The 72,089-nt window shown below is 43.9% G+C and overlaps 2 protein-coding genes and 1 long non-coding RNA gene across 8 annotated transcripts; 2 read left to right on the top strand and 1 right to left on the bottom strand.

Annotated features, from left to right (window-relative positions):
* The first annotated feature begins 20,385 nt into the window (after nucleotides 1–20,385).
* On the top strand, nucleotides 20,386–33,135 carry KCNE2 (potassium voltage-gated channel subfamily E regulatory subunit 2). 3 transcript variants are annotated; one of them, XM_084617697.1, is made up of 3 exons: nucleotides 20,398–20,463; nucleotides 30,578–30,655; nucleotides 32,288–33,135. In XM_084617697.1, exon 3 carries the CDS (start codon nucleotides 32,300–32,302, stop codon nucleotides 32,675–32,677), a length of 378 nt encoding a protein of 125 aa, XP_084473823.1. In that variant the 5' UTR covers nucleotides 20,398–20,463; nucleotides 30,578–30,655; nucleotides 32,288–32,299; the 3' UTR covers nucleotides 32,678–33,135. The 3 variants fall into 3 exon arrangements, with proteins under 3 accessions (XP_084473824.1, XP_084473823.1, XP_084473822.1); XM_084617698.1 differs by lacking the exon at nucleotides 30,578–30,655 and having other exon boundaries at nucleotides 20,386–20,463; XM_084617696.1 differs by lacking the exon at nucleotides 20,398–20,463 and having other exon boundaries at nucleotides 30,491–30,655.
* A 5,166-nt stretch (nucleotides 33,136–38,301) lies between these two features.
* On the top strand, nucleotides 38,302–43,650 carry LOC311514958. 4 transcript variants are annotated; one of them, XR_014709998.1, is made up of 5 exons: nucleotides 38,302–38,386; nucleotides 39,494–39,556; nucleotides 40,012–40,110; nucleotides 41,126–41,223; nucleotides 43,565–43,650. It is a non-coding gene; the product is annotated as an uncharacterized lncRNA (long non-coding RNA). The 4 variants fall into 4 exon arrangements; XR_014709999.1 differs by having other exon boundaries at nucleotides 40,012–40,134; XR_014709997.1 differs by lacking the exon at nucleotides 41,126–41,223.
* A 16,556-nt stretch (nucleotides 43,651–60,206) lies between these two features.
* On the bottom strand, nucleotides 60,207–60,953 carry LOC311514954 (protein FAM243B; the record flags this gene model as incomplete). Its single annotated transcript, XM_084617690.1, has 1 exon — nucleotides 60,207–60,953. One exon carries the CDS (start codon nucleotides 60,951–60,953, stop codon nucleotides 60,207–60,209), a length of 747 nt encoding a protein of 248 aa, XP_084473816.1.
* Nucleotides 60,954–72,089: the final 11,136 nt, after the last annotated feature.

Raw genomic sequence — 72,089 nt, 5'->3', positions numbered from 1 at the left:
GAACAAAGGTTGTGGGTGGAAACCCAAATACTCACCACCATGAGGAATGCCAATCAAAGAGTTTTCTGTTGGGAGTTATAAGAAGTTATGAGGTAGGGAGAGCTGATGAATAGTCAGACATTTCAGGCCTTGAGTCTTTTCTATTTTTATTTTAACACAATAAATTGGAAACAGGGAAACTATTAATTTTTTAATCATGTGATCTAATATTTACCCTTGTAATCAAATTACATCTCCACACCTTTCAGTTTTACTACAGAAATGTGAACCTGATACTATGCCTACAATTAAAAAAATAATCAAATTACAGTGAGTTTATAGTATTGTATAAGGAATTGCTTAATCAGAATGCAGAACTACACAAATAATTTTTAAGTATAGTTACTCTAAGCCAAATATTGACCTGAGTTAAAAAGATTTTTATGACTTGTGTAAAAGAAGCCCATCGAAAGATCACCACACATAATTCTGCTCATTAGTAGATACTGAGAAAAATGGGATGATTAAAAACACAGCAAATGAACTGACACAGATGTTTCAGTGCTTTGGAAAATATATTTTAAATTATGCCATCTGTAGAGTCATGGTAAATCTAATAAAAATAATGAGAAGCAAGCAGATAAACTATGATTCCTGTAGCTGTCACATTAGGAGATGTATCTGAAATGTAAATAAGTACAGCAAAGTGACATGTGCTACAGACATCTATTCCACATTAAATTCTCCTGGACATTAGTATTAACATATGGTGCATACAAGGAGGTGTCTATGCTAGCCTTTATTTCCTAAATTTTCCTACCAGTGGTGGCAATACTGGAAGGAAGAATTTTCAAAGACTCAAAAGAGAAGTTAATTGTCTAGCTGCCTAACTGCCAAGGAAGCCAATAGGGCTTAAGCACCTAGCTAACAGTTGCACCTTTGAAAATCTCCCCTAGGAGTATTCGTGTACATAGACACCAGTGTTTTGACTACCATTTTGTCTCACCTTGATCGTATTAGTTCTAAATGACATGGTGGTTAAAACACCAGTGACTGCCGATACCTATAATCATAGAGTTGTAGTGAAGAAAAGCATGTGATAGGATTCCTTTGATCAAACCATTCATACTGTAGTCTGTGTTTCCCTTTTGTCAAAACATTTGTGAGGGGAAAAAAGTATTTAATTAGTCATGAACACATATATGACCCTATGAGCCTCTTTATGCTAATTTGTAAAGGGCACATTCAATATACTGTTCTCAGAATATTTAGCCAAAGATTTTATATGTAAGGTATATGTATTTTATATGGGGACATAGAACCATAGGGTTAGCAGGGACGGCAAGGGTCATCTAGTCTAACCTGCTGTCACGATGCAGGATTAGTTGTGTCAAACCATCCAAGACAGATGACTATCCAGCCTCCTTTTGAAAACCTCCAGTTAAGTAGCTTCCATTAGGTAGTTTGTTCCATTGTCCTACTGTTCTTACAGTCAGGAATTTTTTCCAGAGATTTAATCTAAATTTCCTATGCTGCAGTTTGAACCCATTGCCTCTTGTCCTGCCTGCAAGAGAGAACAATTTTTCTCCATCTTTTTTATGGCAGCCTGGCAAATATTTGAAGACAACTATTATGTTCCCCCCCTTAATCTCCTCTTTTCCAAGTTAAACATACCCAGTTACTTCATCCTTTGCTTGTATGGCTTGCATTCCATCCTTTTGATCATCTTTGTGCTCGCCTCTGGATCCTTTCTAGTTTCTCTATGTCCTTTCTATACAGTGGTGAGCAAAATTGGACATAGTACTCCGGGTGGGTAGAGTTGTACTATCACCTCACATGACTTGCATGCTATGCCTCTGTTAATGCAACCCAAAATTGCATTTGCCTTTTTTGCGACAGCATCACATTGTTGACACATTGTGACACTCTGTACCTCAAAGTAGCAACCTGGAACCCCCATATTCACCACTGTCATATAATTATGATATGTTTTGTACAAAGTATGCCTTGTGAGACATCATTTTAAAAGTCTTGATCTGCTGAATATTAATATCCTGTTGAATTGTATGTGCTATCATTGTATGTGAAATTATGAAGTATTGCTATGTGTGTTACTGAAATATATTGTGAGGTTAGGAACATGCACAACCAGCCTTTCAGTTACAACAAAGAAGTAGCCATCACCAGCCTGTTCGGCATTCATGGTCTCATCAACACTGAATCCTCTAGCCCAGAGGCTTCTTGGAGAAGGCATGTACGCCATGGGGGCAGGCTACCCCACATCACAGCAAGAATCTTTCTGGCAGCTAGAAGAAAGTATAAAAGAGGGAAAGTGACATTATTACTTGGCCTCTTCCCCCATCCCCATCTCAACATCTGGAAGAACGTATGGAAGACAAAGACTTTAAACTGGGGAGGTTTGGTCCCTGGCTGAAAGGTGGTCCAGTCTGTATACTGAGGAATTGTAACCTGCTTGTACCATCTGTCAGGGTGAGACATTGCTTGATTCAAATCTTGCTTAATTTGTTTAAATTAGAATTAGACTGCAAATGTATTTTTGTTTCTGAGGTAACCAACTTTGATCTCTATGCCTGCTACTTATAATCACTTAAAATCTATCTTTCTGTATTTAATAAATCTGTTTTATATTTTACCTAAACCAGTGTGTTTTGGTTGAAGTGCTTGGAAAATGTAAGCTCCCACTACAAAGGCTAGTGTATGTCCATTCTACACTGAGGGAGTGGTGAACTTATTAATGAGTTTGCACTGTCCAAGGGAAACTTGAGCAGTGCAAGATGGCACAGTTCTGGGGTGCAAGGCTGGGTAGCTGAGGGGAATTGGCTGGAGTCTCTCTATTGATGGTTCATGAGTGGCTGGGAGATCATTCACACAACTCAGTTGAGTGTGTCCCGGCCTGTGGATGGTTGTACACGTGCAGTGTCTGTCAGAGGCTTGTAGCTTGATATCGGCATCACAGCCAATGGGTTTGGAGGGCTCGGCAGTCCCACAGTCCAGGTTGTACCCCGGGGGACCCCGTCTTACTCATGCTGAGGTTGTGATCCACCACAGCTCCTAGCTCCTTCTCAGCAATGTGTGCAATCCATACATAAATCACACAATAACATTCATGATATGGTGGCCATGAATATCATTGTGTGATTTATGTATGGGTTGTGTAAAGAGCTACATGTGCTGGAAATATGTTCTTAAAATATGTTTTGGAGGCAGTGGATAAACAAGCCTGCCCTAGACAAAGGAATGTGGATTTATCTGTCTGCCTGGCTTGATTACAGGCAAAGGACAATGAAAGTACATTTATATCTATGGTAAACAAAGCGATTAAGACAACTGAAAAAGCAACTTGCTCTGAGGATGAATTAGGGGTTGGCGTTTGAAACACAAAGAACCAGCAGCAGGGGACAGGAAATTTGTCTGGGTCTATTTTTCAAAGAATACATTTGAAAAGTTTTCTGGACTATGAAAGGAAAGAAAGAGAACCCCTTGGTTATCCATCACGTCAGGGAGAAAGGGGACAGCACTCTCTGCGTCTCTGAACACTGGATCCTCCTGCTGGAATGGATGGAGAAGCTGGTAGCTTGATGTAACTGGGAAAGCTGTTTAACAAGCTACAATCTTTGCCTAAAGTTAACTCCTGAACACTAGAAAATGTGTTGTGTTTTGGTTTTTTTTTTTGTTTGTAACCCTTTTCTGTGTGTCATCTCTGTTTTGCATCACTTAAATCTCTGTTCTTTATTAATAAACTTATTTTTAGTTAAACCATCTCAGTGTTGTGTATTAAGGTAAAGAATGTGTCCTCGGTGAGCCTCAGTGAATCCTGTCTTTTTTGAGACAGCAGACTTAATTTCTGTGAGTGTCCAGTGAGAGAGCCTGGATCCTGAAGAGAGACATCTCTGGTGAACTCAGGCACTGGGGTTCACTGAGTATTACCTGCAAGGCAAGGTTTAGACTGGCAGAGTCTTGAGGAGTTTGCTGGCAAGGCGGACAGACTGGGGTGGCAGGGAGCTGACAGGCAGTTTAAGCTCCAGCAAAGCCGAAAGCCCTCTTGCTGAGGCAGAGAGGTAATACAGTGGCTTGCAGTTCTGGACTTCCCAAAAGAGCGGCACAACAGAATACATGTAATGCAATGGGCTCCTCTTGTTAAACATCCATGTCTCTGGCTGGGTGGTCTTGTAGCTCTAACGCTTACTTCCTGAGCCAGCTGAGTTCAGTGGGGGCACCTTGCTTAGCCCAGGAGGGAAGGGAAATGGGAATCTCTCAACTGACACATCTCTGTAGCAAATGCAAGAAGCGGCAGTAACTGCAAATGTAGTGAAAGATAATATATCTATCTCTTTTTAAGGCATCTGTGGTTGCTGGGGGAGGAGGAAGAGGAAAAACTTAAGTGACATTGACTTCTATCTTCCAAGTCTACTCAGAGTGGGGAAATGTTATTTCAATGACTTTCTTTAAAAGCATTGCAATCCACAAGTGGGCCATGACCCGTAAAGCTTTAGGATAAGATGATAGGTTTAAACTACAGCCTGCATATTGTAGCTTTTTTGTGTGTGTGAGAGACAGATACTTGGGCTACATCTATACTATGAGCTAGGGGTGTGATTCCCACCTCACATAGGCATACTCACCCTAGTGCTTTAAAAATATAAGCGAAGCCTTGGTAGGACAGGCAACAATGAGTAGTGGCATGGGCTAGTTGGCCTGAGAATGCGGGAGTGCTCAGTGGAACAGCCAGTTCTACTATCATTTTAGAGGCTGGAGCATGTGTTTTTTATCTCCACCTTCACATACTGGCTCACCTCTGCTAGATAATGCAGAGGGAGTCAGGGACATAGCTCTGCCCGCGTCCCTCCCCTTGTTAGCAGGGGCTAGCACTTCTAGCTGTGGCAGTCTATTGCAGTCTCTGTGCCTTGATTTGAAAGGACAGTGACTGGCTGGCCTAACGTGTGAGTGAGGTCCCTGCACTCTGTCTCTCCTGGAGCACTCTCACTGGTCCAACCACAGCTTGTCCCTTACTGGACTAAACCTACTGTGCAGTAGACTTCTTTTTAGAATTACTGTGACAACAGAGGTGACCTCTCAGGAAACCATGTCCATCCTCTCCTCTGCTGGAGAGTGAGTCACCTCATGGCAGGGTCTTTAAGGGATGTGGGTGGAGGATAGCCAAACATCTCATTGATGTTGCATAGCAGCAGGAGCTGTGTTAAAAGCTAGCATGCTCAAACCATGTAGACAAACAGCAGTTCTCTTCTGTATTCACACATACAGTGCATTGCTTCGACTTCTGCTTACCTCTTCTTACTCTGCACAGTACAGTCTTCTGTGCGTCCTCCCAATGACTTCACTGGGACAGGCGCTTCCTAGATTCAGACATTTGTGACCAAACTGGGACCTATGTTCTTATTTTCCGATGTATTAAAAGCACATCCATTGTACCGTTAGGGCTCATGCTTCCTTTCCTAAGATTTGTATAATAAAATTAGACTAAAAATATGCTCCTTGCCTTCAAATATGCCCAGAGCAATACATTCCATCCCTCTCTTTCTGTTCTTGGTTCCTTCTGAATCTAATGCTCTATGAGCCTTACTGTCTATCAGAGGAGTGGTGGTACTTCCTCGGGGTTAGCAGAAGCTGGGTGTTTAGTATGTGAAAACGGGGGCAGACAACTTCAGGGTAAGTCTGCAATGCAGTTGGAGATGTGACTGCAGCACCTGTAAATACACCTGCGCCAACTTTTATTTAGCTAGCATGATTATCACTAGCAGCGAAGCTGTGGCAGCCTGGCCGTCAGTGCGGGCTAGCCACTCGAGGAAGTATCCAGGCTCCTGGGCAAGTTTGTACAGCCTGTGCTGAAGTCTCTGCTGCCACAGCTTCGTTGCTACTGGTCCGCATGCTCGCTAGCTCCAGGATGTCTACACATGCTGCAGTGGCACCTCTGACGGCTGCACAGACATACCCTCAGCTGATCAGTAGCAACATTGGGCCAAAGTTTGATCCCTTATACCCAGGCAGCCCCACTGAAGCCAGCTTAACAGGAAATTTCCTTTGAAATTATCATCTGGGTTCAGTCAAATCATTAAATGCCCTGGTAGCTATTTGCTGTTTTATCTTTTGCTGCCTTCTCTTAGGAAATTGGTAAGTTTGGTCCACGTCCACAGGGCAACTCGGGATGCGGCACAGAAGTCAGGTGGGCCCTGTCTGTCTGTCTGTCTCTCCAACTTTAAATCTGGTATTTATGTCCTGCTCATCACTGTCCCTGGGTGCCTTACAGAATTACATGGATTCCACACGCTTGGATGGAGGTGGCTAAGAATAGCATTTGCCCTATTTTGTCAACCCAGGCTTTGTTTAGTGATCTGGTGGTATCGGTGTGTTGAAAAGTTGAATCATCTCTTCTTCGCCTCTGTCTGTGTGAGGTGATCTGTAGGGTTGGCTTCTGGGATTCTGCTCCTTAGCCAGACTGGTAGGATCTTCCTGACGACAAAGTTGTAGTGGCTCAGCAATCATAGAGAGGAAGATGGAAATGAGAGACACAAAGCTCAGTAGAGACTCAGAGATGGACTATGAAACTAGTATGACAGAGGAAACAGCCACTTTCTGCTCCACTGTCCAAGATAACGGGGTGGGCGGGGACACTGCCTCATGGTACCAGTGGGTATATCACTTTACATCCAAAAAGCAAGGACAAAACGACTGCCTAAGTCTTGGAGAAAGCAAAGAGACAGCAGAGAGAATCTCAGCTCTGCACTGTGCTATTATTCTGTCAGCACAAGGCCCAGCACTATGAAGTCAGCAGTGAGGCCAGCTCTGCACTTGCGGGGGAGATGAAGTTTTGAACTCTCTTGCCACCAGAAGAGGATTGAGAGTTCAGCAGTGGAGGTGCAAGAGTCAGGTGCAGCGCCTCCTGGTCACAGGACACATAGGGGAAAGGTGGTGGGGGGATGGGAGGGGGACTAGAAAGAGCTTCCATGGGAACTGTGAAAAGAAAAGAAGAGGAAATCAGGAGATTCCCTGAGAACCAATAAGATGTGTGTGTGTGTGTGTGTGTGTATGTAGGTTGGGTGCGAACAGCAGAACAAACTTAGAGGAATCTCCAAAGCAGTGAGGCCATAGCTGAGTGCTCGGAATATGGTGCCAAGTTCTCCATAAATCCAGCGATTTTTCTGGTGCTGGGAATGTGGATTCTGGGATTTTATTGATTTATTTATTTACGTGCCAGGATGTGTGTGTCAGAAACATGACTCCAGGAGTGGAGAGGATCCAGCACCTGGGCTACTAAGAGACAATGCTGCCATTCTGCTTCAGAGGAGGGGCATTTAGCTTGCAATGGTACCTTCCAGCTTTCCTCAGAGCCTGTCTTGTGGAACTGGGGAACAGATTGGGAAACATGGGTTGAAGACAATATGAAGTGAATCTCTGCTCCATCTGCTCTGGTTCAAAGGCAGAAAAGGGCTTTAAGTGTCTTAGAGTTTGGCTGTCAGGGATTACCAAGATAATGGAGAAGCCATGACTCTATCCCCAGCATTCAGCAATAGTCTTGCTGGTTTGGTGATTCCCCTGAGTTTCAGTGTCTCTATACATTGGAGGGAACTGGTGCAGAGGATATGGTGGACCGAAGGATCCCATAGCATTTAGTTTAGAGGGTTGATGTGTTGGGAACTTGTACAATTCTGTCTGTACAGTTCTACTCTCCTCCTGAATCAGGATTTTAACTAGAGCGCCTTCCAACCTGAAGAGAGCTAACTGCTGTCCCCAACAAAGCCATCAGAGGGAGACAGTGTGGTGAGTAGAGGGGATGGACCACAGGAAATTCCAAGTCCACAGGAAATATTTAGCAAAACAAGTTCATACAGATTCCAGCAGCATGAAATTAACATGAGCAAAATATTTTTATCGGAATCATTGACTATAAACTAGGGCTGTCAAGCAATTAAAAAAATTAATCATGATTAATCGCACTGTTAAACAATAATAGGATACCATTTATTTAAATATTTTGGATGTTTTCTACATTTTCAAATATACTGATTTCAGTTGCAACACAGAATACAAAGTGTACAGTGCTCACTTTATATTTATTTTTGATTACAAGTATTAAATTGTAAACAAGAAGTGGGCAGCATTATCTCCTGCCAATGTAAAAACAAACTTGTTTGTCTGAACAATTGGCTGAACAAGAAGTAGGCCTGAGTGGACTTGTAGGCTCTAAAATTTTACATTGTTTTATTTTTGAATGCAGGTTTTTTTGTACATAATTATACATTTGTAAGTTGCAGTTTCATGACAAAGAGAGTGCACTACAGTACTTGTATGAGGTGAATTGAAAAATACTGTTTCTTTTGTTTATCATTTTTATAGTGCAAATATTTGTAATCAAAAATAATATACACTTTGATTTCAATTACAACACAGAACACAATATATATGAAAATGTAGAAGAACATCCAAAATATTTAGTAAATTTCAACTGGTATTCTATTGTTTAACCGTGTGATTAAAAAACTGTGATTGATCGCAATTAATTTTTTGGAGTTAATCGTGTTAGTTAACTGCGATAATCGACAATCCTACTATAAATGTCATCAAATTCATCCCAAACCATATTCTCTCCAGTCTACTGCAAAAGAGATTGCTGATAAGAACAGTAAGAGCAAGGGCTGAGTGCAGTGGGGCAAACCTCTCACCTCCAAGCATGAGAGTAATAGGTGTGGACTTCACACTGGCACCAGTTGCTATGTTGAATGTAGTCAATAGAGTTCACCCTCTGGCAACTGTCCAGTCTCTACTGGCAGGTTGACTGTAAGGAGAAGAGGGAGGATAGACAGCAGTGCCTGGTCACACAGAGCAAGCGACAGGGGAGTGGCTGTGCCGTGTACTACAAGGGTATGTCTACACAGCATTTTGGAGTGAGCCCCCCAGCTGGGGTTGACAGATTTGGACTAGTGGGGCTCATGCTAGAGCGCTAAAAATAGCTGCGTAGACAATGCTTTCAAGTTGTGGCTTCGGCTGGTGCACGGGCCCTGAAGCCTCGGGTGGGGGTGGGCTTCAGAGCCAGAACTCCAGCCCGAGACACAACTTCAAAGAGCTGTCTACACAGCTTTTTTTAGAGTGCTAGCCCAAGTCTGTCAGTCAAGGCTGGGAGGCTTGCTCCAAACTGCTGTGTAGACATACCCGTAAGGACCTAGCCCTTTAATGCCCAGATCACAGTAGGGAGACAAAGCTAGCTCATTGTCTCTCAGGGTGTCTTGGCTTAATGCACTAAATGCAACAGGAGTGACGGGGAAAAAATAGGAGAACAATTCCAGATAAATTTCTTCATCAAGATGGAAATCAGTGGGTAATTTCATAAATGTTTCCACATATGCTCCTCCTGCTGGCGTCTTTGCCCAAGAGCTCAATGGGGAAGGATCATACCTCTCCTGGAGCTGGCACAAGCAGTCTGATTTAATCCCCTCATTTGGGAAGGCCTAGCTGTGAAGTGCAGGGGCTCATGCTGTGTATTGCAGCAGCATCGTCCTAGAAGCCACATTCAGGCACGGTGAATATATGTAATGAAAAGTGGGTTCATATCTCTACGGTCAAAGTAAGAGTGGCAGACTGTGAGGCTCTGATTTTTTGTCCCATAGTTTAGGGCGGGTGTATGTGACTCACTGTATGTATGTTCGACAAGGAATTGTATTATTTGCTAAGTAATAGAGCTGATGGGGAATTTTCCATTTGAACGTTTTTTTGAAGGAAAATATAGTTTCCACAGAATGATGGTTTTCTGCTGGAAAACTTAGATTTGGCTGAAATTTTCCAGTTGGATTAGGTCATCCTGAATCAAACCATTTCAGTTTGTTGAACTGATTTGAAACATTTTGCTTTGCGACAGTTTGGCAATAATCTGTGTCTAGCTGAGCTGCCACCATGCCTCATGGGAGTTGTAGTTGCTCATTATGCACCCCGGTCTCCCCTGTGGCTGAACTACTGTGGTATGTCATGGCAGTTGCATGACCATGGTGCATCATGGGAGGTGTAGAACTGGGCAGGGAACCCAGTCTATAGAGGACGATGAGCGCATGAGGCATCCAACCTACAGTTCCCATGAGGCACTATGGTAGATCAGATAGACACAATTCAATGTTGAACCAAGCTGAACCAAATTCTTGCCAACTCCAAGTATTCAATAATCATGAGTTGGACCCTTAAAACAATGGTATTGCCTTAAAAATCATTAAATTAAAAAAAACAGTTTTTCATCTACCTTCTGATTTTGATCCTTTAGGGTTAAGCTTACCACTCTGTGTGTCATCATGACAAGTACAAAATTCAGTCTGAAATACATACACAGAAGCATGGCTTAGTCAAAGGGGGACTCCAATTCTCTTCTCATAATACCTGGGGTGAGAGACTTCACCACCTATCCCTCTCCAGTCCCTTTCCCTATTGCTATCATGCCTCCATCCTCAATCCCGACTCCATTCTGCCTTTCTCCCTATCCCATCCAGTTTTCACCTGTTCACATTTGCCCTTCTTGCTCCTGTCTAAGACCAGTACCTCTACATTATCCTGCTCTCATATTTTCCTTCATTTCCCCTCACAGTCTCTTATCATCACATTTCCTCTTTGCCATGCCCTATTCCCCTGCACTTCCTCATTCCCCCTCCTGTTCCCTAGATTTTCCTGTCCCTTTACAGTTTTCAGTCCAGGTTCCTAGCCATAGAACAAAGGGTCTGGTCATCTTCACTGATGGCATCCTGGCTTCATTTCCATAAGCAACAATGGAAAATGGCCACTTCTCCAAGAGGCAGCTTCACTTCCACATGCAGGGATGTAGGGATATGGTGGCCATCTTGTCTGATAACAGTCTACGGCTTCCATCTCACTGAATATAATGGTAGAAGGTGGGCATTTTGACTAAAGACTAAAGTTGCCCAAGGTCTCCTGATTTCTGTCAGGACCTTTTGCCCCACAGTTTTGCCACCTTCTGGCAAAACAGTTTTGCCACCTTCTGGCAAAAACATTACTCATTTTGCCCATCAATGTAAATTTTTAGAGAGGCATGCACCAAGTGTGGTCACCATTTTCACTTCCATACTACAGCATGTCATTACTCCAAGTGTAAGCCCAAAGAGATAAGCACTAACTCTGGGCATCTCTTCAGCTGTTGATCATAAAGCAATTCATGCGGTACTCAGCTGGGCATAACCAGCCCCCGACCATAAGCACTCAGTCCATTGGAAGAAGGGGAGAACTACTGAGCTCAGTTGTGTCCTAAATGCCATAAAAGGGATCTTGGATTTCTGATCAGCTTTTTTGCTGACCCCAGTGGAGGGATATCTTAGGGGAAAGGGCAACATTAACACAGTGCACTGAGTCTGATTTTAAAACAAAGACCAACAAATGGATTGCTGACAGAGAGAGAGAGAGAGATTGATAGAAAGATTGAACACAACAGAATTTGGACCAATGCTTCTCACTATCTGATAACTTCCACTGGAATTGCCACCCATGTATGTAGCATTGAGGGCCTTGCCTCAAGGATGTCCCACCCAATTCAAACTACATTAGCCATTCTTGTTCTTTCCAGATTTGCCTTACACTATGGGGAAACTTTTCTTAGAGCTTGTCTACATGGTGGAGTAATGCATTCTATGGGGATGTGTTTTCTAAAGTGCACTAATGTATTGCACACTAACTGGTTCATGTAGACCCTGCTGGCGTGCACTAAGGAGTCTCTAGCAGCACACTTTCACATGGTACAGTTTCAAACAGCATTATGTTAAAGTTCACCAGCAGGGTCTACATGGACCAGTTGAAGTGCAACACCTTAGTGTTTTAGAAATCACACTCCCATAGAGCACCCAACCCCACTGTGTAGACAAGCACTTAGTATTTGCAGCACTCCTTAGACTTCCCTGCATTACCTTGATGATACACAAGTACTGGAGAAATGATGTTTACTTTTCTAAGGCAAATGAAATATTTTTAAGCACGACCACTGTATTGGCACAGTTTATGCACTATGTCTGCATGTCAAACTCCAATTTGTACCAGATGCAAAGAGAGAGAGATTTACCATAAATGCCCCAAACTGTGCAAATTCCTATGTCTTTGTGTTTCCTTAACCTCAACCTCCATTCCACACAACCTCACCTCAACTATGTTTCTTGGAACAACATTGCATTTTGGTCAGTTTGTTCTTGGCTTTGTTTGACTTTGGGGCAGTGTGTGTTATAATGCTGGAGAAAGAATCCAGTATGGTAATACAAGTATGCACATATACAGCAGGAACAGTTTCCATTGCAGCCTCTTGCTTTTACACACTCCTAACTTTCCCAAACATTCACCTTTGGAGATGAAGTTTTCCATGCCTGGTTTCTGCCTGAAGGTTAATTTGCAAGTGTGTGTGTGTATAAGCTTTAGCAAAAGCCTGTTAGTCACTTTCTCATTGTGGGAGAGTGGAAAAACCCCCACAACCAACAACCCCTGCCCCCCTTAAAAAAATAAATTCCAATCACACTTTTCTGAACAGGACTACAGTAGACCTGCTGATGTATAGCACTGACAGGCACAATAGGAGTAGCCCCAGAGGATAGGCGTTAGGGCTTCTATCCGGTAACCAGTTCTGTGAGGCTCCCTGTGCCTACACAGATCCAGGTGGGGCTCTGTTTGTGTGGAACAGCATGCAGGTTTGGGGCTTAGATGTCCAATGTCCTGACCGCTGGCCATTAGACAGCCAACTTCTGTCATTTGGGCCTACACTGAATGGTTCAGCCTCACTGATTCGCTTCAAACATGCTGGCTTGTCACAGCCTGCTGAAGGCTGCTATGCTGGCTGGGCATTGCAGGAGTGCAGTATGCACGGAATATGCTCCCAATACAGCCCTGTGCTGGTGCTGGGGAAGGAGAGGTGAAATAGAGCTCAGTGCCGGCTAAAGGTTCTCCCACACCAGAGGAATCCTCATAGCCTGGTTAGGGCAACTTTAAGTCCCTTTTACTGCTGTAGTAGCATAAAGTGGACCTAGCAAGGGCCAGGATATTGCCTTGAACTTGTCATTATAACTGATGCCGAACCCCTATAGGAATATGTCACAAAGTGGGCATTCCTGGTTGATTCACATATCTGAGCTCTTCCTACTTTCCGAAGGAGGCAATGGAAAGTGCCACTATCAGGAAGAACACAGGGTAGAAGATCAGCCTTTGAGGGCCAGGTAAGAATTCTACTCATCATCTAATCCTGAAAAACTCCAAAATAAGAAAGCGGAATAAGAAGTGCTGCGCTATTCTACTGTGTCCATGGCTCCTCCTCTCTATGCCTTTACATCCACTCACTGCTATACTGCAGTGAGACTTCTCCAAAGTTCCTAGCGTTTATGAGACTTCAAGAAGAGTGCTACGCAATAATTCTCTCCCAGCTACTAGGCAGACAGGCAGCAACCTGTGGAGTTGTACAGAAATTTGTAATCCATATAAAACCAATCACTTTATAGCTTTTACTTTATTTATTTAGCTGTACTTCGTCAAAACCCTGGATCCAAACACCCCCAAATGTGGAATCAGAATCCAGATTAAAATTTTGCAGCTGGCTGCTATTAGTATAATGGAGAATTCAGTACCCAAGATCTGAGCATCTCCCCACTGGGAAGTATCTGACATTTGGAAACAGATCTGAATGGTGTAGTTTGGGACCCTCGTTGGTTACAGGTTAAGATGCTGAATGCCATCTCTTGGTAACTCAGATCGGGAGTACCTTCCTACCTGGAAGCTGTAAGGGTTTTGGTGGGAAATGGTGCATTTTATAAGGACATTTTAAAGAAGCGGGGGGCAGCAATTGAGTAACAACAGGCAGATGTAAACAGCTTATATGGGTGAGTTGTAGTACAGCATGCTTTAAAAATGTGTTGCATTCCCTTCTAGTAGCTGGTCTCCACAGAGGATAAGAGCCTACTACTGCTACCAGCTAATGGTGTTACTTTCTCAGTTTAGTGATAGAGTTCTGCTCTATGATGTTGGCTTCAAGCCCTGCTAATGTCAGCTAGTGCAGGTTATTACCCTTCAGTAGCGAACTGGATTGCTCATGGGGCTGCTCATGAGAGAGAGCACACACCTTTTATCTCGATTTTACCTGGTCAAAACTAGCCTCCAGTCACATATAACCCAAGGCTGTTACCATCTGATGGCTTTGCTGTGGCTTACGGGACAGGATGTTAAAATGTGCTTGCTGGTCTAAGCTTCATTCCACATGGTGAAGGATGGGGAGCTGATCTGTAATAATTTACGGGTACTGCATGTGAACTGGTGACTGGGATAGTCGCTGTATGGCTATACTGGGTTACTGGAATGTTTACTATATGTAGATGTTGGTTTAGTTTAATAGCAGGGCTGCTAGGAAAATAGCAGAAAGGCAGCACAATGACTCCAGGTTAGCAACCTTTCAGTTCATGTGTGTGTGTGTAGGGGAGGAGGATCATTAAGGGACAGTGCCAGAGCTGTTAGCTGGGAAGATGCTACTTCCAAGCTCCAGCCAAGTTACAAGAGTTGGTATGCCAGTGCATGGAGCCAACAGAGTCAAAGACCATTATACAGTTAAAAAGGTACACTCTGTCCCCAGGTCTCATAGTCGTAGGGCACTGCTCATGGGGAACAGACTGACACAGATACCCGGTAGGGTAGAGTTTGACGAAGTCAAGTCTCCCTAAGCTTCCAGAGGGATGTTGAGCTGTGGTGAGACAGACATGCATGTAGCTGTTTTATTGCTTTAAAATCTGTTTTCTCTTATTTCAGGTTTGAGAGTAGCAGCTGTGTTAGTCTGTATCCGCAAAAAGAACAAGAGTACTTGTGGCACCTTAGAGACTAACAAATTTATTAGAGCATAAGCTTTCGTGGGCTACAGCCCACTTCATCGGATGCATACAATGGAATATACAGTAAGAAGATATATATATATATACACATACATACAGAGAAGTTGGAAGTTACCATACAAACTGTGAGAGGCTAATTAGTTAAGATGAGCTATTATCAACAGGAGAAAAAAACTTTTGTAGTGATAATCAAGATGGCCCATTTAGACAGTTGAGAAAAAGGTGTGAGGATATTTAACTTAGGGAAATAGATTCAATATGTGTAATGACCCAGCCACTCCCAGTCTCTATTCAATCCCAAGTTAATGGTATCTAGTTTGCATATTAATTCAAGCTCAGCAGTTTCTCGTTGGAGTCTGTTTTAGCTCATCTTAACTAATTAGCCTCTCACAGTTTGTATGGCAACTTCCAATTTATCTGTATGTATATATATATCTTCTTACTATATGTTCCATTCTATGCATCCCATGAAGTGGCCTGTAGCCCATGAAAGCTTATGCTCTAATAAATTTGTTGGTCTCTAAGGTGCCACAAGTACTCCTGTTCTGTTTTCTCTGATGTTTTGCTTTGTCCCTGCTGTTAAGATTAGACAGGGCTTTGGTCTCCGACTCCCAAGATGTGCAGATGCCAAACCCTGTCAGTCCTGCTGAGTAATCACGGTTGGTGCACAGGGGGCTGTAGGCCAGGGCCTGGTCTAAGAGTGAGAGAATTGTGGGATTCGACCCTAGGAAAGGTAAGAGCACCAGGTCTGATACCTGTAGAGGTGCACTCAGAGAAACCTGGAAAGGGGCCAGAGGTGCAGCTCCCCCGTGGAACCAGGGCATTTGAGCCAGTCTGGATGGCATCTGAGATTAAGAAAATGGCACAAAGAAAGGAAGAACAAATAAGACTGTGGGACACAGAGCGATTGAATTGATTCACACCACTGTCCCAGGCAGGTAGAGTTTACATTTAAAGGTGCAAGGACACAGCAAACACAATCATAACATCACCTGACTTTGAAACGAGCAGTCTGAGCCAGTGGATAGAACACTGGACTGATGCTAAAGACAGGACTAGTACTCTAGTCTGAGCTCTGCTGCTGGCCTGTTGGGCAACCGTTGGCAAATTGCTCTGTGCCTCAGTTTTCCCCATTTGTAAAATGGAGATAATGGTACATACCGTCCTCGTGAAGTGCTTTGAGAGCCAGGCATGAAAAACAGTCTTATTTCATAGTGATATATACCATACTTTCAACCCCCAGGCCTGAATTTTCACCTGTGCTTCGTTTTACCCTAAGTGCAAGTGCTCCGACTCTAATCATCAGTATTCTCACTACAATGCCTGACCCTTTGTTTGGTTTGGTTGCAGACTGAGGTCATGACTATTTTACTGGTAGGTCTAAACATAACTACGGGTCAAATCAATGCTGTGCAAAGGTTTATACGTGTGTGTATTGAGATGTGTTACCAATGAGAATCATGGTCCTTGGTAGATTTAAGTAATGCAGTACAGCACTGTGGGGACACCATGTGGTCATTCTGAAAATGGCAACTGACATATATTACTGTTGCCTGTTTTATTCCTCATTTGCTTTATATAGATTCAGGGTAAACACTGCAGCTGAATCATGTTTATGTAGCTATGACCTGATAAAATGATGCACCAACATGAGGGGCAGTCTAGTTATCTATTCAATCCACTTTCTAAAGCATTACGGTCAGTCACATTTTTGATACAGATCAGCTCACAGAGAAGAAAAATATTTACCTATTTCTCTGCACTTTGATTCCTGATAAATATGAGCTAGATACTCCAGGCCAAATTCAGTGGTGAATCTAAGCGAATGTAATTTTTAACTTCTTCTGGCTCCCTGATCATGTATATACCAACTTAGAGTCAGGCAGATACTCTTTGACTTTCTCTAGGATCTCCTGGACTCTCTCCCACTTACCAATATGTAATTTACACATCACTTCTCAGTTTGGAACACTGAGTCTAACTAAACACTTAGACACATGGGGCCAGACTCACCACTGCCCTGCATCTTGTGTAGTCAGTTACTCCAGTGCACAATGGGTGTAACACTATACCAAGGAGGGGGTAAACCTTGATTAACTCAGTCGGTGTAAACCCTGGCTTGCCTTTGTCTGCTGTTGAAGTCAGCACTGGTGCAACTACACTGATTGCTGACTCAAGGCTATTCCCGAGTGTGTACAAGGTCTCTGAATCATTTAAACTTGTCCCTTTGTGTCCACTGTTCTGCGATTCTCTATGTATCTCCGTCAGCCTTTGGTGGCGTTTAGTGGTATATGTTTGAAAATGCCCTGCTCTCTAGAACAGGGATACAAGCAGTATATTTTATATTTCCTTGACATCCTAAATCTGGACTGAATTCATCATGACCCTGAACATGATGCTAATCTTCAGACACAATTGTGCATGGTTATTTAAAACCACATTGTGGTCTTACAGTCACTTGAGTAGAGCTGAAGACTCCTTGAAATCCACTAGGGCCTTGGCTCTGGCAATCTAATTAACCTGGAAGGAGCTCAGATGCTGCACTGATGGGCACCAGTCAAAACTGTACAATGGAGATGGAAGTGAGCTGCAAAGTTTTGTATTGGTTGAAAGTTTCCTCAGGTTAATGGGACATTTAGTTCAGCCTACTGTAGGATAGTTCCAGCCACCAAATTTGGCTTACAGTCAGGTCTTCACTTCCACAAAGTTTGGGGGTGTTCAGGTGTGGGGCTTCTGCACTTTGTTTGCGGTTCAGCTACATATTATGTGATATTAGTGATCAATTAAAAAACCCTCAGCAGGTAACTGTCCTTTATTCAGGGCAAGGCCTAGGTTTTATGGAGCCCCCTGCAAAGTCAGGTGGGGAATCTCAGAAAAACTTTCTTAACCCACATAGCACATTAGGGAGAGGAGGGTTTGTCAGCTCAAGAGTGAGGGATTTATATGGGTCTTCACATGGAAGGGTGAGGTTCCAAATCAGTATTTCAAGGTGTCAGTGAGAGGGTATGTGGGGTCAGTAGAGGAGGTATAAGCACTTGTCTGGGGCTTGGGAGACGCAGGTTCAATGCCCTGCTTTGTAGATTCCCTGTGTGACTTGGGTCAAGTCAGGTAGGCCTGGTTTACAGGACAAGTTATTCTGGGGTAGCTATTCCCGATTAACACCTTGTGTGGATGCTCTTCATCCACTTTGGAAGTTAATTCAGAATAAGAGCATCCATACATAGAGTTAATCAGGAATAGTTAATCAGCTTTAACTTCACTCCATACCTTATTCCAGATTAACTTTCACATGTAGACAAGGCTTTAATCTCTTTTTGTCTCAGTTCCCCATCTATCAAATGGGGATTACAGCACTTTCCTACCTCACGGGGTGGTGTGGGGATGAATACATTGAAAATATGTCAATAGGGGCCATATAAGTACTGTAGATTGCAGGAGATAGTGTAGACAGAGCACAGCCGCAAAATATATGGGGCCTGCTGTGATCACATGATTTGAGCCAGCCCTGCTCTCTTAATCAGGGGAGGTTCTCTATCACTATGAAGGAATGCGTCAGTGTCCTTCAGAAGCAATGTGATTACCCTTCCCACGAGTGCTATCATCTCTGGGATGCTGCACGGTACAGGGCATGTTGTTCTAACGTTGCTAGATAAAATTCCTTACCAAGTTCCAAGTTACTCAAAAACCTCACACCAAATGAAATGTGTGTGGAAGACTCCAGCTTCTTTAGAGCTATATGAACAAAACTGTATCTTTATTTACTTTCAGCAAACATCTACTTAAAAGATAGAGCTTTTAACATCCATTACATTTGCCAAATGGTTCAGTAAAAAGGGTGTAAAACAAGAATAGTTAGGTAATTAAAGTACCAAACTCCCTTAAAAACCCCAGCCATAAATCTGTCATTGCAGCAAGAATAAGGAAAACGAACTACCCCCTATAAAGTCAACCCATTGCTTCTTTCTCCATAGCCCTTTTTTCAGCTCTTTCCTCCTTAGGTCTCAAGATTAATCAGCATTTTAACTGGGAACAAAATGGATGACTCCTTTCCCTCTTTCAAACAGCCATTTGGGGACACCACAAAGCTCTCTAAGCCTGACTTGGGCTGCTGGACAGATGTCTGGGGATGGGAGAGAGGGAAGAAAATTAACTGCTTTCAATAAAACCTATTCTCCTGATGTCCTTGTAAAGCTATAGTCTCAGTCAGGTCCTTCAAGTATGAAATGGTAATTAGAATAGTGTTGCCAGATGGGTTTTGTGGGCCCTGTATCATCTATGGTGTTCAAAACACTCATATAAAGTCCTTCCAGAAATCAGTTTTCAGGCTGTGAGAAACAAATGTTTCTCTAAAAGAGATTAAATCAGTTTCCTCTTCACTGGCAGCACTCCAAGGACCTAGCGATTTTTATATCTCATCAGGCTCTTAAGTGTCTTCATCATTTATCATTATGTTTAGCTAGTGTTCCTAGGAAAGTAGTCTGCTTTGTGACACGTTTGCCCATCTGCAAAGCCAAATTCTCCTGTATTCATCTATGCCAAACGCAGATGATATTAATCACATGAATTTTACATTGACATAAATGGGAAGTGTGAGTGCTTGGCAGCTCTACAGCTTTGGCCCGGCTGCTCAGAAGATTGCAAAATGATCTGTTTTTCCTCTGCTTGACCAAGATGGAAACTTTTCTGCATTGGAGATGAGACCCCTGAAGGCTAGAGAGGGGCTAAGGAGACCACGTTTTCGATTTGGTTTGCAAAGGCTTCTCATTCAAGTTTTTGTTTGGCAAATCCAAAACCAAAGCTAGGGCTGCTTCCAATCCAAGCCTTTTTAAAATTCAAGCTGCAAATGTTTTCAAATTTGGATTTAGCAGTTTGGGTTTTTGGACCACCAGTAGTAAGCTGCATGGAAACACTACCCATTATAACTCCTTGCATGGATCAGAGATGGATTCAAGCTACAATCATTAGATCTAGATCACAATTATACAGATCCCAATATTCAGAAGTATTGGAGCTGGGGATTTGGTTCAGCTTGTTATATAGATACATATATGGGCCAGATCTGGATTCAGATTCCAACGATTACCTGAGTTCAGGGGAGTTTGGCTCAGAGGTTTAGATCAGGCTCATGACTAGCAAGGATATTAAATTACATCACTAGAACAAACTCTTAAGGAAGGGTCATTGCCCTATAGGGCTGAGGACTTATCCACCATAGCAACTGCTGAGGGCTGATTAACCCTTTCCAGGATGTCCGAGGTAAGATCTATTATTTTAAAAATGTCTTCAGATTCAAAAACATGGAAATATCTTATTGTTCAACATTTACAATGGATTATATTCAGCACTGTGTGCAGGGGCAGCTCATAGTGTATGTACTATTCAGTCCCACTGAAACCCTATTTTGAGGGCTTAAGTAGAGCATTAGTGTGATACACCAGCTGTGCACAGGGGTGAATGTCACAGAGTAAACAGAGACCTGGACAGATAAACGAAACATACAAAGTCTTTGTGGACCAGTGTTAAAAAGCAATTCCATGTCCCACTGAGGAAACAGACTTGGTACTGAGGAGTCAATGAGAGCTTGGGGAGAACAGGTTTGAGTCCTGGTCCTTTTCAAAATGTAAGAAACCTTTAACTTTTTAATGAAAGCAAACATCTACTGGGAGACTTTCTCAGGCAGGGGATAGTATAAAAATATGCCATAAATAAGGGAATTGATGGAACAAGTGGGTGAGTATCAAATTTAGAATTTGGAGTTAGCTCTCAACATTGCCTTTTAAACACCAGTTTGCTGATGCTTCTGGTGGTTGCTTAAGACATGTTTCACGGCCTATGTGCTTAGCATGAAAGGATAACATCTAAAAGCCGATGGATAAAGGTTCTCCAGCAGGAGGCGCATCCACTTGAGAAGTTGTTCTGTTTGCAGATGCAGCGACTGGTATCACTCCTGGAAATGATATTTTACAGTAGCTTGGGGAATGGGAGCAAACATTCACCAGTTGCATTAGGTTTACAGTTTATCTTGGCCAAGCTGTATTTGAACTGGTTTATAGGCTTGCCTCTCTCACCACCCCGAAAACAAAAACAAAATCCCAACATCTAACAGGCTTATTTAAGTGGGTTTATGAGCCCACTTACAGAAAGGCACTTTAAAAACATACAAAATGGGGACATGGGGGGGAGGGATAGCTCAGTGCTTTGAGCATTGGCCTGCTAAACCCAGGGTTGTGAGTTCAATCCTCAAGGGGGCCATTTAGGGACCTGGGGCAAAAATTGGGGATTGGTCCTGCTTTGAGCAGGGGGTTGGACTAGATGACCTCCTGAGATCCCTTCCAACCCTGATATTCTATGTTCTATGAACAATTTTGTGGAGTAAATCTGATGGGATGCAGAACTTAAATAGCATGAAAAGCAAAGTTCATTGAAGTGTTTTATTTGGAATTTTTTTCAGTCTCATTTCAAGAGGGACATTTAATTTTTTAAGAAAAATCTATCACTCTTATATTGCACTGCTTCCTGCTTTAAAGAACCCCAGGTGAAGCCACGCTAAATTACTTTGTTCTCAAGGCATCTACGGAAGAAGAGGAGGAGGAAGAGAGACAGAATAGTCAGATTCCACCCTAACCTTTCTAATGTGTGTGGGACACAACGGCCAAATTTTAGCTAAAGATTGGTAATGTTTGCTACAACTACTCTGCGATATGAACCTGGTGCAGGGCCGGATTAACCTTTTGCGGGCCCCCATTGAGGCAATGGAGCATGGCGCAGGGAGGTCAGTCCTCAGATCGAGGGGTCAGCCAGGGGCATGGCATGGCAGGGGCAGCCCTGCTCCACCCAGCCCAGCGCGAGGGCACTATTTACAAACCAGCAGTTGCCAGACGCACAATGACCCTGTGATGCCAGCATGCCCCTTCCCCTCGGGGGGCGATCCCATGCCACGCCACAGAGCCCCTTGCCCAACACCACCCCGACTCCCTATGACCAGAGCCCCCCCTGGACCCACTATGCACAGCGTCCCCCCCACCAGAAGTGCACAGCGCCCCGCACTACACCACCCCTGCCCAGCACTCCCCTGCCCACAGCCCCATCACAACTGCCCAGCACCCCCCACAGAACCCCACTCCCTATTGCCCCAACACACACAGATCTTCCCCACCCCCTCACAGCCCAGAACCTCCCCCTCAGACTCCCCAGAGACCCACTCCCCCATGCCCTGCCTCCCGGCTGTACTCGCCGGCCTTGCCGGGAGGTGATTGTATCTGCTGGACTGAGCCGGCAGCACAGCTAGAGCTGGTCCTGAGGCCGGGAATTGCTCTGTCCCTTCTGAAGTGGTGCGATCAGCCAGGCCAAGTCCTGTCCCAGCCAGGCTCCCTCAAGATGCACTTGCCGGGAGGAGCCCAGTCAAGCCCCCCACACTGTCCAACCCCGCAGGCTGAGACTAGAGGGAGAAGATTGCCTCCTTCCTTTGGTCCAAGTTTACAGAAGAGCTAGGATTTGGGTCTGGTATACAGACTAGTCCATGTACCACGTCCTTTGCTGAATGCATCCGATGAAGTGAGCTGTAGCTCACGAAAGCTTATGCTCAAATAAATTGGTTAGTCTCTAAGGTGCCACAAGTACTCCTTTTCTTTTTGTGAATACAGACTAACATGGCTGCTACTCTGAAACCTGTCCTTTGGGATGTGGTTTGAAGGTTAGGGACAATATCTAGGCCTGCAGCCAGCTCGTGCTGTGAGCAGATTGTGCTAGCTGGCAGAAGCAGAGGCTGGCAAACTGCTCCTTCTCAGAGGAGCTGCGAAAGCACCCAGCAGGGTATAGCAGGTAGTGGCCTGCCCACAGTTATGTTAATAAGCCATTCTTGGGCCACGCACATAGCCTGCTCTGCCACTCTCCCTCCCCTCTGTATGGCTACATTGGGGAGGACAGGATTTTGCACTAAAACTTTGACACGTAGTGCAACTATTCATGGGTGAAGCTCATTAGGTTCAGCTTGGATAAATATCTCAACAGTCTGACCAGTATGCAGAGCTTTTTGATCTGGAAATCTCATCCAGTCAGGCTCTTGCATGAGATTTCCAGGTTCAAATGAGATTGGAAGTGCCATCAGAGTAGCCTTTCTGATGATGGGTAGGCAGGAAGTAAGTTGTGATTACTGTTACCCGTTGGACACATATTGTGCATACAGCTAGCCTGGGCTAAAACGTTGTGAGAGTTACCCCTCCAACACAAAACACAATATGGCTCTTTCTGATTCGGGGGTGAAGGGTCAGCTCGGTTCTTAGCAGCTAGAGGCCAGATTCTGCCTGGCCCTTGTGTGGATGCCCAGTGGGATGAGGATGGAGGTTGTAAGGAGCCTTGTGACCTCCCCAGCACAGATTACAAATGGGCCAGGGAGAATTGCTATCCCTGTACTTTGGGAAGTGAAGTCAACCCCCCTCTGCAAGCCTGAGAACCACTTAAAGCCAACTTAGTTCTCAAAATAGGGCTCAAGCAGTGCCCAGACCTCATGCTGGGCTAGCCCTTTGCACAGGCTGAGCATTGCCTGGCATGTCAAAGTGTTTCCAAGTTCATTTTTTAAATTCAAATGTAAACACTCATTTTTGTGTAGGGAAAGCTAGAGTGGTACGTTTTTAGGAATGACCTGAACAAGTTGTGGGCACAGTCCAGGAGTATGGGGCTGGATGGAAGAAGGCACAACTTTACTCCCAAGACTGTCATTCCCGCTCCCTCCCCCTAATAATCTTGGATTGGTTTCATTCATACTGGAAGGTAAAAGTCATTGGTTCTGTGGAGAGAACTGTGTTTTCCAACAACACTCCATGAAGGCACTGGGAAAACAAGCACACCATGTGCACAGTGTGTGCTAACTGGGGCAACAGTTTTGTTCTTCATCGGACCCTAATGAATCTACGCTACTGAATCTATCTGTTTCACTGCCCCAGCTGTGTTACTGAAACTGTTACTTAGTAAGGGCATGCTGACTGTGGGAAATCATGGTTATACTGTGTGCAGGGCCAAATTCAAACGGGTAGAGTGTGCACAAGCATGTGTATGCACATTTCCAATTGTCCCCTGCTCCCCTAGAGATAACTGAAGTGTAGCTTCCAATTCAAAAAGCAGGGTCCACCCTAAGCTGTCACAAGCAAAGTGCCTGCTTCCATTATTTACAAACATCTTTTAATTTCATTCCAACATGCTTACACAAGGCACCGGCTTCAGGCCCCAGTGAATACACCACAGTTTCAATGCAACAGACACACTTTAACGACCTTTGAAGCCCAGGTGAAAATGCATTTTCACCTGGATCAGAGAACGTTTGTTGGCCCTCACATTGTTCTGTTCTGCGGGGAATGTATCTACTTTCTCTTCCGTGTCCCTGTTTCCTGCTGAGAGAGCTTTCTCTACAGTCATGATGCTGTGACTAAATCAGGCCCTGATCAAGCAATCCGCTCTTCATTGCAGGACCCTCGAGTCCACTTGGCATGCCACTGAAGGCAATAGAATTCCTCAGTAGGCCGGGGCTTATCTGTGTGAATATAGTTGTGGGATTGGGGCCTTCATAGACATATTCATTTAGATCCAAATTCTCCAAGGTATTTAGGTGCCTAACATTGTTTTCAGTGGAAGTTAGGTACCTAAATGTCTTGAAGGCTCTGGGTGCTCAACCTCACTTTTGTTGTGATGTCTGACTTGTGAATCAGCAGGGTCCTGCTCCTACAAGTTCTGCAATTCTTGTGTGGTTTCTTGTCAGCCTTAGCCCTAGCTGACTTTAGTGCAGATTGGAGTCATTCAGCACCTTGCAGGATAGAGTCCTAGATGCTGACAAGGCAAATTATTTGCTTCTTTGTCTGCGTGTTTAAACACACAGTTGAGGGAGAGCTTGGAACAGCAAGGTCATTTGATTTTAAAAAAGAATGTACAGAAAAGTTTAACATTTGTGCAAGGGCCCCCCCAGGCCTGAACATTTCCCAGCGTGGTGATTAAACCTATAAAGCCTTTCATTAAATGAATGCACTTGGACAAAAGCTACTAATGCAAAACCCCCAAATGATTTAAAGATTTTTTTTTTTTTAATTTCGAAGCATAGTTTAGGGTAAAGCTCAGAAGTCAGAGCTACTCTTCTGCTAAAAGTAAAAAAAAGAGCAAGACCCATGGAGAGAAAGATGTTGTGCTCTGTACACATGAAAACCACTGTTCTCAGCAGCTTTTGCTAGGAATGGCTGTGGGTTTTTGCTCTGGCACAGCTGTTGCTGTTGTGTCTTGGACTGCCCTTCAGTGGTTCCAATCACTCCTGGAAGATAGAAGCTAGTCAGGGTTTCTACATCTCCAGCGAGGCATGTGACATATGGTGTGCCTAGAAGGATCTGTTCTATCTCCCCTGTTGTTCAACTCGGCAAGATCATTTTGAACTACAGGGCAGGTTATCAGTGTGGTGAGGACGCGCCTCTGGGTTTGTTTTGATCTGGGAACTCAGCAAGCTCGGCGGGTGCCATGGAGAATGTTTGGACAATGTTTCCAGCAGGGCTATCCCATTCTCAGTCCTGAGGAGACAGAAGAATTGCAGGTGATCAGTAGGAGGCTGTGACAGGTTCTCAGGGCATCCAGAACTGTAGGTCACCCTGCTACCCTTCTGCCTTAGCTGTAGAAGGCTTTGTTGGTGCTAAATTGTGTGACCTGCCACCCTTAGTCAGCTAAGCAAACACCTGAGAACTCCATAAGTCCTAACTTTGCCTTGGTGTACTTTGGTTCCCGAACTTGCCAGAAGCCTCTCCCTGCAGCATCCAGCCCCTGTCATGCGACGCTCACAGAAATGACCAAGCTTGCTGTCTCCAAAGAGACGGAACACACCCCAGCCTGTTGGCTCAGCTGGGGACACTTTCCTCCCTCTCATATAACAGCCCGGTGATGAATTTCTCATAAAAACAAGAATGAGTTTATTACTAAAGAACAGAGATGGAAGTGACACGAAGCAGCAATGATAGCAACAGAAAATGGTTACAAACAAAACAAAAGTATAATCACAGTTCCTCGTGACTAAAACTTAGCTCTAGAGGCTTATCCTTGACTAAGATAAGCAACCTTTCAGTGTCACTCACCCAACATGGCTGGGGATCCACCCTCCACCACAGAACACAAAGGGTGCTGACTTCTTTGTCCCCTCAGCGATGGATAAGGCTATGTTTATGTCACGGAGGTCATGGAAGTCACGGAAGATAGTGTCCTTTGTGTTGGTTACACAATACTTGATTCATAACAGACACCAAGGCAGACCAGTAACTTTCCTTTGTCTGGGGAAGACTTGTTTATCCACCCTGCTTGGTTACATGGTTATAAACACTTTTTTAGTCTACACATACAACTTTTTAATTAACTGCCATACAGACATCATGCAACGCCAGTGATGACCTGTGTGACATAAGTTTTCATCTGATAGCTTATGAGACTTCTTTATAGATAAATATCATGAGAGTAATGTGTTAGGTGTAGTGAGTTTGTCAGGCCTGATGGGAGTTGCTGTTACATGGCAATGAACCCTTTGCCAGTGGGCACTGAGGGGCTCATGGGGTCACAGAGGTGACTCTATTTGTCTTTGTGTCACTGCTTATCAAACGGTGGGTAGTCGGTGTGGTTAACTCCAGTCTCTCAAGGTTTCTTGAAGGCATGTGCTGGACCAAATAAAATGGGTTGCGTTTGCTTTTTCCTGTGAATACGTTGTGCAGGCTACACCCTTATTTATCCCAGATAGCTGGCACAGCAACAAAACATACTGCCATGGCAACAGTGCTCAGTTACTGTAATTACTTCCATGCCATCCTGTGCAGCTTGTGTTGAAAAGAACAGCGCATCCATTCACTGGACAGAGCATGACTGCACCACAGCCACCTTGCATTCTCTATGTCAGCTGCATACAAAGCACCAGACTGAGATCAATGTTGCCCCTGCTGGTTTTTAAACACTTTAGGATATAGGATCTGTTTGTATTCTAGACTGTCCCCTTCAGACTTGTCCTGGTGGGTATTTGCACTCTCACCCCAGCTACATTTAGGGATTCTCCATGCACTATGGCTTAGACTGGCAGATGATTGAGCTGCAAGTGTGTGTGTGCGTGTGTAGAACTCACTGCCCTTCTCAGTCCATCCTGCCACACTTTTAAGTAATCACTGAAAATGTCTCTGTGTCCAAGGTGTTTTAGTATGATCACTGGTGGCCCTGTTAGGTAGAACTTTCCCATTTCCTCTCTTCCTGGAAGTCCTCCCTCCATTTGTTTATGTGACTTTTATTGTTTTAGAACAAGTAGTAAATATTGTACAGAATCCTGAGCACCTCACGGGTGGGGCACTTTATACATACAACTATTAAGATATTTAGAGACAGGCCTTCCCCAGCACTCCAAATCCAAACACTCCTGACCTTTGGGGACATTCAAAGCCCAGACACAGACCTAGATCAAAAGGACCTCTCTCTAAAGTGGGCTATATTAGAAAGCCAGATCCAAACTGTATGGCTCAGACCATCTCTAATAATGTTGTTATTCAGCTCCATGTTATCTATCTAGCTAATCACAGAAAAAAGAATGACTGGCTAGCTCAGGATTTAGCAGTGTTTCACGGTGACTTTCCTCTCAACTACAAGTGGTTGGGCTTGGATGCAGGAGCCGCGGACAGAGCTGGATGGAGGCAGAGACACCACACGTCCTTCTGTAGGCCACCCACCACTTGGAGTCATGTGATTTCATCTGTATCTCAGCTTTGATTTTTTTTTTTAGTAAGTTTCTAGTCCTCATGGTTGTGAAGAAGACATTGAAAAGCCTAAGCATAACCTATATAGGGACATCTGCTTGAGTCTGCCAACAGCCTGAACCAGTAGCTTTGAGAAGGGTGAACATCCCTGTGCTTCTCACTAGAGTGGGAACTCCAACACCCAGCACGCTGGCATGGCTCCACAACAGCCACCCCAGCAGATACACCTTGGCTGCAGAGTAAATAAAGGGACCCACTTGCTGCCATCCCTGCCCATCCGCTGGGGAAAAGGGACCCCTGTTGTTGTCCCTGCTGCACCCAAGGGAAGAAGAGCCCCTTGCTGACGTCCTTGGTGGAAGAAGAGGGATCATGCTGCTATTCTTGCCTCTCTTAAAAAGAGAAGGGGGGTAGGAGGTTCCCTTGCCACTGCTACTCCAGTTGGGGACTCCACAGGGGCCCCTCTGTCATGGTGTCCCTATGGCCCTGGATTGCCCTAATTCAGCCCTGGTCTCAGGGTGAAAGGCTACAGCCTGTGTTATGCAGGAGGTCAGGTTAGATGTCCATGGTTGTCCCTGTGGTGCACAACAGAGAGAATCCTGTTGCCAACTACCTACTACTTGTGAGCTCTAAGGCCATGCACACAGGAAGCAGCAAAATGGAAGCAGTAGCTGTAAAGGCTGCTGGGAGCCCACCAGCACTAGGACATGTTCATGCAAGGAGAGTCATCCATCAGAAGCAATGGCAATAGCCATGGCAATGTCGGCAGCCTGGCACTAACTTCAGTGGAGCTTCGCCAGGGGCCAATGCTTTTTTTAATACCAAGAGCATTCATTTGCATGCTCTGAGCAGGCTGATCGTATGGTACTAGACTACTTGTGCTTTTGTCTAGCTCCTCACAGGTTGGTGTGTTGGAAAACCTATTTTCTCTGGGAATCGCTTAGGGGCAAAACGCCTTGTAAAATGGCAATGCTCTTTTGGGGAAGAACTGTCCCTTACTAGGTATTTGCACGTGCCTAGTCCAATGTTCTGAGCTGGGGCCGATGCATCCTTCTCCTGGCCACAGACCATTACAAACCTTCACAACAAAGAGGTCTCGGCCCCATTGGAGTAAATCGCTGCTATGTCTAAGGTGTGACGTAAGGGCTTTTCAGCTCGGTTTCTGCACGGTGCTTGTTCAGAAGCAAAGTTAATGTGCAATTCACTTTTTAAAAAATGAGTTTCATCCTCTTGCCTCTACCAATGGTCTCCCTCCAGGTCAGGGTCGAGACCATGTTAAAGAGACCAGCATGGAGAGGCTTGCCCAGCTTCTGCCTGTGCTGTACCTGTTCTACGTGAAAAACGAGGACTTCGCCGTTAAGAGCTGTCATCAAGCTGACATCTTTCATGAGCTTTCCTTTGGAATATAAATCATTGCAAAGAGGAAGTGTAAGGAGGGGTAGAGGACTTCTGGAGGATCTATCTGGTAGACATCAGAGTAGGAAGCTGATGAGAGGTGAAGGTGTCTGCACCTGAAAAAAACAAAAATCCCCCAAAATTAAATTAAAATGAGGGTGGCTGTAGGCCGTGGTCATATAGGTGCTGCCATGGGCTCAACATGCCAAAAGGGTGCTGTGGCTCTGGGAGGAGATCCACTGCAAGAAAACTGGATGTGGCCAGAAGACCTTCATGCTTGAGGAGCCCATCTCCTGCAGTGTGAGCTCCAAAAGGAGGCTGGATGGCCAATAAAAGGAAGGTGCACCATCTGAAGCACCTAGGGAAAAGGCAAAGGAAATGGCAAGGCTGGGGCAGAGGAACTGGGAAGCTAAGGAAGGAGGAATCACAGAATTGTAGGACTGGAAAGGGATCTTGAGACGTCTTCTAGTCCAGTCCACTGCATTCAAGGCAGGACTAAATATTATCTAAACCATCCCTGCTGGGTATTTGTCTAACCTGCTCTTAAAAATCTTCAATGATGGAGATTCTACAACCTCCCTAGGCAATTTATTTCAGTGCTTAATTACCCTGACAGTTTGGAAGTTTTCTTAATGTCCGACCCAAACTGACCTTGCTGCAATTTAAGCCCATTGCTGCCATTTAAGCCCATTGCTTCTTGTCCTATTATCAGAGGTTAACGAGAACAAACTTTCTCCCTCCTCCTTGTAACAATCTTTTATGTGCTTGAAAACTGTTATCAGGTCCCTCCTCAGTCTTCTCTTCTCCAGACTAAACAAACCCAGTTTTTTCAATCTTTCCTCATAGGTCGTGTTTTCTAGACCTTTAATAATTTTTGTTGCTCTTCTCTGGACTTTCTCCAATTTGTCCACATCTTTCCTGAAATGTGGCACCCAGAACTGGACACAATACTCCAGTTGAGGTCTTATCAGCACGGAGTAGAGTGGAAGAATTATTTCTCATGTCTTGCTTACAACTCTCCTGCTAATACACCCCAAAATGATGTTTGAAAAGAGTAAGAGCTGGAAGGATTGGGGGGGGGGAGAGGGGGTGTGGGGAGAGGGAAGGTGCTTATAGTCGTGACTTGAGGAGGGAAGGAAGGAAAGTAGAAAATTCTACTCTTCGGGTGACAGTACACCAGCTGTGCAGAAAAGGTCTTTTACTGTGTCTCTATGCAGTATTCAGCACATCACGCTGAAGTTATTCAAGGGGCCTTTTTTTCATTTTTTAAAAAACACATCTTGACCCTTTGCCTATAATGTGGAATCATGGATCAATACAGAACAAGTGATGTCAATTTATAATCTTAAAAACCTTCATGGTGTTCTTTTAAACTTTATAGTATTACAGTAGTTACAAACTCAAAGGGTGTGGTACACTGTTAGCCGCTAAGATTACGTTAGTTTTCAGCCAATATTTAACTTTCCAGTAAGATTAGATTTAACGTTTCATTTACTATAAACATAGAATCTAGAGTACAATGTGGTTATTTCACTGTCCAGTATATAGCTTAGTCCAAGCTGCCAGTTTCTTGAAACTGAAGATTTTTCTCTTCCCTTCAAGATTATTGTAACATTAGCAAGTGAAGTTTTAAAATCTCAATTGTTGCTGTGAATTTCATTACACGAAGGCACAGAAGAGGTAAGTTTCTTTTATAATTCTTCATTTCCAATAGAAAAATCTTTTCCACAGGAAGTCATAAATAATAAACAAAATGGAATGTTCATGACAATTTTTAATTGTACTTATTTTCACAGAAAATTAATTAGGTCACCTTAATCTTACACAGTTGTGTGAATATGTGTGTTCACACACACACACGCACACACACACCCATTCAAGGAAAAGATATGTGATAGTAATAGGCCATTTAATTGAGCAGATGAAGACTTAACAAGATCCAGTGGCTGGACGATGAAGTTAGAAGAATTCAAATTGGAAATAGGATGAAAATTCTGATCAGAGAGGATAATTCCTCATTGCAGCAGCTTACCAAGGGATGTGGTAAATTCAGCATCACTTTAAGTCTTTACATTGAGATTGAATTGGATACTCTAGCTCAACCACAACTCATTGGGCTTGATAGTTTTTATGCATGCAGTAGCAAAGAATAATATCCACTGAAGGAATTACTGGTTGAAATTCAAAGGCCTGTGTTATGCAGGAGGTCAGACTAGATTATCATAGTGGGCCTGCCCTTCATGTCTTAAATATCTGTGAAGTTGTGATCCAATCACAGCTTTTTATTTTATTTTAAACAAGAAAAAAAACCACCCTAAGAAATAAACATTTTGTTTGAGCTTTTAGACAAAGAAAATCTAAAGTTACAATTCCCACTGCAATCATGATACACCACAATGCGCAGAGAGAAATGCAGTAACGTGGCATATTGTGTAGTAGCATCAAATATTACATATACAACTATGGGCATATCCTACCCCTGGCTAGAGGGGGACCTCTGGCCATGGACTTGGTGTGGTTCCAGTATGTAACAAGGGCAAAATTTGGAGGGGGCGGTGTAGGGGGCTGTATTTCCAATGAGATGTTCCAGCAGCAAGAATGGGACAGGTAGGGGCACATATTCTGGGTTGGGACTACAGAATCTGCTACTTCACGCTCTTCCCATTCTCCCCCCACCCCACCTGGGGGTGCAAAGGCCACAGCGGGTACTGCAGTCACTGTGCATCAGTAGTCTCTGGGTAATAGCTCTGCAGCAACACCTGCCTGAAGAGCAGGATTCCTTCCTCCTGTCCCTCACTCTGCCTGGCACTCAGCTAGCACTTTGGCCGGGCGGGGAGAGGGGGGGGGCTACATATTTGGATATTATGCTCTTACAAATGCATTTGTGTGTGTTGCGTTTGGGTATGCCAGATTTTCATTTGTTTAGATGAAACAAGAAATGGGTGGCTGAACTCTGTGTCGATATACCTTCTGTAGCCCCATTGATTTGAATGGCACTGTCCTGGCTGCTAGTCAATGCAGAATTTGACCATTCCTACTGAGCCAAATCCTAACGGTCTTACTCAGCTTTTACTGAGTCCTAACTTAGACAACGCTCTTCAATTTGTCAGAGTACAGACTGAAACAGAACTTAACTAAAAATTGAGTAGAGACCCACTTGATCCCCTAAACACATGGTAAAATGCAGACACTTGGGACCAGATCCTCAGCTGGTCTAAACTGGCACTAAATTTTATGCTAACTGAGGGAATTGACCCTGCAGTTGTTATAGTACAGAATTAAAAATATCTATATATTTGTTTTCAATGGCAGTGCACTGGAAATATGGTGGATTTACGAAACTTCACCCAGATATTGGAAGATGTTTTCAAAAACACATTTCTTAACTACATGAATAACTGGCGCCGGAACATGACAGAGGAACAAGATGCGCTGCAAGCGACAGTTGATGCAGAAAACTTTGATTACGTTATCTTGTACCTCATTGTAATGATTGGAATGTTCTCCTTCATTATTGTGGCTATCCTTGTGAGCACGGTGAAGTCAAAGAGGAGAGAGCACTCTAATGACCCGTATCACCAGTACATTGTTGATGATTGGGGTGAAAAATATAAGAGCCAGATTCTGAATCAAGACGACTTGAAGTGTACAATCCATGAAAACATCAGTGTAAGGGAGAAAACAACCCCTAGATTGCCTTGATTTCTTGGAGATCAAGGCAAACAAACCATAAAGCCATGTACGTAATGTACTGTTTTCACTAGGATTCTGAATTGCCATCACATTGTCTGATAAATAGCCAGAGATGTCTAGGTATAGATCGTTCCAGAGAAATTAAATCTACTCCTTCACTGTGAGATTTTTGGGTGAGGCTACTTAGTCGGCCATCCGAGAAAGAGAAGTATTCATACTCTAGTTTGATTTTCTATTCTGCTTGACACTAGAGAGGCATGAAAACACCTAACCAAAATTGCCCCCAAACTATGGGCAGATTTAAAATCTGGATGTGGATCTGACTCTGAATATCCCAAATCGAAATAATGGACAAAACCAAATCCCCAGATCTGAAGACACGGGAACTTCAAGGTGCTCAAAATCCGGATCATGATCCAAACAGGGTAGCTGGAGCTCATCTCTTACAATATAATAAAATCTTGTAAAATAAATTTACACGTAAACTGTCTGAACAATATTGTATGGTGCTAGCCATAGGAGATAACCTAACCCTCCATCCATTCAGCATGAATAACATTGATCTTACAATGCAAATTCCCATTAGTTCTCAATTTGATATTCTTCCATATCCAAGACAAACATTTAAAATACAATACCTCAAAGAGTCCAGTTTTAATGCTACAGAACTCCAACCTCATCCTTTAAGCACCTGCGGGTTATCTGCACTGGGCACCACCCACCTTCCGGGGTTCCACCTTTGTGCCTGAAGTCTTTGGAGAACCAAATCTTTCTCATAAAGCCTGGTGCTCTCTAAAATGTATAACCCATTCTTCCTTAGTTAGTTGTCTTAGTTAATCCCTCCTCTTTTTTATTGTCCAGTGGAGAAGGCTGGGAGATGGGAGACCTGTGTTATACCCACTTTTCAATGTTGTATGTGGCAGTCAGGACCCTGAGAACCAGTGAGGTCATGTGTGTGTGTGTGTGCGTGTGTTCACACATGGAGTGGTGTAAGGATCCCAAGCATCGGCCCGTACTCCTGCCAGAGACACAGGCAGGGGTGAAAGTAACTGAGGCCACTTACCGGTACGGGGTGGCTCTGGCCCCCGGAAGGGGTGGGGCCTCGGGTGGAAGGGCCGGGGCTGGGCGGGGTTAGCATCCCCCAGCCAACCCTTCCAATCCGGCTGGCCCGCACCGCGCAGGGCTCCCGTGTTGATTTAAAGGGCCCAGGGCTCCAGACGCCCACTGCGGCGTCTGGAGCCCCAGGCCCTTTTAAATCGCTGGCCCTAGGGCAGCTACTCCCTTTGCCCCCCACCCCCCGTCCGTCGGCGGCCAAAAGGGGCAGCAACATTCAAGCACTGCAAGGTCCTTTGCCACGGCAGTGCTTTAACATTGCTGCCCTTTCCCAGCCCCCACCCCCGGTGGCCCTGCCGGTACGGACCCTACCAGCAGGGCCGCCGACAGGGGAAGCAAAAGGGGCAGGGACATTAAAGGGCTGCTGCGGCAATGCTTTACTGTGGGCTGGGTATGGGCTGGTGCGGGTTCTTCCCGGTACGCAGTACCGGCCTCTACCAGCTCACTTTCACCCCTGCACACAGGTGCACTTTTTAGGTTTTCTTCCTGCATGGGAGGGGATAGGTGGGTGGGTTTCTGCTCAATGTGACCAGGTTTCTCGAGGCAGAGACTACGTCTTCTCCTATGTTAGTAAATCCTCACCAGGCTGGTGCTCAAACAATAACTATAGGTGGAGTTGGTAGCACCACCTATCATTAAGGCACATAGGAAAAGGGGGTGGGAGCTGGGTGCAGATGGATAGGAGCAGACAGGGAGGAGGCAAGAGCTGAAATGGGGACCAGGAGCAATGGGGTGAACAGGAGAAGGGCAGGAACTGGGTGGGGGGGGTGGATTGGAGCAATGAGAGAGGGAGATACGGTGGTGTTGGGATGGATAGGAGCAGAGAGGGACAGAAACAGGCTGAGGGCACAGGCGCATATCTGGGTTTGTAATCACTATAACGCATTGCCCTCCAGAGCTTGGAATAGAACCCAGGAGTCCAGAGTCTCTACATTTCTCTGCCATCAGCAAACAGCTATCCTGCTAATGGCTGGACCGCACAGAATGTAACACTCTATTAGTGCTACCAGTTATTCCATTAGCTCAAGTGGTCGAGGTCTCTTGTGTGGATCTAAAAGTCCCAACCCTGCTGATGAGTGATGTGAGAGTCAATATGATTCTACCATGATGGGATTTCTGGTTCCTCAATTTGTTTTATAAAAAAAATAGGAAAATACATTAAAAATAGTACATGAAACGAATGTGAAGGCTGCAAAGTCAAGCACCCAGAAGTTAGGAAATACCAGAATTCAGATTGCCTGAGCAACATTAATTCAGCTCCAAGTGTGTATGTGTTATGATACAGTCTTTAATTACATAATCACAAACTATTTTTTCCACATGACCCCTACTTCATTCAGTGCACAGAATGGACCTGTTCTGGGATGAATTAGGGTTGTATAGTGGGTGAGGCTGTTGTGTGCAGCAGGGCCTGCCCCTCATGCTGGGCTACTTAAACCAAACTTTTCACAAGTGGGCATTAAATGTGTGTTCCTCATTTTTGGCTGCCAGGCTTGAAACCCTGAGGACAGATGTGCAGAAGTGCAGAATGCTACAGCTCCACCTGAAGTCAATGGGAGCTCTGCTTTGAATATATAAAGTGCTACAGAATGCTAAGTACTTTGAAAACTCAGTCCCTACATGTCTCAAGTTAGGCATCCAAACTTAATTAGTTTCAGCACCTACAGGTCTTCCCTTTGCGAGTTTGTTACTCATGGGATTCAGTGACAAAACAGCCTTCTGAAAACTACACAAGAACGCATTTAGTAGGAACAATGCATTTAGAGAAAAAAGGATTTTAAAACAACAGTTTTCATGCGTCTGTCTGTTCTAAAATTTTACACTGTCCTGATGGTGAACTAGTCAGACCTAACTTCTTTGGACACCCCAGCGGGTACCTGCACAATTCCCCCATCTCTTGACCCTTTAAAAACATTTATGGTCCTCTTTATCTCCTGTGTTTCATGGCTTTGGCCCTGCTCAGTTTTGTAAGTTGGTACCAGGAGGTAGAACCTTCACAGCTGATAGTTTAGGCATTATCTCTTAACAACATCTATGTGGCGGGGTGACCACTGTTTCCCTGCCTGCTTGTTTTTCCTGGCAGCCCTGTTCATCCAGGATAGTCATATAGTAAACATCTCAATAACCAAGCCAACATACAGTATTCATAAATTACTACAGAGCAGTTCCAAATTCATCATAATAACATATATCCCAAGATGTAATACCTCAGGGAAGTGCAGGCCATGGGCAAGACACCATTTAAAGTCACTCTGAAACATGATTTTTAATGGAATGGATCCTTTATTTCATAGAAGGTTTCAGTGCTGAACATAATATGGTCATAGTGTGGGACTTAGGCTCAGATCCTCAATGACATTTAGCTAAATACACTTGAGAAAGTGGGCTTTATAATGCTCCCTGTGCAGCCTCCTCTAAATAAATTATGCAGCCTGAAGCTTTACCAGGATTTTCCTGGCAACAAACACTGGATCAATACATCCCACCATGTTAGTAATATCATGTAAAAAAAATTTCCGCGATTTCTGAAGGGCTAGATTCTGACCTAGACCACACACCTGGGCAGGAGGGTCAGAACCCTCTTTGCTACCTGAGTTATAGGCTACCTGGGCATTGGGTGTGGGTGGCCAGGGATGTGGGGCACTGCATGCCTGTTTCTTTTTCCCCACCCCAAGTAGGTGGTGAGAAGTGAGAGGAGCTGAGGCACCAGGTTGGGGATAATAATTTATGGCTGGTAAAAGCTAGAAGCAAATGACTACCCTTTGGAGCAAGGAGGGGATTGAGGCTCCCAGCACCACAGTTCATTCTCTGCATGACTCCTGAGGTGCTGCAGCAACAGGTCCCCCTTACTATGACCCGTGACACTAAGACACAAAATAGTCAGGACCAAATTCTGCTCAGGCACACCAGTGTAAGACCACAGTAACTTCATGTACTTCACTGATTTACATAGGTGAGACTGTGAGCAGAATTTGTCCCTAAACTTTTGCCAGGGCTTTGGTCTGTGAGCTGAGCATGGTTTCATTGCACACACATGGAAAAGGATAACCACAGGACATGAAAATCTCTTGAGAAATTCACAGTTTAGGCATTAATTTTTCCATCACTAGAAAGTCCTGTTCTATTTCTATCCAGGTTACTTTGCTTAAGGCCTTCTGTTTCCATTTAGCTGCCATTTTACAGTGAGCAGCTATGTGTGTTTGGAATAACAAAAATACATCAGAGTCCAGCAGGGGTGAACTAGAAAGACAATACTTGTGCTATTCAAGGAATGCTGTCAGGTCGAAAATCATGTATTGAAAATAATAATAATATATAAATATAAATAAGACATAATATGTCATGTAGGGCTACATGGCAAACCAACACCATTTGCTATTCAAACCGAAGGAGTGTTGCAGTTTTTTTGCATGTAATTCATTTAGGTTGGACATTGAAACTATAGAGATTATCTGCCTTGCATGAACTCTTCAAACATGGAGGGACAAATGCACTATCTGGGTGAGATCCTCAGCTACTGTAAGGTGACTTTAGCTTTATTGCTCCTCAGCTATATTGACTTCACTGGAGTTGTGCCGATTTACACTTGCTAAGCATCTGGCCCGCATTTACTTAAACCAATAACATGTATAAAATTGTATCAGAGCAATTCTTTGAAAACATTCTTTAAAAAGAAGCAAACTGCCCACATTTCCTGGTTTCCTGTGTTCCTGGTCATGGTATCTTAGGACCTTCTTAGAAAAGAAAACAGGCAGTGCATAACTGGGTGACTCTCTCTGGCTCCCATTAGCCCAAGGCTAGGAGAGATGATCAAGCAGCTGGAACACTAGACTAGGATTCAGAAAACTTGGTTCTGTTCCCTGCTCACCCACAGTCTTCTTTTGTGAGCTTGGGCAAATTAATCTGTTCTATGCTTCAGTTCCCCACGTATAAAGTGGGAATAGCACTTCCCTACCTTGGAGCGGTGTTTGTAAGGATGATGTCTGTTAATGAGTAAGAGGTCCTCAGACATAAAAGTGGTGGGGACCATAGAAGTATCTAGATCACTATTTGGGGGCGGGGAGAGGGGTGCCTTGTCTTGTGTTTCAGGGACAGATAAGGTGATGAGATGGGTATAGCACTTCAACCTGAACTACCAGGTACAGGTTAGTTCCAACGCAGATCTTAGTTAAGATTGTCTGCAGCTAATGGTCAAACTGCCATAGTGTATAGGGTTTAAAGGTCAGCTAGCACAGATTCGTGTCAAAAGCATGTATCTACCTTACACAGACGGTGCATAGGCACCTATGAATGTGGGATGTTGTGGGTACTTTAACTCTGGATTTCTTCTTTTCAACACCTGTAGAACAAGCTGTCCACGTGTTCTACCAGGTGTCATTCTAAAAGGAAAAATTCCACATTATCACTGTTAATAATATACATGGTGTTAAGTGTGCCAAAACGTGCATTGTGCACGTTTGTTTTATGGAGGTATAGCGGAAAAAAGGGTTAACAGCTAGATATCACTGTGGTATGCTGGGAGCTGTAGTTTGCCAGCTGTAAGACTTCTGGTATTTGTAGTTTGTTTCCACTTCCCCTCTGTGTGTAATGGTTGCCTGCTGCAAGGTACTGTATCCGTTTGTTCTCTTTGGGGAGGTCTTATTTTTAAAATGAACCCGTGATCTAGGGGTATCTGTAAGAGCTAGACTTTCAGCACAAAATGCAAACTTTAAACAAAGTGAGTTTCAGATAAAGTTGCGTTTCTGGGCCTGATTCCCTGTTGGTTTGCATCTTGTGTTGGCATTGCTTTCAGTTCAGAATAGAAACACCTTACATGCATGTGCAAGGCAGTTCAAAATTAGGCTCTCTGTCTTTTTCTGGGCTATGTCCATTTCCCCAGTCCATCTCAGCAACTTTATTGGACGCTTGTTGGACATTTTGAGCCCCACATTTTGTAAGGAACCCCACCCCCGCTCATTAAAGTGGTTTGATATGATTTTCAAATTCAGTAAAAACGTATTTGACTGCATGTGAGCATCCCCTGGAGTGCTGGAACCCAAGCACTGATGCAGAGCTTTTGGGTATGAGAACCTGAAAATAAAATTGGCACTGGGCTAGTCGATTTCACTTATGTTTAGTTTCTCTGTCTCAGCTGAGTGAAGTAAATGAATAGCAGAAAGAGAGTGAAAATTACTGTGTTGAAAAAATTATTTCCGTTTCCTGAGCTGTGTGTGCAGTTCAGGTACAGTGTAGGTGACAGCTGGGAGAGGACTTCCATTGGGAAGTGACTTGTTTGGGGGTGAAGAGTAGAGTTGGGGGCAGGGGGGAGCAGAGGTAGCAGGGCCCAAGTAACAATGACAGGGGAAGGCAGCACAATCAAGCAGTGGATGGGTAGGGGACAAGCACTGGGGCGTGGTGGGTAGCTGGCAGCAGAAAGCCAGGCAGGGTGCCGAGGGGTGCCAGCAAGTGGGAAGGAATGGATATTGGGGGGTGATAAGAGGGAGGCATGCAGGTGGAAGAAGCAGCAGCAGCAGGTGGTTGGCTGGTAGTGAGTGCAGCGGTGGTGGTGGCATCTCAGAAACCCCTCTGATCTAAAAGCAGTCTGGCATGTGACTAAAGTGCTGTGCTTGGACCTGGGGGTTAACAATCTGAGGTGCTGCAGGCATTTGTAATATGATTTTAAATCTGACACTGTCCCTTTAAATTTCCCTTTGCTCCATGTTTAATTTCCAGAGTATGGAGTATGTGAGGCTCTGTTGGAGGGGCTGTTAATACATCTGCTCTCTACAACTCCAGGTATGAAGAACTCAGTGGTATTGTATATTTTTGTTATTCCTTTAACGCACTGCTCTTAGCTACACTGGTTTGAACCCAGAGTAACTTCGCTGGCCTCAATTGAGCAACTTTTGACTTATGCCAGCATAGCCTATAATAGAATCTGGGCCACTATGTTTGAGCTATACAAGTATCTGGATCCGCCTGGCCCTGAATGATTTCATCCTGTATCACATGTGCTGTTGAGTTTTGAAGAATTGTGGGAGTGGCAGTCCAGGATCAGATTCTCTTCTGCCGTGTCACACACTGGCTTTTGGTCTGGCTTTGTAGAGCCACGCTGGGGTATCTTGGTCCCATTCTCAGAGAGCCCAGCCTGACACACAGTGTAGCATCAGCAAGTGAAGCCCTGTGATTGTTTCTCTGAGTAATGGCATGCTGTAACATGTATTGATGGTCTCTTTAAATATATGAACAAGGGGAAGCCAGTGAGATCAGCAAGATGGGGAGAGATGGTCGGCAGAAGAAAACGTGGTTTCTGTCCAAATGGAAGGAGGATACACATTCTTTTAGCGCAGGTTAGAGTCTGCCATCACCTTACAGTAGGTGCAATCAAATAAATTCTATTTTGCCCTTGTATGCTGCCTTTCGTCTCATAGCGCTTTATACACGTTAATTAAGGCTCACAACACCCCTGCCAGGTAGAACAGTATTATGAGCCCCGTTTCACTGCTTGGTAAACAAAGGTATCAGTAGGCCACAGGAGTTTTCCAGCCAACATCGCATAAGAGGCCTCATTCTCCACTACCTTGCACTGTGTCTAGTCACTTACAGGTATGCACGGCTGATGCAAGACTGAGTGAGTGGAGGATTATGGTTTGGGAGCAGAGGTAGAGAGGAAGGATGATCCAGTGGTTAAAACAGCAGCCTAGGCCTTGAAAGTCCTGGGTTCACTTCCCTGCTCTCTACTTTGAGTCATTGTGCCTCAGTTTCCCCATCCATAAAATCAGGATAATGGCACTGCTCTGCCTTACAGAGGTGTTGTGAGGATAAACATGTTAAAGATTGTGAGGTGCTACTATGGTGGTGGTCATTTTACTCACATTTGCGCGGGCTAGATGACTATGCGATGTGCAAGTCAGTGGTGAATTGAGCCCTGGAAGTCTGTGCCTATGCTCAGAGTAGAGCTCAGGTCACCTGTCACTCAGTCGCTCACGTGACTTAACCGCAAGATCTCCTTGGAAGTCGTGACGGCGAGTGAAGGTGACCTCCTTTGCACTGAGCTGGGTCTCCTTTCCATTACCCTTGTATTTATTAAGAGAATATACATTTTCAGGGGAACAAATAACAGCCGAGTATAGATGTTTTTAAACTCCTATCTTTGCCTTATCTGCCTTTGAAAAAGCAAACATGAAACTTCGGATTGTTTATTTGCCTGCCTCCCTTTAAGATAGCATAACCTTGAGAGTACAATGTGTGAGCTTTTTTATTTTTAAACCAGTGATGTCAATGCTAATAAATGTTTCTATTAAACTATGAAGAATCAATCCTGCCTTTCATACATATACATCCAGGCTTTTTTCTTCTGCCAAGATTTACCAGGCCTGGGTCAAGATGAGGAAGCAGGAGAACCAAGAGGTCTAAAGCAGGATTAAGTGGGGCTACTGGATGTTGGGGACATCAAAGCATGGGTATGCAACACTGATATATAAAGGTGGCTTCCAAGCCAGTTCACAACAGTGAGTAAAGCTGATACTGTAAGTAGGAGAGATGGCAGGAGGTAGGAGCTCTCACCGAGAGTTCTGATTCTTAATTAAAATCCCACAGTACACAAAAAAGGGCCTGATTTCATTCCCACTTACCCTATTTGTGACTTCAGTGGAGTTACTCCTGATTTACACCAGTGTGTGGAGAATCAGGCCTACATCTCTATAGACTTTATGCATTACAAAAGTATTATGTGGCATAATTTTATAATTCACCAATCTCCTCCCCCTCCAACCGCCACCCCCCCCCGAAACACCAAAAGAAAAACTAATTCCCTCAATAGCCAGCAATAACCAAATCTTTGCTTCCTGATTGACTCATTAGAGGTGACTACAGGTTTTGAACCTCTAAACACATCCCCTCTTCAGAGTTTTTTTCAGGAACATTCTAAAATTGAGCTGTTATACTTAAAGCAATTCATGGTCATGATGGAGATCTGTTTGATTTAAAAGGATTCTGGCCAACACTTTCAGAGCTGGATACCTCCCTGTAGGCGCCTCAATCCTATAGGTACCTAAAAATTGAGTCACCCAGGTTTGAATCCAAACCATGTATTGAGAATTCTGCTCCCACAACTGATTTCAGTGTCAAGACCTACTATCCCAAGGGATAAAGATCCCAAGAGCTGATAAATCTCATGGTCATTACAATTTTGAAGTAAATATCTGCTTAATATTCCTTTTTGCAGGAAGTAAACCACTAGTGGCTTGTTAGATCACACCTGCTATAATGCTTTGGCAAAAGTAGAAGTTATGAAGAGAATGCCACAAATGTCAGTTCCCATAAGGCTTATAGATAGTCACAGACAGGCTAGTCCATTCAGTGCCCAAGGAATGAGTACTTCTCTATGATTGAAGACGCTATGAGAAGAAAGGTTTCAGAGTAGCAGCCGTGTTAGTCTGTATCTGCAAAATAAAAGGAGGACTTGTGGCACCTGAGAGACTAACAAATTTATTTGAGCATAAGCTTTCGTGAGCTACAGCCCACTTCATCGGATGTATGCATGCTGTAGCTCACGAAAGCTTATGCTCAAATAAATTTGTTAGTCTCTCAGGTGCCACAAGTACTCCTTTTCTTTATGAGAGGAAAGTAGCTCATCAGCTTCTTCCTTCCTTTTCACGCATGGATTCATTGATCCATTTGCACCATTCCAAATGCTTCCCTGTAGGTAGGTTATGCTTTTGTGCCACTTTGTACAAGTTACGCTCCTCAGATATTGGGCCTAATTAAAACTGCATTTCCTGATCAAAAGTGAATGAAAGAAGGGCTCAGACATAGCAAACAAACGCATTTTCCCCAAGAGCCTGAGCTGTACTGCAGGCAGTCTGGGGTCTGTCTTATGGGCACACAGCTCCCTGCCATGGTGAGATAGTTAAGTGCTGCAAGAGCCTTAAGACCACTCACTTGACTCTTCTATCTTACTCAGAGGAGGATCAGAAAAGCAGAGCTATACGAACAATAGCAATAAGCCCACCATAACTGTAAGTGGCTAAGATGTAGTCCCCATTCTGCAGATCACACAGTGAGTCTGCTGTTATGTAAACATGGGGCACACATAGGGAAACAGCTCAGGGACGGGTAGAACATGTGCAGAATCTCATCCCTATGCAGCTGCCTTATGGCCACTTGAGGCTCCTCAAGCATTCCTCAGCTGGAGATCTCAGTGCCAGAAGCTACAGCAAGCGCCCTAGGGGATCACTGACAGTGAGTTTGACTTTCAGCTGTTTTATTGTGTTTGTCGTAGGAGGACTTATGTACAGTGTTTTTTTCAAAATCCAGAAGCATATTTTCACTTTCCCCAGATGATGCTAAAAACAAGAGGAATCGTAGCACTGGGGATTCAAGCTCTGAGCAGGGCCTGTGGGATTAAAACCACAGCCTTGGTTTTGGTGGGCTTGTTTCCCTAAAACATCTCATGGGGATACTCCATTTGCACACATGTCATGCTTCTCAAATGAGCCAGCATTGCATTTATAGTTGAACAGCTGCAGGGATTTGCTGTGTCTGGAAGGGCTGGGCCTCCACCATGCAAACACATGACACCTGTTCCAGGCCTGTCAACCTTCAGCTCTGTGTAAGGCTCCCAATGGCCGTTGTACGTGTCACTCAACCAGCTACAAAATAATCCGCTCCCTGCGAAGTGGTTACTGAACGTTCTGAGTGTATCGTAGCAGTAGGCTCGGTGTGGTTGTCAGAGATGTGCAGCAAGGACGTGTCAAATGCGGAGAGATTGGCTCATTTCTTTCTTTATTTTTATTTCCTCAGATGACTCCGCCTCCACCAGTTTCTTATAAATCTGACAAACGTTGCTGGGCTTAGACTGTGGTGCGATCCGTGACATCGTCAGAGATCCAAGATGGTGGAATTTAATTGGCGGGTGAGGAGACTTTTGTTGTTAAAGCCTGGGGTGGGGATGTTAAAGAGGAGCATGTTAAGCTAGAGCTGGGGATGTTGTGTCAGAGTGTGTGTCTTTGTTTGGCGTAAGCACCATGTTCAGGTTTAAGGGGATTAACTGCAGCTCTCTCCCCATGGAATCTGGAGACTTAATAATATATATCCTACCGTATATATTCAGTGCCTTGCAAGTTGACTTTGCTGTGGGCCTCAGAGTACTATAGGCAGACGCTGTCTTGCTTCTCCATACACACACTCCACATGGCATTTGGCTCTGCTTTTCTTCCTTTCTGTCTAGTCCCCTTTCAAGGCTGTGCTGTAGCACAGTTGCTGTGTTGTCTATACCATTCATCCCCATGTTGCTGTTTGGTATCCCTGGTACAGATGTACCACTTAGTCAGCAGCACACCAGACACAATGACTTTCTTGAGATGGGGAAGGTTTTAATTAAATGCACGAGCAGCTTCTTGGTATTTTGGTCCTGTCTGGATGGGAAGTAAGAAATCACCTGAGGTTATAGCTAACTGGCATTTGGGGCATATGAGAATATTGGCTTTGCTAGTACACCTAGAGGTATGCATAAGGGCATCCTAATCCCCCTTAGCAGGTGTACAGTGCTCTGCTCTTTCAGGAATAATGAGCTGCCAGAGAGTTGTCATTTACTTTATTCTAGTCTTATCTTCATTTGAGTAACATGGGGCGGGGGAAAGCAGCTCCAATAAATCTTATAGTTTTATTTGGCTTGGAGACTCCTCATCGACATAACTCACCAGCAACGACACAACAGAACCACTAACCCAGGAACCTATCCTTGCAACAAAGCCCGTTGCCAACTGTGTCCACATATCTATTCAGGGGACACCATCATAGGGCCTAATCACATCAGCCACACTATCAGAGGCTCGTTCACCTGCACATCTACCAATGTGATATATGCCATCACGTGCCAGGAATGCCCCTCTGCCATGCCCCTCGGACAGTCTCTACATAAAAGAATAAATGGTCACAAATCAGATGTCAAGAATTATAACATTCAAAAACCAGTCGGAGAACACTTCAATCTCTTTGGTCACTCAATTAAAAGACCTAAAAGTGGCAATTCTTCAACAAAAAAACTTCAAAAACAGACTCCAACGAGAGACTGCTGAATTGGAATTAATTTGCAAACTGGATACAATTAACTTAGGCTTGAATAAAGACTGGGAGTGGATGGGTCATTACACAAAGTAAAACTATCTCCCCATGTTTATCCTCCCGCCCCCGACTGTTCCTCAGATGTTCTTGTCAACTGCTGGAAATGGCTCATCTTGATTATCACGACAAAACGTTCCCCCCCCAACCCCCCCACTCTCCTGCTGGTAATAGCTCACCTTACCTGATCACTCATACTCAAATAAATTTGTTAGTCTCTAAGATGCCACAAGTACTCCTTTTCTTTTTGCGAATACAGACTAACATGGCTGCTACTCTGAAACTCTCGTTACAGGGTGTATGGTAAAACCCATTGTTTCATGTTCTCTGTGTATATAAATCTCCCCACTGTATTTTCCACTGAATGCATCCGACGAAGTGAGCTGTAGCTCACAAAAGCTTATGCTCAAATAAATTGGTTAGTCTCCAAGGTGCCACAAGTCCTTCTTTTCTTTTCTTTTATTTGTAAAGCTGTAACTTATCCTCTTTTAAATTCCTCCTTAAAACCTACCCCTGCTGTGATGCCTACCAGTCACTCCTGATTAGCATTGGCTAGGTAATAGGTCAGCTGGGACTTAAATTTTTCCACTCAGTTCTGTTTGCTTGCCCCATATTCCCATCCACCCCACCACGTTTGTCCATTTTGTCTATCTTATGAGTCCTTTCCAATACCTAGGCTATAAATTCAACGGGGCAGGTAGTATTTTCTCATCTCTGGTGTTACTCCATTCATTCCTGGTGCAACAGGTTACACCATGAATGACTTTGGCTTATGAACTGATATAGGGATAGCTCCCCACACACACATAGATACTCCCTGCCACCTTGTGTACTAACAGTTTTCATGTGTAAATGATATTAATCGAAGCAGCAGTGCTACCAAGAAGCCTTGTAGCTGTGCTTCCTGAGATTACATAGATATGGTTGAAAGACAGCACAGCCCCTACAAATTGTGATGAAGTTCTTTGCAAAATTAGGACCCTGGGCTGCAGCTGTAGATGGATCTAGTATAATTTCGTATAAAGTCTGTGCAATGTGGACAAATCAGCACTCCTAAACTTGAGCATTTCCTGATATCTATATTTTAAATTGACAACTGTAATGGAGTGATAACATAGGGGGTTTTATTTGCATTATGTATTCTAATATTGGCGAAACTGAGTTACAGCATACTAGTAGTTGTAGTAAGTGAAAGGTTTGACTATCAAGTTACTTTGCACTGCTTTCAGGTGGGGAATTAGGCCAGCTGGCTCTTTGAAACAGCATGAGGTGAAATTCTAGCATCTACAGTGCATTTCTGATACTGAAAGCTCCATTACGCGTTGCCCGATCCTCTGCCAGTGTGTTTTAAAGTTCTTTATTATGCAGTTTTTGCACTTAGATTTTCCACACACATCTCTTATAGTATCAAATCTTTATAATGTGGAAAAGTTTGTGAAGCATCACGAACCCCAAGCATTCAAAATCATGAGTCAGGCCACAAAACCGCCCCCATGAGATTTAGTATATAAATAAATGTGGGGTCTTATTTGCTTTCCGGCTTTTGAGCTTTTAGGGGGTCACTTTTTCAAGCTGTCTTCTGCAGCCGTGACAGCTGAGACCTGATTCCAGGAGCTGGCGCTTTAAGCAAAACACCAGCTAGTGCGAGCCTCATTATAAAATTGTGGGAATTGGTAACGCTAAGTCATATGGATGAATATTAACAAAAATTAGGCCTCAGAAATGCAAATATGTGCTTAAAGCTGAGCATATGCGTAACCTTTGCAGGATCTTGGCCTTGGTTTGTTTTCCTCTGAAGAATTTAATATTGGTCAATATCAGAGACATTAGCAAATATCTTCTATCCTGAATTGAGCAGAGATCCTCCCACCCACCTATGCCCTGCTTACATTAGAAAAACTACCCATTTACTGAGAACGTCGGTAATTTTAATAATTTTATTACAATAATGTTAAAATAAAAGAAATGGTACAGAGTTTAAGCGAAGAAGTTTCTGGTTATCAGGGAATAAGGTATAGATTACTAAAGGGTGCGGAACATAGTTTCCCTTTGTCTGCACTTGCAATTAAGTTCAGCACGCATAGCTAACAACCGTTCTCAGCTTTTTCAGTGTAGGCAGGACCCCAGCGAACCCTTCACACCACACTGTAATGGATATTTATCACCTGATTAACTTGTGAGGGTGACTAGAGCTTGGTTAAGAATAAATAACAAATAGTTTACTGACAGGTTTCAGAGTAGCAGCCGTGTTAGTCTGTATTCACAAAAAGAAAAGGAGTACTTGTGGCACCTTAGAGACTAACCAATTTATTAGAGTATAAGCTTTCGTGAGCTACAGCTCACTTCATCAGTTTATTCTGGAAGTTTTTCTGTGTGCAAATTGTCTGCAAACAGATCTGTTTTCTCAGATTCAGCCATTACTCAGAATGATTGGCCAGATAGCTTTTGTGACTGATGTGTGGCCTGAAGCTTATTCACAAGCAGCACATTGTGAAATATTCATTATGAAATGTCTGAGCTCTTTTGGCTGGACACAGAGGTCACTGCAACTCAACACAAAAATTGGGGATGAGCCAATTGGATTTTTTTTTCCATGCAGAACTCTGTATTTTACTCACAGAAAAGCAGTTAACCAAAAAAAAATCTGTATGGAACACAGGGATTCCACAGATCAGCATTTATTACCCATCCCTGGGCGACAAAAACAGCCTTATCCCAGGGAACCTACAACTTCCTGTTTCTGGATCAGCTGCTTTTATGGCCTCTCCCTGGAGCTCTGTGTGGGCCAGAGATGGAATGAATTCGGGTTATCTGGTCTCTGCACCCAGTCACATGGTGTATTTCTGTGCCCTGAATGGATGACATGCTTTTTTTCAATATGCAGCACTCCCTTTTTGGACTTTGACGTCTGCACAGATATTCACAAAAACCAGTGTCATTCCTCCCTCCCTCCCTCCTTCCCCTCCCCTCCCCTCCCCTCCCCCTTGAGAGAAAGGAATACACATCTCCTTGTGTCTGGATGACTGTCTCAACAGATCACCTTTATGGATCGATGTTACACAGAGCCTGGCAGCCACTGCTACATGCCTTCAAGATCATGGCTTTGAGGGAACAAGAGCCAATTACAGCCCTCGCAAACCCCCAGTATTAGTGGGGTCTGGTCACCATCCAAGACTGTGTCTTTATTTCAGAGGAAGATGGTGTCTGTGATTTATCAGTCATTGGCTTACAGCTCCTAAGCTACAATTCTTGACTCAGCTCTGGCTCTTTTGGTCTCATACATGAATACCTTGTGCAATTCCTTGATTTGTTTCTATCCTGCAACTGCAACAAACCAGTACATAAAGATCTTGGTCTAGAGCCAGTATTACCATTGCCTGATGAGCTCATCTTTGATATTATTCTGTAGCTACCTGATATCAGGTCCAGGTAAGGTGGTCATCAGCATGGCTAGCAGGCTGCCATGTAAGAGGCTGTAAGAGGAGCACATTTGGGCTGTTGTGTAACTCAAGCAATGCGGTGCCAGGAGGAGTTTTGATATTTAACGGTTCTAGAGTTATCATCCATCGTAATCCCCCTTTTCCGGCTGATGATTCTTCAGAAACCTGGGGTGAATTCCTAACTCCATTGAAGTCAATGGCAAAACTAAGTACATAAACTTCTAGGAAGGCCAAAAATCTTCAGCAGTGCCCAGGAAAGCAACTTTGATAATGCCTAATGTCTGAGACTAGTGTAGGAATCAGGTGAATCCTCACAGTTACCACTCAAAGTTTGCTTTCTGCAAATCTCTTGCAACATTCACTTAAAATTTGCCCTTTAAGCAAACCATCTTGCCAGTAAACTAATTCACAGAAAAGCAAACCTAGAAGGAGGTGTGAATACGGGCAAAGCGAATTCATTTACAAATTGAGATGAATTGAGGGAAATATTTTTCAGTCTGCACCTGAACTCTGATCCAGATGGCCGGAGATTTCCCATGGGAAGACTGCATGCACTGCATTGCCATAGCATGAACAAAGTCTTGAATAATACAGCTTCCAAAGGGAAGGTCTATAGTATGCCATAGATGTGCTTTAAATGTCACAGTTGCTCAAGTGTTGTAGAAACTCTGTTGAAATATATTGTTTTCTATTTCAGGCTTTGGAGAATTTTCCACTGCTGATGTACATTTTGGCAGCTAAAACATTAATTCTTTGCTTGGCATTTGCTGGAGCAAAAATATACCAGAGTAAAAAACTTGAACAAAAAATGAAAAAAGAACATGAGGCAAAGCTGAAAAAGGAAGCAGAGAAGAAGGAAGATTGAAGAATCTTACAAGGTATAGAATTACTGGCTCAACTGGTGTGTGATAACAGCAGGAGGGCAGTATACTGTTATAGCTCATTATGATGTTTTGGTTCTGATCTAGCTGGATTCAAGTGTTATCTTGCTCATCACCACTTATCCTGTAGTCAAACAAAAATATTTCCTGTGTTACTTCAGCACATGCATGTACGCTAAGTGGTTCAATCCTCTACCACTGACACAATGATCACCAGAAAAGTCACATTGTTGTGCATGACCTTTAAGAGATCTTTGTACGAGATTCTCTTTCTGCTATGTATCTACCTAAGCTTTTAGACCATGCTCAGCACCTATGGGATCTGAGCACCAGAAGACAAGTTTAAATTGGGCTCAACACAGGGGTAACTGGATGAGCTAATGGTCCCGTCTGACCTTTTAAAAAAAATCTAAGACTTTAAAGAAAACTTAAATCTCTCACATAGTTTAAGTATGTTACAGGACGAAAGTGCTTTAGCTGGAAGAGCAAAACCATGTCGCAAGGAGTTCTCCGAGGTGGATATATCATGCAAGTTTCACTATACAACAGGCTATGCACTTTACTGGTATAAATGGGCCCCATTTTGGGAGCTGTGAGCAGTGCTCGGTGCTTAAAGGTCTTGCATACCCTTGCCTCTGACTGGCTTGAGAGAGAGCTGAGCACGCTCAGCAACTGATAGTGCTCATAGCATGGAGGAAGTATAGTCGTGCCAGTATAATGTACACCATCTGGGATGTGGTACCAAGAAGAGTGTCTTCTGCTCTAATCACTAGACTGCAGGGGGGATCAAGAGACAGGGGTGCTATTCTCTGCTCTGCCACTTGTTCGCTATGTGACTTTGGACAAGTCACTGTCTTGCTCTGTGCCTTAGTTACTGTATCAGTAAAATAGGGATAATATGACTTCCATAGTGCTTTACTTCTTTACATTTACAAAGTGTTGTTATTAGCAGAACTCCTGTTGCATTTTTTAAATTAAGGTTCACCCCATGTAAGAAATCAATTTCAATTTTTAAAAGTGTTAGCAATTTGGGCCCAAGTCCTGTCACCATTATTCTTCTTCCAAAACTCCTTCTTGGGTGAATGGGAGTTATGCATAAAAGTTGGTGGCAGAATATGACCCTAAGAATAAGTTGTGAGAATGCAGTGGTTGTCTATATGCCAAGTTGCTTCACCACTTTAGGTGAAGCTTCAGCTGTGATTTTAAACTGACTTAGTTAACTGGTGCACAAGGCTCCATAGACACTCCTATTTCAGTTTAAACCAGACTTATTGCAGTTTGGCCCAAGCTGATTAGGAACAGGTTTAAGGCAAATGGAAATACATTCTATTCTTAAACCGAAATAAGAATTTCCGCACAGGAGTTTGCAATGATTTAACTAAACCTGTTCAACTAAACTGGTGCAAGCTGTAGACAAGGCCTAAGGAAAACAGCAAAGGGCAGAGAGAAAAGTTTCCATGAGACACATTCATTCAGTATGATTCTGCATGTGAATCTAAACACCAAAATGGCAGCTCCCTGTGTTCCAAATATCCAGTCAACAGCATGGCAGCATCACGCCATGCACCACAGGGAGGATCATTGTTAGCTGAGACAGGAAGATACAGAGGAAAATGTTTTGAATTTCTTCCGTGTATCGTCCTTTGATTTGGCATCTGGGAAGCACTAATTTATGAACTAGAAAGATAGGGAAGAACTATTCTCTTTCTCTATCATGTTTCAGTGACTGTTTTATTAAAATTCTACTAGGCTAGGGATAAGGTTTCAAAAATAAATATCCAGGGCTGGTGTATATGTGGGAGGAGAAGTGTTCAGGAGTCCTCTCCCACCATTCAAGCCACTGGGACACAACACTAGGGAGGTGTGGGAAAGTCTGGCTGTCACTGTGGCCTGAATTTGCAAGGGAACATGGTTTCCTGCCTAAGGGCTATACCCTGACCCTCCATTAGCTAGTGTTCAGACTATGGTCAGTAGCACTCCGCTACTTTTACAACAGCAGCAAAACCTACCCTGCCTGTGTGCCGTCGCTGGCCCGGCCAGTAGAATTCGGGCCAGAAGCATTCTTGGCACAAAAGTTATACCTGCCAGTGTTGGAGATTTTCCCCCCAAAAGGCATAATTTGGTCCTGATGCGTTTTCTCATTTATATTGCCTGTCATCTTAGACTGTGAACACTGGAGCAGGGAGCAGGTCCTCCACTTGGCACTGTACAGCAGTGAGAATGTTTTGCATGTTTAACAAGTAATAAAAATTCTGCTGGAGAGAGAGGCTAAACCAAAGTAGTTGCATCCCTGCTTCTGCCTGGTGTTCGGTTTCATGTGGAGCCCTTCCCTGATGTTACCCTCTGAGAGAGCCATGCTGCCATGAAGCATGGGGAGGTCCAGGGAGTACTGAGGAGATGGGCCTCCACAAGAATACCTTGGCTATCCAAAGATGGCCCCAAATCCTCAGGATCTCCTCACAGCTATTGGGACACTCATGAACTGGAGGATCAATTTCTTCTTTGTTTACATGGGGAATGGTGGCAGCGGAAGGAACCCTCCAACCCAAAGGATGTTCTAACACAAGAACATCAGAATGGCCATACTAGGTCAGACCAATGGTCCCTCTAGCCCAGTATCCTGTCTTCTGACAGTGGCTGGTGCCAGATGCTTCAGAGAACAGAAGAGGGTAGTAGTTACTGAGTGATCCATCCCGTTTTCTAGTGCCAGCTTCTGGCAGTCAGGGGCTTAGGGATACTCAGAGCATGGGGTTGCGTCCCTGACCATCTTGGCTAATGGCCATTGATGGACCTATCCTCCATGAACTGATCTTAATTCTTTTTTTGAACGTAGTTATCCTTTTAGCCTTCACAACCTCCCCTGGCAATGAGTTCCACAGGTTGACAGTGTGTTGTGTGAAAAGTACTTCCAAATGTTAGTGTTAAACTTGCTGTCTATTAATTTCATTGGGTGACGCCTGGTGCTTGTGTTACATGAAGGGGTAAATAACACTTCCCTATTCACTTTCTCCACACCGCTTTGTGCAATCCACATAGTGTTAAGGCTGCAGAGCTTTGTGTTTGGCCATGGCTTTCCACATGGGAAAGCTGATTTAGAACAGTGGTTCTCAACCTATTTGGGCTCAGCACGCATTTGTAAATGTTTATGGCCTGTCACAACCCAGTAAATACTCTGAGGGTGGAGGGTCTGGGGCAGAGCTGTAACTAGGCATTTTAGTGCCCAGGGCAAGCAAGCATATTTACGCCCCCTACCAGAGGTGACGTGTTGGGAGGTCACGTGCCTCCCCAGATATTTGGTTCCCCCGCCCCGCCCCAACCCAGACAGCCTGGTGGTCTGTTGAGGTTCATTGGGGGTGGATTTGGTGTCCCATCCCTGAGCCCTGCTGCGTGGGGTTGACCCCACCGAGCCCCACCTGGCATTACTGGCCTAAGCCAGCCCTGGGCAGCTGCCCCTCTTGCCCTGCCCTGGTTCTGACCCTGCCCTGAGGTGGTTTCAGGTGGATCCTGCCTGGCACTCATCCCATAGTGGCAGCTTCTGTGCTGTGGGGCTGACTGGGCTCGGCTCTTGCGTCTGGGCATTGCAAACTCCGGAGTTGTAGCACCACTCAGGTTTGGCCCCGCTCCCCTGACCGGACCAACTTTTGTGTGAGTGGAGTTGTGACCTGGCTCATGGGTTGCAGTGCCACTCACTCAAATTTGGCCGACTTAGACTCCCCTCGTCATGACAGTTGGGCCAAACCTGAGTGGCGCTGGGACCCCAGAGGCTGCAGTGCCTGGAACAAGGAGGCGAGCCCAGCCAGCCCTGTGGGACAGGAGCCACAGGAGCTGCCACGTGACCCTTTGAAACATTCTGGCGACCCAATGTTGGGGCCCAACCCACAGGTTGAGAAACCCTGATTTAGACCATATGTTGTAAGCATAGCACATTTGCTGTTCTCACTAATTTTATCATTGTTTTTTCTCTGCAGATTTCCTGACATTTCCTGCTCATGTGGATACCTTTCCCGGGAGGGTGAAGACTTCCCTTAGATGGAACGATGTGTCAAAGAAATAAACCGTCCCCGAGCAGCATTCATTTAAACTGCATATTGACTTTTTATACATGTAATAAGAATACCCATCCTCTATTTATACAATAAAGGTTCCACAGTAGGAACGGGCTGGGTCTCTGCTTATCAGAAATGCTGCACCTAAGGCAGGTGCTGTAAAAGAGGCTGTTCTTAAAATCAGCTGTGGAGTGCAGAAAAACAATCACTTCTAACTAGGAAATCCATCACAGGTGCCTCAAGCTGGTGGAGATAGCAGGAGGCAGATAATAGAAAGCCCCAGACTCTCCTTGCTCCTTTCTCAAGGCAACCAGCACCAGCTGCAGAGGAGAGCCTAGGGCATGCCTAGTCCCGCCCCTGGACCCAGAATAACCAATCCAGGGTGTAGGCTGTTAGGGACAATATCCATGTGTCTTCCTAGATCTACCCTACATGCAGCGCCTAGTGCACACAGTGCTGTACTGTAGTAATAGTAATAATAGCACAAATCAAACCAGAACTATTAAAACTTGGCAGTTTCTGCTCTTCTGAGGAGTTGGAGGTCTCTCTTGCATTATTTTGCTACGCAGAGAACACTTAGAGATGCCAATAGTTACAGCTGCCTCAGTATTTCCATTATAAAGAGTCATTTGTCAGTGGCTTATAACTTCTCAAAGTTTCACCTTTGTGTCTGATATTTGAGGGAAAAATCAGGCCTGTGGCTCTGAGGTCACGTTTCGGGCCTCTGTGTAGTGTAAGAGGTGACCAAACAGTGGCTCACTGCCACCCTCTTTCTGCGACTGCAGAATTGTGGTACCTGGTGAAATCAAACAAGCAATTCTAGCTTTTGGAGACTGTGTAGAAATTGTGGGCATTGATTTGTTAACTGCTCATGTCACAGGTGCAGCTCTGGGGCAAGATACCTGGTGGGTTTCAGTAGCACAAAATTACATCGGCTACTATTAACTGTGATGACTTTTTATAAAAACTTAGCAGTCTAGCTAGCTACGTCAGTAATAGTCTCTGACAATCCATGTTTTGTAAAACTTATACATGTACTAGGGACAGAAACTGAGAAGGTGTGGAAAGGTGAAAGCATCTGTGGTGGTACAGAACTCCTGCATCTTGCACCGTGAGTCTCCAATAGTTTTCAGCTGACAAGCCTGTCCATGGAATATTTAGGTACTGCCTGGGGCCATCATGTGGCAACCACAGTGAATTGCAACAGTTTCCATGTCTGCCTCTGGATCATGTGCATGTATGAACATGGAGTGCAGTCTCCTTTAATGACTCCACAGCATTCAGTTCCATTCTGCTACACTGTCGGGGGGAAAAGCACACACACAAATGATATTTAATCGAACTGTAAGGCCCAACCCTTCAGAGAAAGCACATGGAAGTCCACTGGCTTCAAGAGGATGTCATGCTTTGTCAGCTAATGACTGAATGTATCAGAGCTGATATGCCAACATATCTGGGCCATATCTTCATGATCTTCCCTGATTTTTAGAGTCCTGTAGCTAAAATGACCCCCACTCTAGGAAGTGGCATACATGGGTGCAGTCCAAGAGCAGATTTTTAAACACGCTTAGGATAGCAATCATTTGACTGTGTTGGAGTGTGGGTGTCTACCCTGAACCATGATTATGTAACAAAATGGCACCTCCTCCCTCAAAACAGTTGCCCCCCCTGCAGAGTCAGCAAAATATGGGCCTACTTTAGGAAAAAAAAAAAGGGTGGGGGGGAGAAAACTTGCTTAGTGCACAAAGCAACTGAGGCTGGCATTAGAATTTGTGGGGCCCCAACCTATCAATGGTCACCTGTGCAAATTGGTGAGGATTTTTACAGGTGACCACAGACCCAAATCCTTGGATCTTAGAACAATGAAAAAGCATTCAGTTTTCTTACAAGAAGACTTTTAATAGAAGTAAAAAAGAATCACCTCTGTAAAATCAGGATGGTAAATACCTTACAGGGTAATTAGATTCAAAACATAGAGAATCCCTCTAGGCAAAACTTTAAATTACAAAAAAGACACACAGACAGGAATATTCATTCTATTCAGCACAGCTATTTTCTCAGCCATTTAAAGAAATTATAATCTAACATATACCTAGCTAGATTACTTACTAAGTTCTAAGATAGGTTTCAGAGTAACAGCCGTGTTAGTCTGTATTCGCAAAAAGAAAAGGAGTACTTGTGGCACCTTAGAGACTAACCAATTTATTTGAGCATAAGCTTTCGTGAGCTACAGCCCACTTCATCGATGAAGTGAGCTGTAGCTCACGAAAGCTTATGCTCAAATAAATTGGTTAGTCTCTAAGGTGCCACAAGTACTCCTTTTCTTTTTAAATTCTAAGACTCCATTCCTGTTCTGTCCCCGGCAAAAGCATCACACAGACAGACACAGACCCTTTGTTTTTCTCCCTCCTCCCAGCTTTTGAAAGTATCTTGTCTCCTCATTGGTCAATTTGGTCAGGTGCCAGCGAGGTTACCTTTGGCTTCTTAACCCTTTACAGGTGAGAGGATTTTTCCTCTGGCCAGGAGGGATTTTAAAGAGGTTTACCCTTTCCTTTATATTTATGACAACCTCCTACAAAAAATCTAGTGCTGTCCTATTGCTGGAGAAAACTGGAAATGTATTTCTATTTCTTATGTTTGCATGTAGTTTACATCACTCTCACTTGTTCTTAACATAAAAGAGCTTAAACCCAGGCAGACTATCCAGGAGCTAGATTCTAATGCCCAAAAGTAATTGTGAAAAACAAAATGGGCTTAAAATTAATAGGTAAAAATGTGAGCCACTCCCCTTTCTCCCAATTCTGCCCTAATGTCCTACTAAACTTCCATGCATGAAGTACTTGGGCATATTGTTAAACAAAGGGCTAGGAAATTTGGTATTGATCTAGTCATTGCATGCCTGCTCCATGAACTGGAGCAAATAAAGTTTTCATTGAGAGGCTGCTCCTTGAAAAAGTGTTTCCACTTCAGAACCAATTAGCCAGTGAGATAGTATGTAATTTCAAGCTATTTGCATTCCTGCTTGCCTTGGGCACCTGATATGGCTCTTTCATCAATATTAGAATTCGCATCCGCCTCTCATCTGACCTCTAACCTTTATTCAGAGTTACTTGAATTACTTTATCCTACTTGTGCAGTTTAATCGTGCAAATAGAGATGGGGACAGGAATTAAGATATATGCTTTGATAATAGGTCATGATCAAATGTATTGGACTATACAGTACTACAAGGGCTGGTACTAGTGAGACTATACAGAAATCACAGCAACTTAAAACCATACAAAGAATGTATTACACTCATCCATGCTAGTTTAAATGCCCTCTGCTGGGAATTGGGTGCATGTTATTTGTTAATATCCTATTATTAAAAATGGTTAGTCATAGAAAATGCTTGTCATTCTAAATTACCAGCCCAGTCAGAACTATATTATTATGTATTATTTTTATTACTGTACTGCCTAGGGAGCTCTAGTCATGGACCAGGACCCCATTGTGCTAGGTGCTGTCCCAAAGAGCTATATTAGCTATGTGGTTTTTCATCATCTTAAAGGATTGCAACATCCTGTAGAGAATAGGTTGCAATTTCCCTCAGTTGTGCAAAAGAACTTAAGGTGGATGTGACAGGTTGGGTCACAGAGATCCCCTTGGGACTGTCACCTGATGTGCTGAAACTACCTCTTAGCCCGTTTTCTCTGATGGCCTCGGACTCCGGAACCCTGTCTTGTTGAGCCAGACACACTAGCCTGCTGCAACACAGACCCAGGGTCTGACCCACACCCCCAAAGCTGCAGACTTAACTGAAAACAGCTCAGCAAGCACTCCTGTCTCCAGCACCCAGACACGCCCAATGGGATCCTAACCCCAAATAAATCTGTTTTACTCTGTATAAAGCTTATACAGGGTAAACTCATAAATTGTCTGCTCTCTATAACACTGATAGAGAGATATGCACAGCTGTTTGCTCCCCCAGGTATTAATCTCTTACTCTGGGTTCATTAATAAACAAAAGTATAAAAAGTAGGATTTAAGTGGTTTCAAGTAATAAAGGCAGAACAAAGTAAGTCACCAAGCAAAATAAAGCAAAAACACGCAAGTCTAAGCCTAATACATTAAGAAACTGAATACAGGTAAATCTTACCCTCAGAGATGTTCCAATAAGCTTCTTTCACAGACTAGACTCCTTTCCAATCCTTTCCCCGGTACAGTTCTTGTTAGTTCCAGCTCAGGTGGTAAGTAGGGGTTTTCTCATGTCTGCAGCCCCCTTTGTTCTGTTCCACCCCCTTTTATAGCTTTGGCACAAGGTGTGAATCTTTTGTCTCTCTGGATCCCCACCCCTCCTTCTAAATGGAAAAGCACCAGGTTTAAGATGGATTCCAGTTCAGGTGACATGATCACATGTCTCTGTAAGACCTTATTCTTCATTACCCACACGTCCACAGGAAGGCTTGCAGGTAAATAAACCATCTACAACCAATTGTCCTAGTCAATGGGAGCCATCAAGATTCTAAACCACGATTAATGGCCCAGACTTTGCATCATTACAGTAGGACCCCTACTGTATATTTGAATGTACAGTATTTGAATTCTACTCTATGTAGAATATTTCATATTCCTAGTTTCAGATACAAGAATGATACATTCATACAAATAGGATGAACACACTCAGTAGATTATAAGCTTTGTAATGATACCTTACAAGAGACCTTTTGCATGAAGCATATTTCAGTTATATTATGTTCACACTCATTAGCATATTTCTATAAAACATATGGGGTGCAGTGTCACAATGGATAAGCTCCTGCCTGTGTTAAACTTTTAAAAGTTACTGTGTTACTATGACACAAATCGCTTGAGTAGGAAGGTCTTATTTCTGAGACTGATGACAATAATGAAGAATCTCATGCGATAGGGGAAGTTTCTCTCTTGCTTATAAAGGGCCTTTACTCACACTGAGTAGTGCCTGACTCTGCAGCTAGTCCCATTGACTTCAGGGGGGACGGCTCAATGTGAGTAAAAGGTGTCTTAATCTGTCCATAAAGAAAAACACAACTATGCAAAGGGGAGGCACATAAGCTCAGTAGGGAGTTGCTGTGTTGGTGAAGCAATCCAGCACTTTGTTTTGTTCTTGTGTTTGGTTCAGATTCTGATCTTATTTCTGCCATAGTAAATCCAGAGTAATGCAATGGATTTATTCTGGATTTACCCTGGGCTAACCCAGATCAGATAGTTTTATTCTTGTGTATAGTGTAGTATTATTGTTTAAAGGTCAAGAAAGACATTCCAAAAATGTGCTGTATATCATCCAGTTTGTTAATGAAATAATGAATACTGTGCTGGCTAAGCAATTATTGTCCTTCATCACTCAAAAGACACACTGGGTCAGATTCTCTTCTCAGGGTGTTTTCACACCAACTTAACTCCACTGACTTGAGACGAACTACTTCTCATTCACACCAGTGCAAAATCAGAATCAGGCCCATGGTATTGGAACAATAAAAGCTTTTCCTCTCATACCTTTTCTACTCCTTCAGTAACATATACTCATACTTGGGCCATTCCCATTTACAGCATTTAGCCTGTCACTGTCACTTCCCCTTCCACCCTCCCACCCCTAAAAAGAGCAGCAGTTTATAGTAATTGAACACAAAGCTGAGAAAAGACACACTTTGAAGCATATATTCACACGTTACTAGAAAATATACTGTAGGGAAATGATACTGCTCTGACTCCACCCTCATCCCCCAGGGAATGGACTAGATTTCCTAATTAACTAATTTACTTTTCCACCTCTAATTTCTATAATATATTATGTAGTTTCCACACATGGAAAAAGTACTTTGGATTTTCAGTGCATCAATCAAGCCATTAGAATAAAAATGGCAAGCATCATGAGATCCAAATGTTTTCTTTAAGTTGTGAAGTTTTGTCATTTTCTGTGTAAGAGGCACATGGGAGAAGTATACAAAATAATGAATAGTGTAAAGAGGGCAAATCATGCACACTTATTTATAACAACAAGGGAACATTGAAATGGAACATTGAAATGGAAAAGGCAACACCAGTTAATTTTGATATGAAGAAATACTCCTTTAAACAAGTCGTACTTAACCCATGCAACTCATTGCCACAAGATATTGAGTCTGAGAGCTTAGTAGGATTCAAAAAAGGATTAATCATTTAAATGGATAAGAAAAGCACATAGTTACATTAGGTTGAGTGCAATATTTCATCTGAAGGGATATAAACCAATTACTGATTGACAGGGTTAGAAACAAACTTTCCTCCTTGGCAGGTTATTGCATAATTTACCTCTATGGGGTTTCTTGTATCTTCCTCTGAAACATCTGGTGCTGCCCAATATCAGATAACGAGTCTGAAGTGGTATGCCAATACCTATGTTTTATGTTAAAGACAATAGTAACTTGAATTCCTCTGGCTTGTTTTCCCTGTTAAGCATAAAAGACAATGGCATCTATGCTTTCCACCTCAGATGTACTTTACTCCTTAGTAGATCTCCCAAGTGGGTCAGAGATGGGCCTGAGCTGCAAAATTCATATACTGATCAGGATCCAACTCAAACTCTGGGGTTTGATTTGGTGAAGGAAAGAAGAAAGCCATAAAATTCAGACCCAGATCAGCATCTGAACTTGTCCCAAAAATCAAGCTGTTTGGATTCTGGGTTTTGGTTTGGGCCCATCTCTGTGATTAAGGGAATTAAGTCTATCCATCCCAACACTTATACACCATTTACCACCCTAGTCCTGGACCACATGAAGAGATTAAAATTCAGATTAACATGATGTTTGTTATTAAGATCATTGTTGATGTTTCTGTTTTAGGGTGGCCTCTAAGGAGGGAAGTGGCTCTGCAGAGCTGGTACACTGGCTAATTGGTCGTTTATTTTATTTATTTATTTTTAAATCAAAGAGCATTTGTTGTTTGCAGGAGGAAACCTTCAAGCAAATGTATCAAGGTAGTAATTCTCCCATCTCCGCACTTTGTTAGTCGCCATCTTCCATTTGCTTGGAGTCATCTTTTCTAGTCCTTTCTCAACCAAGTCACTGAAAAGTATACACCTGTAGGAGTAAGTTCTCTCAATGGACCTCAGACAAAATTCCTTTCTGTTGTTGATAATAAACCACTTCAAAGAAGACCACGCTACATCCATAGGGTGGAGATAGTTGTAGGGCAGAGGCACAGAGAGAAGCTCATGGCCATTGGCTTTAGCAATCTGAGGGCAGCACTCAATGCTGGACATGTAAATGACTGATGGGACCTGCGGGTGAGTTATCTTCTCCTGAGCGGTGGGTTCTTTTGTCTGCCTTTTCTCTCTCACTACGATGATGCATTTCCCATAGAACTTGTTCAGAGAATCGCAGAATTCCTGAAAGATGTCTTCATGCTGCTTCATGGGCAATTCATTTCTTAGCAATATTCTGTATCTCCAAGGCACCCAGCCTTGACTGCTTGCAGCATGAACGAGTGTCCATGTTGGCCAATTCAGGCTGTCTTCCTGCAGTATCTTTTCCCCTGTTATGAGAGATTCTGAAATATCAGTTTCTCCTAAGAAGATGGTGTTGAGACCATTAAACTGCAGAGTCCTCAGTGCTTTTAAATACTTCAGGCACTGCTTCCTCGCAGCAGTGTCAAAGGAACTCCTGTGGATGATGTGCTTTAAAAGAGGATTTACAAAGTGATACATGTTGCTTTCCCCGGGTTGCTCTGAAGTTCACAGAAGGTTCTGATGATACAGGGTAGGAAAGTGATGATCTCATAATGGCTTTCATTACACTGGTGTTATTCAGTAGCCTCATAACAGACAGTGCACGGCGTTAGTATTTTCAGACGGCTGATCAAAATTCAGAGCGATCTCAGGAAATAATAGCTCTGTCGTGCTAATTAAACTACAGTTGTGCAGCAAGCTGTAAAGGACTTTGTCATCAGGATGTTTTTCAATCTGAAAATCATCCCCCTCGCCTCGCCTACCTCCCCGTGTTTATTAACATAACCTATCCCAGCTTAGTGTGGTATCTGCCTCCTGTCGTGGTAACTAGGCTACACAGAGGATGATGAGCCTGTTACAAACCTTGGCTAGGGTAGGTCTTTAGCTCAAGCCATACGGGCGGGTCTGGATTACAATCTAGAGGTCCAAGGTTTGATCTTCACTGTCAATGGTCAACCAGGGGGGTGGCGTTACAACAAGACAGTGATGGCTGAATTTGGAAAAGAGAAGGTTTTGGAAGGGGGTGTTAACGCAGCCACTGGTGGAACACACCTGCCAAAGTGGCAGTAAGAGTTCTCTGGCCTGCCCCCGATGCTGTTGGAAGGCAGGGCAAGTAGAAGACTGCTAGGAGTGGGATTAACCAGGGGTATTTAGATGCCTAACTGCCACTTTAGATGATACATCCAATATTTAGAAGCCACTGGCCTTCACAATCCCCCTGCTCAGCTGCCACCTAACCCTGTCAGTGCTTAAGGCTCTGTCTAAACCCAAAAAAGCAGCCCACAGCCATGAGTCTCAGAGCCAAGCTTAATTGACTTGGGCTCATGTTATGGAGCTAAAAATAGCCAGATAGATGCCCTGGCTTGGGCTGGAGCTTGGGCTCTGAGACCCGGTGAGGGGGGAAGGTCTCAGAGACAAGGCTCTGGCCCGAACCTAAACGTCTACACAGCTAGTTTTATTCACATAGTGTGAGCCTGAGTCAACTGACCCAGGCCCTGAGACTCGCTGTCGAAGGTTTGGGTCTTTTTGCTGTATAGACGTATCCTAAGTTTCCACTATTAAAGTGCCTGTGGTGTCTAAATTTCAGTGGCTGGGCATGCACAAAGCTGCCTAAATCCTGACACTACCCAGCAGCGTGGTGCTAACTCATGCCTAAGCCCCAGAGATATTCACAAAGTAGGGATCCATCCTGCCAGCACCTAAGTCCTCCTTGTGAAACTAGCCTTGCTGTCACCCAAGGAAACAAGGCAAAGGGGGGAATGACGGGAGGGAGAAACTAAGGCTAGTTTGGGGATGGAAGTCATGTGGGGATGGCATGTTGATGGATCTCCTTCATCTTCCTCTCTCCTGAAGACTGGCGTGTATGTGGTTGGGGGAACGGGATGAAGAAAGTTTTGCGTGGGGGACTGAAAATGGGTGAGGTATATTTCAAGACTTAATTTCTTACCAACTTTCCCCCCACCTTTAGAGGTACACACAGGTTGTTTCTTCTATAAAAATCTGGAAGTGCTAACCTCAGGATTGCTCAACCCTTACCTGTATCTACTTGCCAGGCACTAAACTCTGGCAGATTATTAGTTTTCTAGGTTGGATTACACAATTAAATTCTCTGGCACAAACTCTTCAGTCTCTGAATATTGCGTACATGTCTCTGAACAGAGCATAGCCTACGACCCACAGGATCACTTCCGTAACATTCCTCTTCTTGCCACCTCAATTCCCCAGGTGGACATTTACTGCCTTTTTATCATGAACCAGCTAGTGAGAATTCTGTGAGTCCAAAATACATGTGAAGGGAGGGCAGGAATGCCATCTCCAGTGACTAATGCAGCTGACCCATTGCCCGAGTTTTGAAGCTGGCTCTGCTTGCTAAGGATAATGAGTGATCCTGCCATTCGTTGTAGCCTTGTTACATAGAGAATGCAAGACTAGCAATTTGGAGATGCAGCCTGTCTGCAGCTCCCTCAGCTGAAAAATGATGGAAGGTGTAGATCATGCATACCTGGGAAAATGTTGGATGAACCTACAATACATATCCATCATATGGGAATGGATCACAAGTCAATACTTATGCATATTTATTAGCAGAGTGTAGGCTTTCAGTGTTAGGCCCCAATCTTACATAGACATACATGGGGTTAACTCTACACACTAATAGGGTTACCAGGTGTCTGTGTTGGATCATATTAAAGAAGTTCTGTATTAAAATCACAAATGAGTTTGATTCCCCAGAGTTCAAATTCCAGGGTATTACTAATTAAGAGGTCTCTTGGTTTTTGGTACTGTTTTTCTCCCTCTATGTGTGAAACTTGCAAGCTGCTAATTGTGTTAGTACATTCTAAGACAGAGTCTGTTCTCAAAGCAATTCACAGAGAGAGAGACTCAAAGCAATACTCTAACAACAGAAACAGCACCCAGAGACTCCCGCCCTTTTGTTGTATTAACAATTGTGATTAAAATAGAGATAGAGGATGTATGTGGATGGATGTTTGGTGTGGATAATAACTGAATGATCAGGGAGGTGCCAGCCTAAGAATCCAGTGTCCATCGGCTGAAGAAGGCATCAAGTGGAAATAACCAGAGGACACCCCCCCCTCCCCCCGGAGGGCAGACTGGAATCCACCCAACAGCCTCAAGAATGGGAGAACCAAAGAACAAGATAACATCTAGCAGCACGGAGCCGTCAGGAATGTGCTATCTGCTGATTGATTCAGCAACAGCATGATGAAGCAATTCCCATAGACTGGCATAGGAAGAAATTCCTATAAAAATAGACTCTAAAAAGTGAGAACTTTGGGGTCTGATTCTGCAAACCAACTTCCAGGAGCATCAGATGAGCATCTGACAAGGCCCTGCTCCCTCCTCATGTCCAGACCACCTGGCCAGTGGCTTGGCATGAGCAACTCTAAGGCTGGTAACTATGATAACAACCTTGCAGAACCTGCGTGTGTGTTTGTATGAATGAATGTGTGAATAAATATGAGATTGAATGGAATGTTATAGCTATAACTAACTGCTTACTATGATTCTTTCTGTATTCACAATAAATGTGGTATTTTGTCTTTTTCCCTTTAATAAGATCCTGCTGGTTTTTAATTTATTGGTATGACATCCAGTTTTCGACCGGAACACCCGGTCAAAAAGGGATCCTGGTGGCTCCGACCAGCACCGCTGACTGGGCCATTGCATGTCCAGTTGGTGGCACCGTTGCACCACACAGTGAGGCTGGCAGGCTTCCTGCTAGCTGCCCTGACACGTGGCTCCCAGGTCAGGAAGTAGCTGGCATGTCTGGCTCCTAGCCTTAGGGGCTGCCAAGGGGGTTTGCATGTTGCCCCGCCCCGCACTTGCAGGTGCAGATCCTGTTGGCTGGGTCAGGGCAGGGGAGGAACTAGCGCGAGCGTGACTCGCGAGTGCTCAGCAGGCGGCTGTTGAGAGGTCACGTGGGGCCCCCTGCTGCCCGGCCCTCTTCTCCTCGCCCTCCTCGTGTGGCTGGGCTCAAGCTGCGGCACATGCCCTGTGGCAAACCACGGTCTGCCTGTCCCAGGAGTTCCTGCACCCAGGAGTTCGAGGTACAGGAACTCCTCACTTAAAGTCATCCCAGTTAACGTTGTTATGTTGCTGATCAATTAGGGAACATGCTCATTTAAAGTTGCCCAATGCTCCCTTCTAACGTTGTTTGGCAGCTGCCTGCTTTGTCCACTGCTTGCAGGAAGAACAGCCTGTTGGAGCTAGCTGGTGGGGGCTTGGAACCAGGGTGGACCCGGCAGCCCCCCTAAGCTCCCTGTGTGGCAGCCATCCAGCAGCTACCAATTGCTGGCAGTTCAGCTGTCCCTCCCCCCACTGCCATGTGCTGCTCCTGCCCTCTGCCTTGGAGCTGCTCCAGGGAGCCTCCTGCTTGCTGTGCGGGGGGGAGGAGGGAAGAAGGGGGCTAGCTCTTCCCCTGCTCCTGCCTTCCACTCCTGTACCCCATCTCTATGGAGCAGGGGGGCGGAGGGGACAACACGACAGGGCTCAGGACGGAGGGGGCTTGCTAGCAGCAGCTGTGGTCTCAGCTTGCTGATCTGCTTAAAAAGGCAATGTACTTAGAGTGGCATCAGCTTACTTAAAGGGGCAATGCACATCTCTCTTTCTCGCTCACACACACAGTGTGTGTCTCTCTGTCTGCCATGCTGTCTCCCCTCCCTCCATTCGTGCTGCCTTGTAGAGTGTGAGGCTACACTAACAACAATGTGTTAACTCTTGAGGGCTCAGCCAAGTGCTAGTTCATCTTTTAGCAGTAAGGCATTCCCTGGGAAATATCCCACCTTCTGACTCCTCCACCTCAACCAAGCTTCACAATCATCATTGCTGTGTACAGTATTCAATTGTTTGTTTAAAACTTATACTCTATGTGTGTGTGTGTGTATATATATAGACTTTTGTCTGGTGAAAAAAATTTCCCTGGAACCTAACCCCCACACCCCTTTACATTAATTCGTATGGAGAAATTGGATTCGCTTAACATCGTTTCGCTTAAAGTCACATTTTTCAGGAACATAACTACAACGTTAAGTGAGGAGTTACTGTATATGTATCCCTGTCTCTGAATGCTGGGAATAGGGCTACACCCCCATCGCCCTGCATCCCTCCCCATCCCAGCCCCCTGTGCACCCATCCCCCTCACTGCATCCCTCCCTCGTCCCATCCTGTCCTGCCCCCCCACCTACCCATCCCAGCCATGTACCCCTTACAGCACTCTCCCACCCATCCTCTCCACCTCCCAGAGCTGCCACCCCCATGTCCCTCAGCCCCCACAGCCCTGCACCCCATTCACCTCCATTCACTGCTGCGCTCCCGTTATGTCCCTATACACCCCTGTGCTCCCCATATCCTCATGCATCTGTAGCCTTCTGCCTCTCCCTGCATCCCCACCCACCCCACATACCCCTCCCACTGCCCCCTCTCATCCCCACCCTGCTCTCATCCTTGGCCTCTTTCTCTCCCCATCCTCTCTCTTCCACCCCTCTCCCCCCATCTTTTCCCCTCCAGCCCACCCTCCTCCCTTCTTGGTTGGGTGGTTTAGGCAGCCCCTGGCAAAGTGTATGAAAAAGTAGCTCTGTGTAGGCAAGTATGTGTATGCACTCATTGTATGTGTGTAAGAGACTGAGTGTCTTTGAGTAGGGAGGTGTGTGTATTGCCACATGTGTGTATACCTCTGTGAATAAAATTTGCAGCCTAACTCTTTGACTTTTATTCCTTTTGCTGGCTTGCACACACAAAAATTGATGACATAAAATATGCGTGTATTCATTTCATAACAAGTTTTTAAAAGAGACAGGAACTCTAAAGGAAATTCATTATTTCTTAAAAAGTGAATGTTGTTGACTAGTAACTGCAGAAAAGCCAATGTATCATACATTTCTCCCCACCTTTGTCTAGCTACATTATAAACTCTTTGTTGCAGACTCTCTCTTTTTATGGGTATGTTCAGCAGCTACCATCCTGGAGCCCTGATCTGAGTTGGGGTCTCTAGACACTAAACAACAGTTGTAATATTAAATAATGTGGAAGTATATGTGTTAGTGCATGCTAGATGTGTACACACGAATACACGTGTGTATCTGCATGTAGGTGTGGGAGTCAGTTTCTACAGATTTATTTATATAGGTATCTGGACCGGTGTGCATTTCTGTGGTTGTGCTCTATAGATTTGTATTTGGGCTTCAGGAGTGGGCCTTTAATGGACCCACTGCAGCTGTGATAATGTGTGGTCCTAATTCCACACATAAAATTACAGTAACTTTAGTGAACAAAAAACATGGATCTGGTTACAAAAAATGGGAAGGGGGATGGAAAGAATCATGAAAACCTTTGTGAAATTTCATTTTTTTAAAAATTACCCTTTTTGACTATTTTGCTGCCAGCTCTAGCATCCTGTAACAAATAAAACCTGAACTTAGCATAATACAGACAAACCTCTCAATAATGCACCCCGCGATAATGCAAATTCGGATATAATGCAATCATAAGTTGGCTCCCCCTTAAGGCCGTAATATTGTTCGCGTTTTGTCAGAATACTTTCTTTATGACATTTATAAATAAACCGCATTCTTATGGTCTTAAAAGATAAAGTGACACGTGGCCATTGCAGGCCCATTGCACTTACTTCTCAGGTTGTACATGTGTATGGTGTTTGCCTATTAACTTGTTATTAATTTCCTATATTTTAAAAAATATTTTACCATTATGGATAGGCCAGTTCACAAATGCAAGTTGTTTTCTGCCCAAGAGAAACTGTGCACCCTGGATCAATTAAAGAAGGGCAAACAAAAAACTCAGCTTGCTAGAGATCTAGGAATTAGCAAGTCCACTCTGTGACAGTGGAAAAAAGAAGAAAAGTTCTGTAGCCTACCCTGCATTCTTGAAGAGGAAATTGGTTTACAGCGTAAAAAGGTCAAGTTTGTTAATGACAAAAGCCTAGATTCAGCCTTGTACCAATGGTTTGTCCAGGCTCGCTCAGAAGGAGTTCCCATTTCTGGCCCTATTCTGAAAGCTCAAGCAGAGAAATTTGATCACCTTATCAATGGAAATGAATTCAAATTTAAGGTGAGTAGTGGCTGGCTGGACAGATTCAAGAAAAGGCACACTATAAGCAAAGTTCATGTGTCTGGGGAAATCCGCTCAGCTGATAAAGAGGCTGCCAATTCCTACCCAATTGAGCTTAAAAAGTTGCTGGAGGAAGGTTGCTACACAGCCGATCAAGTTTACAACTGCAACGAGACTGGTTTATGCTTTAAAATGTTACCCGATCACACCCTCACAACCAGGACTGATAGTCACAAACGAGAAGGTTTTAAGCAGAGGAAGGACGGAGTCACTCTCTTGTTTTGCATCAACAAGTCTGGCGGCCACAAAGTCAGACTTCGGATGATCGGAAAAGTGAGGTCTCCCAGATGTTTTCATCATGTTAATATGAAGGCCCTTCCCTTTGAATACACCAACAGCAAGAATGCATGGGTGAACAGCTCCATATTTGAAGACTGGTTCCATAAAATGTTTGTGCCAGCCATTAGGGCTCATTTGTGAAAACTCAAGCAGGAGCAAAAAGCTCTCCTCCTGCTGGATAATTGCCCTGCCCACCCCCCAGCGGAAAATCTTGTCAGCCATGATGGCAAGATTAAAGTCTCTTATCTCCCAAAGAACACTACATCAGAAATCCAGCCACTGGACGAAGGCATCATATTGGTATTTAAGCAAAACTATTGTTGCAAAATGATCAAGTGGATGGAAGTGGATAACAACTCCTCCGTTGACACATCACTGGCATCACTCATCTTGAAAGAAGTCTGTCACCTCGGTGGGAAAGCCTGGGATGCTATCTCTGCATGTTGCATTGAACGATGCTGGATAAAGGGTCTTGGTCCAGCTTTTCTGTCATCTACACATGATGATGGTAATGATGACGAGCCTGAATTTACAAGATTCATTGAAGATGACGTACATTTAGCTGAAGAAACACTCAGAGAATATGAGCACAGTCATCATGATATCCTCAACTGGTTTTCAGCAGATGACATCTGCCCCGTATATGAACACATCTCAGATGACAAAATTGTTGCAAATGTCAGCTGGAAGAATGAAGCTGCACCACCAGAGCCAGAAACCAGTGGCGCTAATGACAACAATGACAATGATGGCAACTCAACTCCCCCACCAAAAGTGTCCGAGGCAGTAAAGCACCTAGAAGCCAGTTTGAAGTGGCTGGAAACCCAAGACGTAGACAGCGTCAAAATCCTCTGACTCAGAAGCATTCTTGACTTTGCTAGAAGCCAACAGTCCATGGCAAATAAGCAGACCACACTAGATAGCTTTTTTAAGAAGTGATGAAATTTAAAATTATGGAGTCATGCAACCAGATTGACTTTGCACTCTGCGCAATGATTAGTATAGTCGATTTCACATGTTTCTTTCATTTACATGTAATTAAATTACGACTTTTGTGTTTAAAACAAGCTGGGATAACCATTGTTTTTTTTACAAAACTTAAATTGACCAGCTTGAAATAGTAAATTTTTGTAACCCCGCTATAAAGCGACCCTGCATTTATTGCAATTGAATTTTTTGGACTCCAATTATCGCGTTATAGCAGGGTTTCACTGTACATCTGTCAAAACAATAAATATGCCTGTTTGGGCCTTGCTGTGAAAATGAGCACGTGAGAGAGGGTGGGGGAGAGCAAGTGATGAAGGGAGGCAGGATGGAGTGAGCAGGGAACAGGGCTTTGAGAAGGGATGGGGAAGGGGCGGGGCATTGGGCAGGGCAGTGGGCGGGACAAGGGTGTTAGGTTTTCTGGAATTAGAAAGTTGGCAACCCTACGCACTATGAGTAGTCCCACTGACACCAATGGGAGCTGCTGGATACTCAGCACTTTTCAAAAGAAGCTCACTTATTGAGGAGCCATATGGATTGAGGAACCTAACTCTGAGCTCCCAATCTGACAATCTTGTCATTAGGCCTAGATCCTCAATGTCTGTAGATTGATTACAATGGGAGTTAGGTGCCTAAATACCTTTCAGGATCTGGGCCTTACTATCTGTATAACTACGAGAAAATCTCATACTTTAATTTCTGTATACATCTAATGTGATCAATGCCCCTCTAGTGATCTGTGTTCAAATTATTGCTAATGGCTCAGAAATTTCATTACAAAAGCTTGCATTGCTTTTTCCTCTGAATACATTTTCCATGTGGAAAGCGCTAAAAATATGCCTTTCCTTGCAGAGTCCTGCAGGGATGGCTTACCAAATCTTGCGGAGGGGGGATCCAGCTACTTTACATGCTTGTGTTTACACACACAGGTTCATCTATGTTACTGTTTCTTTTAAGTTACTTCTGAATTTTAAATAATCATCAATAGAGAATTGTGGCATAGGAGGAATAATATTGTCCAGATAGGCCCCCAAGCACAAAAGTAAAGTAGGGAGCCACCTTCTACAATGTTGCAGTTTTTTGCCCTCCTTTCCCCATGCCATACTCTCCCCTTTAACCTCCACCTCTGACGGCTCTGCCCCGTTCTTACCAACCTTCCCAGTCTAATCTCTGGTGGCTGTCTCATATGCCTTACCTGCCCTGCTCAGCATCTATGTACACTTCTGCGATAGGTTGGCAAGAGGTTGCTACTTGCTACTGACCTGGGTGGGAGCTTGCGTTCCCCCAGGCCAGAGCCACCCTGGCAGTTTCAGAGGAACAGAAGTTGTGAAGGCAGACCAATGAGCTGGTGATGGCTCTGAAGGTGTTACCAATCACTTTCCCCACTTCCTGGCAGCAGTGGGAATTTCTTACAATGAGGTCAGGGATTTGGCAATTCTCTCCACTCCTGTGGCTCTTTTGTTCTCCCTTCTATCCCTATCCATGAAGCTTCTTACTTGCCTCCATTTGCTGGCATAAAGGAGATGGGGGGCTGGGGGTAAACATTTTCCCCCTGCGGAACCAGTGACCCCAGGTATCCTGAAATGACAAGTCCCCAAGCTCTTGTGGAGCACGAGTTACACCTGTGGTTGGTGTCAGTGTTCAACTAGTGCCAAGTGCGATTTCTACATCTTACAGAGTAGTTCCAGAAACATAATTACAACCTTGTAATATACATTGACAACAACACCAGCAGTGTTCGATGTAAATATCTCTTTGCTCTCTGCCCTTAAGAAGCCTTGGCAGTGTGAAATGAACTGAAATGATGAACCAGATTCTCACTTAGATTTAAAAGACACTGAACTGCACTGATATGTCAGTGAAGTTACATCTGTATAAAACTGGTGTGAGATGAGAAATAGGCCTGCCATGGCCTGCATTACATTGAAAGGCACGTTTCCCTCTTTAGTAGGGTCTTCAGAACATTTTAGAACGTATATGTCTCTTCACCCCCCGTGATAACTGGAAAAGGTGAATATCTTTTATTTAAGAATTTGGCTGCTGGAGAAAGCCTTTTGCGATACACTTTTCATTTTGAGAGGGACAGCAATCATACAATGCTACCAAGTATACTTTTGTCCTAGACTGAAGCATGCTACCTCTATAACTACTACAACACAATAGGACTGTGGATCCTTTGTGCCTCTTAAAATCAGGTGCCATATGTCTCATGTTGGGCACAAAAGCTGAGGCATCCAAAGTGAACACTCCTGAAAATGTTGGCCTGATTGTATGGCCCGTAATTTAGCATCAATCTTGTTTTCACAGTTATGCTCCAACGAAGACCATGAGTGGATGAAGGAGCCTCATATGAAATAAGAAATGAAAAATTCAATTATTTAATAAATCAGTAACTAATTACTTTCCAGCCTGTCTTTCCTCTTCAATATTTATCTATGCAGTGGCCAGATTCCACTGACATTCTCACTGATGTCCTGTGAAAATGTCATGACATTTTTGGAACATCAGGAGACACAGGAGACATGTACCCGCCTGACGTACCTGTCATGGTCTGCAAGAGTGAATGAAGCAATTAAATTGTAACAATTACAAAAAATACTAAAACTAATGCTAGCGACTGATTTCTACTGAAACAACAGGGTTTATACTATTTACTAACCTTAGTCATAGTAGCCATTTAAGGGCCAGATTCTTATTACACTCACTTAGCTGTCTGTTCCAGACACATTTTCTGGCATTTAAAAAGAACCTATTCACAAACCAAGCATCTCAATATCATTTTCCAAACATCTTAGAGGCAACATGGATAAATCACTGGGTGGGATTCATGAGACCTGGGGTCTAATCCCCCAGCTCTGCCACTGAGCTGCTCCCAATGCCCCCCTTTCCCCTTTAGTCTGATTTATGGTGTACTAATAATATTAATTTAATGTATCAATTTAATTTTATTTTAACTTAATTTAATTAATCAATAATAATAATTAATTATTAATATTAATTAGTATGGGTTTTAAGCTCACCAGTCTGTTTGATCAGAAGATAAAAGTTCTTGTCCCGAATCAGGCTCCACAGAATTTACAAAGGACCCTTGGGGGTATGACAGGAAGCTCACACTGAGACAGATATAGCCTTAAAGACTTTTTATTAAAATCAATAAAAGTAAGTAAATGGTAAAATACCCAGAGTTACAAAGTTACAATTGCATTA

This window comes from Lepidochelys olivacea (genome assembly GCF_965140295.1).
Source record: "Lepidochelys olivacea isolate rLepOli2 genome assembly, chromosome: 1".
In the NCBI taxonomy this organism is placed as follows: domain Eukaryota; kingdom Metazoa; phylum Chordata; order Testudines; family Cheloniidae; genus Lepidochelys; species Lepidochelys olivacea.
This window is presented reverse-complemented; position numbering and strand designations above follow the sequence as displayed.

What these genes read in the sequence shown, in the direction of transcription:
- KCNE2 (XM_084617698.1), top strand. Translation starts at nt 32,300, where the DNA reads ATGGTGGATTTACGAAACTTCACCCAGATATTGGAAGATGTTTTCAAA.